Source organism: Pelmatolapia mariae, linkage group LG10_11, assembly GCF_036321145.2.
Source record: "Pelmatolapia mariae isolate MD_Pm_ZW linkage group LG10_11, Pm_UMD_F_2, whole genome shotgun sequence".
Taxonomy (NCBI): Eukaryota; Metazoa; Chordata; class Actinopteri; order Cichliformes; family Cichlidae; genus Pelmatolapia; species Pelmatolapia mariae.
The window spans coordinates 33599763-33658269 of record NC_086236.1 but is presented as its reverse complement, the minus strand read 5'-3'; the positions used below and the strand labels follow the sequence as shown (position 1 = coordinate 33658269).

At 40.5% G+C, this 58507-nt stretch overlaps 5 protein-coding genes across 8 annotated transcripts in view; all 5 read right to left on the bottom strand.

The window, feature by feature from the left end:
- Positions 1 to 1765: 1765 nt before the first annotated feature.
- exoc3l2a (exocyst complex component 3-like 2a) lies at positions 1766 to 14931 on the bottom strand. Of its 2 annotated transcripts, XM_063488258.1 has the most exons (14): positions 14785 to 14931; positions 11526 to 12097; positions 9466 to 9689; positions 8956 to 9033; positions 8286 to 8853; positions 8084 to 8198; positions 7889 to 7999; positions 7709 to 7809; positions 7479 to 7589; positions 7249 to 7384; positions 6044 to 6166; positions 5785 to 5940; positions 4333 to 4454; positions 1766 to 3117 (listed from the first exon to the last, which is right to left on the bottom strand). In XM_063488258.1, exons 2-14 carry the CDS (start codon positions 12071 to 12073, stop codon positions 2802 to 2804), a joined length of 2709 nt encoding a protein of 902 aa, XP_063344328.1. In that variant the 5' UTR covers positions 12074 to 12097; positions 14785 to 14931; the 3' UTR covers positions 1766 to 2801. The 2 variants fall into 2 exon arrangements, with proteins under 2 accessions (XP_063344328.1, XP_063344327.1); XM_063488257.1 differs by having other exon boundaries at positions 8286 to 9033.
- Positions 14932 to 18359: 3428 nt separating this feature from the next.
- On the bottom strand, positions 18360 to 29016 carry ppp1r14aa (protein phosphatase 1, regulatory (inhibitor) subunit 14Aa). Its single transcript, XM_063486564.1, has 4 exons — positions 28763 to 29016; positions 25919 to 25999; positions 25443 to 25475; positions 18360 to 19514 (listed from the first exon to the last, which is right to left on the bottom strand). The coding sequence occupies exons 1-4, from the start codon at positions 28937 to 28939 to the stop codon at positions 19332 to 19334; spliced, it is 474 nt and encodes a 157-aa protein (XP_063342634.1). The 5' UTR covers positions 28940 to 29016; the 3' UTR covers positions 18360 to 19331.
- A 4810-nt stretch (positions 29017 to 33826) lies between these two features.
- Positions 33827 to 38104, bottom strand: dlb (deltaB). The gene is made up of 7 exons (XM_063487040.1): positions 38054 to 38104; positions 37728 to 37967; positions 37523 to 37580; positions 37174 to 37431; positions 35950 to 36311; positions 35029 to 35245; positions 33827 to 34831 (listed from the first exon to the last, which is right to left on the bottom strand). Exons 1-7 carry the CDS (start codon positions 38102 to 38104, stop codon positions 34134 to 34136), a joined length of 1884 nt encoding a protein of 627 aa, XP_063343110.1. The 3' UTR covers positions 33827 to 34133.
- Positions 38105 to 48516: 10412 nt separating this feature from the next.
- On the bottom strand, positions 48517 to 51190 carry zgc:153990 (uncharacterized protein LOC768125 homolog). 3 transcript variants are annotated; one of them, XM_063486250.1, is made up of 5 exons: positions 51089 to 51190; positions 50235 to 50452; positions 49555 to 49983; positions 49356 to 49409; positions 48517 to 49281 (listed from the first exon to the last, which is right to left on the bottom strand). In XM_063486250.1, the coding sequence occupies exons 2-5, from the start codon at positions 50359 to 50361 to the stop codon at positions 48839 to 48841; spliced, it is 1053 nt and encodes a 350-aa protein (XP_063342320.1). In that variant the 5' UTR covers positions 50362 to 50452; positions 51089 to 51190; the 3' UTR covers positions 48517 to 48838. The 3 variants fall into 3 exon arrangements, with proteins under 3 accessions (XP_063342320.1, XP_063342319.1, XP_063342322.1); XM_063486249.1 differs by having other exon boundaries at positions 51037 to 51170; XM_063486252.1 differs by lacking the exon at positions 51089 to 51190 and having other exon boundaries at positions 50235 to 51021.
- A 4891-nt stretch (positions 51191 to 56081) lies between these two features.
- capns1a (calpain, small subunit 1 a) overlaps positions 56082 to 58507 on the bottom strand; it is an 8382-nt gene continuing 5956 nt past the window's right edge. The window contains exons 9-11 of the mRNA XM_063487598.1: positions 58396 to 58507; positions 58239 to 58297; positions 56082 to 58130 (exon numbers count right to left, since the gene is read on the bottom strand). The exon at positions 58396 to 58507 is cut by the window's right edge and continues 5 nt beyond it. Of these exons, the coding sequence (XP_063343668.1) occupies positions 58104 to 58130; positions 58239 to 58297; positions 58396 to 58507 (198 nt within the window). The 3' untranslated portion in view covers positions 56082 to 58103. The remainder of the gene's footprint in view (positions 58131 to 58238; positions 58298 to 58395) is intronic.

Genomic DNA, 58507 nt, shown 5'->3' with positions numbered 1-58507 from the left:
TGCGGTAAGGGGACATGGAGATGGCCAAACATCTGCAGGTCCATGCTTTTCAAATAAATATATCCCACCACCTGCTGTGAAATCCCACACGCTCACGGCAAACCTCCCAAGTTATTTCAAAGCACATGGCCACTCATTCAGAATTCAAATACAGATCCTCTGAGAGGTCGGCATGTAGAATGACCCCTGCTGGGGCTGGCCAACTTTGTTATGGTAAGCCCACGAGCAGCTCAGACATGAAAAAGCTCAGCGGCAGCAGCAGAAGGGAAGTTCCCTCCTAGTGCATAACGTAAACTTGGCTCCAATAAAAGCATCCGTTGGCACCTCAGCGGACAACAGGAAATCTTTGTTTAGTAAAAAACATCCCGTTGTTGGCCCCGGGTTGGATGACCCTTCTTGTTGCAAGACAGTGTAGTCGTTGTTCTTGAGCTCCATATTTAAAGCTCTGTTTACTGAACAAAGCAGCCTTACTCTTAAGATAAACAACAAAGACTTTATGTGTAGGTGGGCGTATATGCGTTGACTACATAGATTGTGTGTCGGTCCAATGCCTGTTTGTCAGAGTACCACTTGGTATGTATTGTTTAACATAGCGCTAGACAGCATGTCTGACCCTCCAGTGATCAGGGGTCACAGCACCTAAAGTTAGAAGCTGGCAGAGTAACTGACTAAGAGCATATCCATTCTAACAGTTACTCAGTTTCTATCGGATTTCTCAGACTTTTTAAAGTCTAATTTAGTGCTCTGTTCTGATAAATGATGATATTTTATTAGACCACTCCGAGAACAAGCTAACTTCAATCATTTCTTCCTAAAAACCATCACTGTGTCTTTTAGACCCCATCCCTGCTGCTTAATAAAGTTCCACCATTAATTAATGCTTCAATTGTAAATATGATTAACTTATCTTTATTATCAGGCCATGTACCACAGGTTTTTGAGGTGCCAGTAAATAACCTTCTAGGCGTGACTCCTCTGCTTCCTTAATACCAGATCACCCTAACAGATCCCTGAAAAGTCTTCAGTTAATCCAGAATTGGAGCTATAAAAAGAAACCATGTGTTTCCCATATTAGCTTCTTTTCATTGGCTCTCTGTTAAATTCACAGTTGAATTTGAAACCTTTCCCCACACACTCAGGCTCTGAAAGGTCACACAACACCTTATTTTCCTAACAGAGCACCTTGTTCTCAGACTGGTGGCTTAGGTGCGGTTCCCAGATTTGATAAAAGTTTAGTCAGAAGCCGAGCATTATTAAGCCGTCTGTGGGACCGGCTCCCGGTTTGGATTCAGAAAATTCACCGTCACTGCTTTTGAAACTTTTGTTTTTGATCAAACCTATAGTTAGTGATGCATCAGGTGATTCTGAACCATTCCTTAGTGACACTGCAATAGGCATAGGCTGCTGTGGGGTTTCCCATGATGCAGTTCCTTCTACACTATTTTTTGCACTCTCTGTATGTTTATACAGTACTGCTGCATTTAATAAATAATAATTACTAAACACTGTCTCTCCTGCTCCAACCAACTGCATCCGATTCGCTGCCCCTCGCTGAGTCTTCCTGTTAAAATTGGGTTTTTCCTTTTCGTTTTCGCCAAGTGGTTGAGGTAGGGGTTTGTGTGATTGCTATAAAATTAAAACTGAACTCAACTGAAGCACGTCAGTACGTAGAACACATTCCATTTTTTACCTGAAATGCAAAACAGAATTTGAACCCACAATGACAGAGCTGCTGAATCACTTTACTCGACCCAGTCAATGGGCTTTTATTATGTTTCCAGCAATAGATCCATTTCATTCACAGTGACACAACAGATTTCCATAAAATTAATATGCAGTACTAAGAAAACATTGTAAAAGTAAAATGTAAATGGAGGATGTTTTGAAGAAAATAAAGCAATTTTGCATTTTTCTTTATTAGTTTAATTCAAAGTGCAGTCATGAAAAAACACCAATGCCAATAAAACTGCACCACTTTAGTTTGATCAAAGGATCTTGGAGACCTTGCCACAGTTATTTTATGACTTCTTTCATGTTATTCCCGACTCAAAGAGCAATGAATGTTTGGCCCAAATCTGACCCACCTCATTGGATTTGGTGCAAATCTGACTTCTGCAGCTCAGCCACAGGTCCACTTTATCTTATATCCACATTTGTAACACTCACAAAATTTGCCAGTTATATTGGTAAGTGTCAGAATGATCCCAGATTAGGTCCAAATGTTCAGGACCCTTTGTTTTTCTTATCACTAAAGCCAGCATCATATTGGCCTAATTGCACGCAGCAGAATGACTTTTTAACAGATCAGGTATCTGGATAAGAAGCAAACAGCTAAACAACAGCAAGTGTCTTTAACTTTTTATGCACAGTACTATACATCCATATGCTCTATATACCAGAGAAAGGGTATATATCATTGGGTAAATATATGCTGAAGAGCAGACATTGTAAATCATATTGAAGTTTTTTGTGCAATGATAATTAAGAAATAAAGGCTGAAAAACTAAGGAACATGATGTTACATTCAGAGGATATATTCTTTTTTGTTTACTTCTGTAGACGTGTAAATAAACAGCAAAGTACTGTAAATCATGGTGAGTTATTAAAATACACAGTTTGTTTCACCGTTAAAGCAAAAGCAAACACGAGGAAATGGAGAATTGTCACTGAGGATGTACAGTATGTGCAGTACCTGAGGTTTTTTTAAGTGGCTGGTGACAAAATCAGTTTTGGTCAAGGTGCATGTACATCTCATCTTCGCAGTTTGCCTGTGACTACTCTCCTAGCACAAACACTAGTAGCTAGTCTTCTCTGTGAAGTTTAGTCGCATCTTCCTTATTCTCTGCAGGCTGAGGTGTAGCGTTCCTGATGCTTACTCTGCCTCTCCGTCTTGGTCGGTGCTCTGAGAACCAGTTGGAGACGGTCATGGCGAGGCGGAGGAAACCCAGGCTGATGCAGTGCACCTCTGAGGTGATGGGAATATCGGAAAAGAGGGCGTGGTCCCGGCACATGAGGGCGCTGCTGCATTCAAAATCTTTGACGACATTGAGGATCTCCTGTCGCTCTGCCTGCCGCATCATCCCTCGAACATTCAGCAGGGTGGAGACATGCTTCTTCCTGCAAAGAGGAAGGATACAGGGAGGACGGAGGATAAATGGGTATTAATCGGAAATTAGATCTGTGTGGTGTTGTCAAGAAGTGCCATGATGCCAAGTAACGGTCATTTTCTCTGAGTCACTGTGTTCACTTCTGGGAAGGACAGAAAATTCAGTGGCCTTCTAAAATTTTGCATGGTGATGGTTTTAAATCATATTGGGTCTACTTAAATTTACAAGCTTCATTTAAACTTAAACTTAACTTTAACACTGAATAAGCTAAAAACAAGAAGCACTTGTGTATGTAAACTTTTAATTAATTTAAAAATTAATGGATAACAACAATAATTATATTTTAGCATTAAAAATATCATTTTTAATGCTCTTGTGTAAACTGGTGGATTAACCATTACAGAATTAAAAAAAACAATTTAAAGAAAATGATTTTGATAACTACCAGCAGCTGTGGCATAAACCTTACATTGGGTGGTGATCTAATAAAATTGTTAAGCACTGTATTTTATTTATCATTGGATTTTTTCATACTTTTTATCCACAATGTGTAGACACAGCCGTATGTGCATGATGTGACTCCTAAGGTAGATAAATAAAAGACTCAGAAAACTCCGGGAAATCCTGCATTTGATCTCCTGAAAGACCTGCGGGTCTGTCATAAGGTACAAACAAATGCAGCAAGTTAATGTGTCTCTAGGTCTGAACTGCTACTTTTTCTCTTCTCTTCCACACCTTTCTCTCTCTGATTCAAAGAGTGGCACCAGTCTGTCTCCTGCAGGATGGCAGGAACAGGAAGTATTCGGCAGCAGCTTCCTGTCTGTTCCTTGGAGGGTTATGCGTCACGTGCATTAGGTCGAAAACCGTCACTAATGTGAGTCTTAATCTGTGCACAAACAGGCTGGAACTCCCCCCCAGAGGCTTGTCTGCTTCATCCATTCTCAAAACAGACCCGCACCGCTCCAAAAATAGCAAAGTTAATGTAGATATGTTTCCGCGCTCCTTTTCCTTGTTTTGATCCATTGCAACAAAAAAACATATGCAGGCTTACATTTTTCTTGTTTTAGCGCAGTGCCAAAAACAACACAGCGAATGTGTAGCAGTAAGCATAAAAGAATATAGGACCTTTGGGAGGGACTGGTGCAGTGAGCATCTGTTTTATAGATGTTTCCTGGTTGTAACATTTCAAGACTGTTCATTTGTGAGGGGGAAAAAAAATCCTTACCGTATATCTGGAAATTCTTTCACCAGGACAGCCACCTCCATTTGGATGGAGGGCGTGTCCTCCAGGAGAATGATGTCAGCAAGGTGACAGATGATGCTGTCCAGCCAGGAGGAGCTTGATTCCTGAGGCAGAGAAGAGGCAACAATTCATTCACAGGAAACTCAGGACTACAAGGTAAATCAAGTACTTTGAACGTCAGTGAGACTACAAAAGTAGCATATAAATGCAAGTACGCTACACAAATAAATACAAATCTGTCAAGTTGTCCAGCTGTGTTTTTGTTTGAACTTATGATGTGGTTTGGGCACTTAGTTCTGGTGATTACACCTAAAATACCTCAAATACAGTGGATGAAATTTTAAAACACATAAAAGGCTAAAGGCTGGCATGTATTGTTAGATATAAAAGTCATAAAAGATTCTGCAGACATCTTTGGTCACCGTTTACAAGACACATGAATGTGCAAAAGTTTCAAAGAAAAACAGTGAGCGAAAGACGAGACATTGGATGGACAGAATGAGAAGAGCACAAATGGACTGCAAGAAGACGCGAGTTCCACTTATTTATTATCATTGCCCATCCAAATGACCTCTTCTTAAGTCTTAATGTGTTTTTCAGGCAAGAAGTGACAAGCAGTTTAGTGAACAATGAAACCCACAGAGGAAGCACAGGTTAATGCCTCTGGAGGCCAAACACTTAGGAATTTGATTAGTGAATACCAGACCTCAACCTCTGCTTTCCCAGTTCTTGTTTTTTTCTCAGGAACACTGAGGAAAAGAGAGGTTGCTTGCCACTCACTAAAAATAACAACGTCTTTTTTTGGTGGTCGTTAAAAACTCATCCTCCCCCCCAATGCTCCCAAGTTCCCAGTTTCCACAGAAACTTCATCCCGCTCCTCAGCGAAAAAGGCCATCAAGGCCATTCCAGAGCCACATCAAAGTGCGCCAGCTGACAGGAACAGGAAGTTTCCTCCGAACACAGCAGCTTCCTGTTGTCAGCTGAGGTGACGGACACTTGTTTGAACTTGTAGATAGAAAGGGGGCAAATGCCATGCCGTCAGGCCTCGTTGTTTGACTCCCTCTTCCCCACTTTGGCAAGTGCTAACGTAAGCCCAGTTCATCCATCTCCATCTCACTGACGGCAGCCATTTTTCAGAGCTCAGTCCTGTATCAACACTGTCTGAGTTATTCCTGACCTAGGAAATTCCAGAGTCAGGCTCCAGTCACAGCCGGCACACTCTTTCCCCCTCCCCGTTCCAAGTTTTTGAGAATCAGCACTTTGGATCTGTTTGTGCTCCCCGGAAACATAACCACTACTTGTGTCTTGGACTCTGTGAATTTCCTTCTCCATATTTGGAGACCATTAGCACTCTAAAATATATTTTTCTTTTCCACACTAACACAGTCTAATAAAAAAAAAAAATTATGTTTTGTGTCTGCAGACCAGACTTACCAGATCCTTAAAGAGTCCTTTGAGCTGCTTGGCCTCATCTTGCAGGCGGAAAGCCATCCTCTTCCTCATCTTGGAGGATGTGCACATGAGGCGTCCCCTCATAATGGCTCTCACATACTCCACTAGGACCCGCCGGTGCACCTCACCCACCAGTGTCTGTCAGTCATAACAGCAATTGTAGATTAGCTATAGTTTTATATAGTTTCATACCTTTATACATTGAAAATATTATCGACTACAATTTCAAACGTGTATTGACCTGATAGGGTGGAGAGTCCATCCTTCTAAATTTCTTGAAGTGTTGTTTAATACTGGCTTCAATAGCCTCGAAGGCCTCTGTGTTGTTCAACCACTTTCTCTTCATCAGTTTGTCAAAGAAGGGCTAGAAAGTTAACAGACAAAGTACAGATTAAGAACAGATTTAGGTTTGGTAAACCTAACCAAGGAAGGAAAACGGCAGATTAGCCTGGGTAAAAGACCGAAAGTGAGGCACACAACGACGTGTGCTGCTGGCAAAGTTTCTGGGCTGCCTTTCCTCATAACAGCCATCCCTCAAGAGTCTCTCCATCAAAAGCAATGCATTATCAGGGACTGTAACATCTAGTCCTTTTAACTGAATTAGTGTGGATGGTTTTATTACTTGAAATTTCAGATATAGGAATGAGGTAAAGACTGTACTTTATACTCATTGTTTATTATTATTGTTATTATTATTATTATCATCATCATCATGTTGGACAGTTGTATTTATTAGCTGTTTTTGTCTAAACAGCTAACGAAACAGCTAACGAAACAGCTAATGATACAGCTAAACAGCTGTGTGTACACAAAACACTTCTGCCCGAGATACTGACTTCATGTATTACATGCAAGTTCTCCATATAATTCAGTGTATTATCAAAATAATAAAAGACACAAGTATGTGACCAGCAACTTGGCTACAAAAAATACTGTTTTGTTTTAGCTTACCTGTCATGAACACAAATCTGCCAGAAACTTGTTCAGAACTAATCATAAGTAAACTCACTGAAATGAATTTGTGCTTTGTACCAAAAGCATAACCTTCAACCACTAAAACTATTTTTCTTTTCAGGAATGCAAGTAAATAACTGTAATTTTGTATCTTAACCTGATAAATAATAATGTGCTTTAATGTTTTTTTCTTTTTGTACAGTAAATTGAAAAATTCTTTGATAAGAAAAATAATTATATTTTAGCATTAAAATATAATATTATTGAAGAGCTTGTGCATACTGGTGGAGCAACCATTGCACTAACACACACAATGATTTTGCCAATTACCATTACAGTACTGTTAATTTAGGGTAGCTGTGGCACAAACCTTACATTGGGTGATGCTCTCATAAATTTGTTAAGCACAGCACATCTGGGTCATGATCGTAATTATGTTTCCGGAAAACCATCTTTAATGGCTCAGATGAATCTTGCCACTGTCCTACTCACTCTGATGTGGTCAAATAGCCTGTCAGTCAGCACCCTCACTGACTGGTTGATGATCCTGTCCAATGAGGAGTTGGCTTTCTGTGCAGATTCCTCACTGCCCTGTGGGTCACACTGCCTGCAGCGGTCCACAAAGGATCTACACATTACACAAGAAATATGACACTTCAGTTTAGCTTCTGTAGCTTTTTTAGAAAATGTTCAGATATGAAGTTTCACTGATCTTTGCCAACCTAAGAGGAGGGCAGCAGTTAACCAGAGCTATGGTCCTTGAAACATATCCGTCTCCACGGTCTCCAAATTCTGCCTGACTGTCATGAAACATCTCCACCTTCCTCTGGAAACTGAATGCATAGAGGTTTTATAAGAACACTTTGAATCCAAATACTCTCTCTCTCTTTCTCAGTAGATAGATATATAGATATGATTTAACAGCTATAACCTTAAACTACTGTCCACACACCTGTAAATGAAGTCAGCCAATCCAATGAGACTGCAGCGAGCCACTCTTGCTCCTAGAAACTGGTTCACAGATGTAGATCTGTCCAAATCCACCTTTACCCTCTGAAATTTTAAAAGACATGAGTGATAAGACAGAGGTTTCATTCAAGGAAAATGTTACTGAAATACTACAGCTTTGTACCTGGATTACTGAGCATGCTAGGTGAGACTGATACTCCTCTATGTGCAAAGTCTGGGCCCATCGCCTCTCCTCTTCATCCAGCACATGGATCAGCTCTGTTGTCACCTTATCCTGAAAATTGAAAAAGCAGGAAATTTAAATGCATCTTTTATCCACATTTTCCCAGCAATAGACATTCAAACACTCTTTTCTCACCCTGACTACACTAATGCAGTCTTGTTCCAGCCTATCCACTGTCTCTTGAGGCAGAATACCATCCAGTGTGCTGTAGTTGATGGGCGTGGTGGTCCCGATAGTTCCTAGAACATCCCTGGTGGGAAAGAATTAATGTAAAAATGTAACTAGTAATAAAAGCTTGTTGTGTGTGTTGTTATTGGAGCAGGCAATCATTATCAACCTGTTGTAGATGTTGTAGAACCAGTCAAGTAGTGAGTATACGTCTGTGATCTGCAGTGGGCCACTGGTAATAGTGCGAAGACGTTTGGCCACAGCTCGATGGTAACTTTCCACATACACCTGGAAGGCTGCAAACTCCTCTGGGTAAATGGATATAGCGTTCCTTCTCGCTGCATCCAGATCATCCACCATTCGACACTTCAGGCGCTCCAGGTATGAGGCCAACTGGCCTGCTTGGGTGTCTACCTGATGTGGCAGGCTCCAGTCTGCAGCCTCCGCTACAGCCTGCCTCCACTTCATCTTCAGTCGCCGGGGACGCTGGCTGGGCTGGATGCGGGGGACCTCTTGCTCTGGCTTAGTCTCCTCCCTCAGAGCCCAGGCAGCATCAGCATGCTCCTCCTGTTGGATTACCAGCACCACCAGACCAAGGTTGGGGCCAGCACTAGGCTGGCGGAGTGACTCCCGCACCACATCCCACATCTCCTTCTGAAGCGCTTCATACAGGAGCTCCACATCCTTAGCTTTTCTCCGGCTTGAGTCCAAAGTCGCATTAGAGCTGAGGGACTCATCTAAGGAAGAGGACAAAGGCAACATGCTGGGTGGAGTACTGGGACACAGGGTAGGAGTGAGGGTAGGAGGAGTTGTGTTTGGCAGGAGAGACAGGAGCTCACACTCTCGCTCCAGTTCCTGAATGTGTGTGTCAGCCAGGAGAAGGTCCCTGTGATTGACCAGCTGTAAGATCTCCAGAACTGTGGGAAACCAGAAGAGAAACATAAGTTTAGAGGTAATAGGTTTAGTGGCAAATATGTTAATGAACGTATCTCATTCAGCAGCTGTGCATGTACCTGGCTGACAAACTCGCCTGTTTGTTGCAGGTTTGTCTGCACATTCCTCTGTTCCTGATAAAATTCCCTGCCGGAGTCTCCAAACAGTAGCTGGACTGAATTATCTAGAGGAAGCTGGGGAACATTTCTGACCCTACTTCCTCTCCTTTTCAGCCTGATGGTAAGTGAACGCAGTGGCTCCCAAGTGAAAAGTTTTAACCTCATCAAGGGGTTGTCTAGGTTTCAACAACTGCTGTTGAAGTTTGACCTGAAATATTATCTAATGTAATGTAGATTCATTGCTAAAGTCTCCAGGGTCACTTGGAAAGTAATTTTTTTCGACTTCTTAATTATTACCTGAGAGGGGCTCTCTGGTTTTCACTACTGGATCCTCTGCCTCCTCCTCCATTTCCTCCTCTGCCTCTTGGGATGCCTTGTCTGACATGGATTCCCTCTTTAGCTTGCCCAGACTGACCATCCTGAGGAAGGATGATCGCCTGGAAGTCTCTCCCTCGTTGCCTACGCTCAGGTCTCCACAGGGCAGGCTTTCTCTGCGCTCCTCCTTCCGTCGACCTGTGAAGCTGCAGAGCATCCACAGCAACGACAAAGAGCATAAATCATGGCCCTAAATGATGCAAGGACTTTTAATGAGTGCATGAGGTTTGTATTGTCCTGTACGGAATTCCTAGGAAAATCTGTGCTTTGAGTGCCACACATTCACACAGTGTTGCTGCCGTGTGTGGCTACCTCATCTAAAAATAGTCCCATTGAGTGAGGACAGCAAGTACACAACATGCCACTGAAAAACAAAAGAGGTTCCTTAGATCAACAAGTTACCACAGCAAATTACACAACCGCTTAGGAAATAAGGACACTATATGTTATTCTGTCACTGACCAGTAAACAGGACTTTTATTCTCAGTCGCTGAAAAACTATTTTTTAACCTTGTGTCATTAATGCAATCAAAAGCATCATATGAGTCCAATGAGCATAGAGTTGCTTCACATAAGTGACATACAGTTGTCATCAGAAGTTTACATGGCCGTGAATATCACGGTAATTTGGGGGCTGGATTTCTTTGAAATGTCCTTTTTCCAGTCCTACATCTTTAATGACTTAAAAATTAACCAAAAATTGTTTGCACAATTTTTCTTTAGTTTTGGATTTTCTCTAATCCACACAGGGTCAAAGGTATATACAGGCTTAAATAAATAAAGATGCCCCCACTAATATTTGTTGCTTAGATAGTTGCGCCTGAACGTCTGATCACCAACAAGCTCCTGGCATAATTCTTGCTGGATATTTGACCCGTACTTTTGGCAGAATTAGTAAAAAAAAAATTTCAATTGGTTGGTTTCCTGGCACAAATCCATGAGGTCTGGGATTTGGGAAGGCCATGCCAGAAGCTTAATGTTACCCTGTTCCAGAACCATTTTTAATGTGCGTTTGGCATTATTGTCCCATTGGAACACCCAGTTGTGTCAAGGTTTAAGCATCTAGCTGTTAATTTGGTAAATGGTAAATGGACTGGTTCTTATGTAGTGGTTTTCTACTCTACTCGAGCACTCAAAGCAAACAGTAGCTTACCAATGCTGAACGCTGAACACTGGCACAGGTTTGAAAGCCTCTTCCAAACGTACCTCTTTTAACTGTGACTCAGTCTTGTCTTGTCTGACAATAAAACTTTCCCACAAGGCATTTGGCTCGTCCATATAGGGAGCTACACATTTCTACAAATGGATTAACCCTGAAATGTAAAACTTGCTTCACTGTGGACAGTTATGCCAGCAGCTTTCCTGGGTTATGGTTAGGGATGTTTCTGAATATTCTAACCAATTTTTATTTTTATAACTTGTGCTTGGGCACAGCTCTTTCAAATGATGATCTCAGAATCTGCAGTTATGTAGAAATGACCAACAGACCTTCCCAGCTTAAATTTACGTAAATTTAGAGTTCTTATTAATCATCTTTTGCCACAGACTTCTCTGGATTTTCCCATTGTTATGAGTATTAGTTAATCCCATGTGTGCTGTGAGCTTTGAAACACATCCTTTTTGTGCTGACAAAGATAAAGTACCAGTTGTAGTCAATGGTGATCACTAATGAGAAGTTAGTAGGCCTTGGCAAGTTAAAAGACATTCAGTGGGCCTTCAGTGTCACCTATTAAAAGATTCAAGTGAGTGTATGAATATATTTTAGCCTATATGTATACGTTTGGCCCTGTGTGGATGTGACAAAATCCAATATAAATTCAAATTTGTACACCTAAAGTGCAAAAGCATGCTGCACAATGATTACACCTGGGAAAAAAGAACATTTAGGTCAATGATGAGTGAATGTAAACGCCAAACCACAACTGTACCACAGGTTAAATTGTTTAAAAACTGCTTTCTTTCTACTCCAAATCTCTCCTCACCGAAGCAGGGTCATTATTCCCTCTGAGCTCCTGCGTAGTCCTTTTCTTTTCTCTTTCTCTGCTGGTAGTGTATTTGAATCTCCAGGGCTGTAGTGTGGGGTGCTGTTCCCCCATACACTCCGTCCTGATATGCGGAGCCCCTTTCCCAATTTTCCAAGGGTCTTAAGGGGAGACACTCCACAGATCCGCTCAAGGGTCCCCCGCAGTGGCTTCACTTTAGGATTCCCTGCCCCGTGTTTCCCAGCATTTACCTCGTTCTCCTCCTCTTCACCATCACAGGAGGACTTCAGCTGGAGGTTACCCTTGACCTCCCCCATAATGAGGCCCATGCCACCTCTGTTCCTGTCATCATCATCATCCAGGTCCACATCCTCAAAGGGGTTCAGGTTCTTGTTTAGATCCTTCAGTTCATTAAGCTCCTTCAGGTCCTTGAGCTCGTTCAAGTCCCTGATGTCTAAGTCCAGGCGAGGCAGAATCAGTTCACCGTTCACTCTGGGGAACTCGTGGCAGCTCTTGGATCTTCCCGGGAGTTTCTTCAGAATGGGCATGGTTGCATTTAATACGTTAACAAACTGCAAAACAAAGATAATGTGTAAGATCTAGGAAAAATGTTTTCTTTTCTTTTCTTTTAATTTTGATTTTTGTTTGTAATTTTATGGAAATACTTAGGATGGAACAACTGGGATAAAACACAACCTACAGAGATCTGTCAACATTACCCACAGTTAACATTAACTAGGACATGAGTACCACACATACCCGGGCTATAACCAACCAAGATAAGAGCAAAATAATATAATTTCATGCCCCAAAGAATTCAGAAACAGTCCTGGATCAGAGGTTTCATTTCAAACTACTTATAAGTGAACTCATTTTAAACTAAAAGTTAAAATAACTTTAAATGACATTTTTTATTTAAGAGTTGGTTTGTGAAGTTTTGTCAGTTCTAATGTAAGGTAAATGGTAAATGGCCTGTATTTGTATAGCGTTTTACTTAGTCCCTAAGGACCCCAAAGTGCTTTACACTACATTCACCCATTCACACACAGGTGATGGCAAGCTACATTGTAGCCATAGCTGCCCTGGGGCGCACTGACAGAGGCAAGGCTGCCGGACACTGGCACCACCTCTGACCACCACCAGTAGGCAACGGGTAAAGTGTCTTGCCCAAGGACACAACGACCGAGACTGTCGGAGCCGGGGCTTGAACCGGCAACCTTCCGATTACAAGACAAACTGCCAACTCCTGAGCCAGGTGATGAAACTGAGTTTTTGCTGTTCTTCTTGGCCCGATTTACACCTTAGTGACAAAACAGTTTCCAGGGAAACACAAATAGTCAGTTTCATACCGAGAATCCTGGTAGTGTCACATTAGTTTCAAATATACGAGTATGTGACAAATTAAAGGAAAAAAGTAGAACTTTTGATCCCTAAAGAGATGGGATCTGGTGACTCTGTGGTGGGCAAGTTATTGACAAAGTTCTGGAGCCACTCGTCACCTTGTAGGGAATTGTCACTCCACATCACAGCAAAATGTTCACCTTTATCCCTCTATGAAACATTTCTGTCCTGGTGGGAGTGACAAAAAGCCAAAGCGACAACAATAGGGCATTAGAGCTCCCTGAATACTTTCATGTGAAATATATTTGACCTTCATAGTAAGCAGAACACAACACAATGGGTAGTGTATATCCTATAGTAGTGCTGTTATTGTGCTCTCTAGTGCTAGAGTATCCTTTTGAAGAATGCCGTTTCATCCCCCGAACAAGACTTAGAGAAAAGAAGCTAAGGTGCTGTTCAGGTGATATGTAGTGGCTAATATACGCAAGACTGCACACAGCCCTGGGTGGGATATTGGAGAGAAACAGGACAGCTAGTTCTTAAGTGCTTAAGTAACTTTACTACTTATTAAGGTATCTAAAGATTGTTTGTCACTTTCAGTTTAAAAAAAAAAATCAAGTCATTGTGCTGTTATACGTAGAAAACATAAAATTGTCTGCTCTCATGCTTTGCATATTCAATGAGCAATTCAGATTTTTTTACAGAATCTTAAAAAGTAATGAAGGCAAAAAGCACCCCCTGCTGACTCAACATTCTATTAACACTAGGCCTACAGTAGATGCGACTGATATATAATTTTATTGCTGTTTTTGTCTGACTCTCCCTTTTTTCTGCTTTGGCTGTTTTTCATTATTGTGTTCTTTTTGTCTTATGATGTGGTCATAATATTTCATATGATTACTTGTGGTCAGATGTGGTGGTTACTTTTTTGGAACCCAGGAGTATGTTTTTCTTTCATTTGTACTTTTTCATTAATTCAGTATGTATACTTTGTTTCACTTCCACTATAATGAGAGGCTACTGCTTCATGATCAAGAACAAGAAACAGTGTTTAGTTTCATACCGCATGCGCTGCTGAAAAAACACTTTAGGTGCTTTAATAGTGACTAAAGCTTGTACGGTATCATGCCAAGCTCATTTCAGTCAGTTTTTACTCGTTATATGGACTTCATTTTTAAATAATGACATTGGATAGAACAAATAGTAGCAGGGGAACAATTTTTTTTTTTTGCTTTGATGGCAGTGAAAGAGAGTTTTCCTTTTGTTTGTTCATCTTTGTTCCGGCCAACAGAAACAGCCAAACTCCAGACAGTGATAACAATTGATCTTTTGTTAGTAAAAATTCAGAACAATGACTCTAGTTGAGATGGTTACTATGATGCATTGGCATTTGAATCCTTTAGTGTCTACATGGAAAAATAATACTGAATGTTCATGATGAAGAAAGGAGACGAGTAGGAATGGTATTTATCAGCTGTGTCTTTTTTAAGAAGATGACCTCAAAGTTCATAAAATCAGTGTGACTGGCAAACTCTCAAAAGCTAGACATCAGCATTGTATTACACTTAGCAACTGGTGGGTTGATCAAATATGAATTGTGTATGAATTTTTTCCTTGATATTCTTTCTTGATTTTTCTAAGCTGTTTATTTGTTTGTTTGTTTGTGTAATTAGCCAGGATAGGGAAACTCTTCCAAAAAATGAAAAAAGTAAAGGAGGAACGGTGAATCAGTTTTGAGGTTTTTTACTAAACACAAAAATGACTACCCAACTTTAAGTATATATGTTGCAGACAGAGGTGGTGAAAAACAGGCAAACACAATGATTTCCACATAAAAACAATCATTTGAACTTAAATCTCTATCACAATGGAAACAGTCAGTATGAAATAATAAATGATTGCAGAGGATCAGACTTACCTGATGACGATGCCTTGCTGTGTTTCAGTCCAATGTCATCCTGGAGTGTGTTGGCTAAATGAGCTGCCAGGCTGTAGAGTGTCTGTGATGAGTGTGAGAGCGTGTCTGAAAGTCCTCACTGACTCAAGAGAGCAATGTTGCTGCCTGCGGTTTCCTGATTTCCTGCGGTTTACCCTATTGTGGTTGAAGGTGATATGTTTTCCTGAGGAAAGGCTTGTCCCGTCCTTTCTCCCCCCCACCACCACCCTGTCCTGATCAGCCCCCCGCACCTTGGGGACCCTTCTAATTACACTAATTGTATTGACCTTAAGGTGAAGGAGGACAACACATCCCCATGTTGTGTTCTACGGTTGTGAATATCTCTACAATCTCTCTGTGTTTGTGAGTGTGGCTTCAGTAGAAAACATAAAATGCGGATTATTCATTGTCAACAGCCATGAGGAAAAAGTCCCGTTCTTGCACTCTTACTTGAACGTCTTTGCATTACTGCAAAGTTTTAAGTTCATCATAGCCACGACAGAAGTCTAATGCAGGACAGAACAATTGAAGAATGCAGTGAGTTTGTGGAGTTTGAGCACGTGGACGGTTCAAAGTATTGTGAGTTTAAAAAAAAAAAAAAAAAGCAACATGTCAACAAGATGCAGTAACACATGAAGTACCTTTATTCACGCTGGCTCCCTCCTGCCACCCAGTGTGCAGAGAGGTGTAGTGCAAAGGGTGGTGTTCTGCGTTTAGTCCACTTCAGACATGATGACTGATGGAATTTGCTCATTTTTACTCATGTTTTCCATTATGAATGCCTCTCATCATGACGGGGTGGCTGTGGCTCAGGAGGTAGAATCACTGACTGTTCAAGTCTGTGTGCCAAATATTTCTGTTGCTCTCCATCTGCCAAGGTATGGATCGCAGATAAAAGGCACTTAAATAGAAAAAAGTGGTTGGGTGAATGAGGCAAGTTGTATAACCTACCTTGAGCGCTCAGTTAGAGTAGAAAGTGCTGTATAAGAACCAGTCCATTTCCAGTTATAACTTTAATGTCATACTACGGTGGCCCTGAGAGGCCAAACGGACCGCAACTTAAGAAAACACCAGCAATAAGAAAAACGCTGCAAAAGCACACAAAACACAACGGAAATAGGAAAAACGACAACGGAAATAGGAAAAAACAAAACAGAAATAGGAAAAACGAAAACAGAAATAAGAAAAAACAGATTTCCAAAAGCACAAGGGAAGTGTTTCTGGGGAGACAATAACCTGACGGACCAGTTGCAGGAACCAAAATATGCTAAGAATTGCGCTGGGAGACTTTTAAAAGAAGTGGAGGATCTATCGGTTTTGTGAGAAAAGAAATGATGAGAGGTAAGTGTGTTAGCCTGACTATTAGCCTAAAAATCCGTCATCAGTATTATATGAATCATGATAAAACACATCTACCATGTTTTTGGTTCCTGCAACTGGTCCGTCGGGTTATTGTCTCCCCAGAAACACTTCCCTTGTGCTTTTGGAAATCTGTTTTTTCCTATTTCTGTTTTCGTTTTTCCTATTTCCGTTGTGTTTTGTGTGCTTTTGCAGCGTTTTTCTTATTGCTGGTGTTTTCTTACGTTGCAGTCCGTTTGGCCTCTCAGGGCCACCGTATCATACAGTCAGGGATGCTGTCCAGCATTAACTTGTTTTCTTTACAATAGGCTAGGCTAGTAGCTGAAATCAACTACACTGCAAACACAAAGTACAATTTAATGTAACCTAGGTCAAATATAAATACAAATTTGATTAAATGCATTCATAAAACTTCAAACCTAAAGAGGTTTTGCTCTAAAACATCTAAATTTTAGAGCAAATAAGATAAAAGTAACAGCTTTGTCAGCCAATGAAAAGATACACACAGTGTATCATAAGTGACATGAAAACGACTGTGTCGTCAATGTCATATTTCAGATCTGTTTTTATAATGTGCTATTTCCAAGGATGCATGGCTAATATGATATGAATATGTTGTGTTCCAAAAATCTCATAAAGATGTAGTGGTGAATATGTTGAACTTCAATTATCAAGATTCCTTTTGATTTGATTACAAATACAACAGCTTGTTAAAGATGAGCCCAGTCGCTAGCATTCATTAATCATTCACAACTTTCAGATGTCTAAAATTTATTAACAGCTTCACCAGATTGTAGTTTTAGTGGGTATGTTTAGATTCATAGAATGTGCCTTTATAATAATAAAATGAGTGCAGTCAGCTGGAGTCTTTGAAACCATTAAAAGGTTAAAAGGTCAATACAGTTTAAATGTGTGTTTCCTAAAATGTGTTAAATATACAAACAGAGCCAGCAGGCTCTCAGTTTGAGGCCAAATTCTTGCTGTGATGAATACGTTCCCACAAAGGTCAGTGGAAAAGCCAGGATGTTCGCCACACAAAAGACCCCTGCTGGGGCACCAGGTCACACGTTAGTGTATATATTAACATCGTAACATATATGCAGTGCCTCTATGAGTACAAATAAACACACATCCTACAGCTGAATTATGTTGCATTGCTTAAAGAGATCTTTTATTTGTGGAGATGGAGATTGTTATTTCATCTCGCTTCACCTAGCTAGAATTTGTATCGAATACTGCTACAAGACTACATACCAGAGCCTCCAGACATTCTCATGTCAAACCTATGCTGATCTCACTGCACTGGCTCCCCATTTAGATTCAATTCCAAGGTCTGGTGTTCATCTTTAGGGCTCTGGATAACCCACCCACCTACACAAGCAAACTTTTGCAGCCATGTCACCAGCAGGGGCCTCGGGTCTTCTGATCAGGGCTTTTTGTCAATTCCCAAAGCTCTCATAGAAATGGTCTATGATCTATGAGCTCATTGGACTCTTTTTAAAATGGCATTTCTTTCTTCTGAGCCTGAAGAAGTCACTTGGATGAGTGATGAAACGTTTCTTCCACTGGAAATGCTACGTCCAGATAAACTGGACTTTTACACGTCATGTAGCGTTTGTGTAATGTGATACTGTAGCTATAGTCTTCTATACTGCACCAATGGTTAAAGTTAACAACAACACTAACTGTAACTATTGTTAGCTCAGTATAAAGACTGGGAAAAGAAGTAAGTGGCCACCCTTACTCTCCCTGAAATTAAGTTTACTTCCAGAAGTATTAGTCCAAGGGTTTCTTCAAGTTAATGACTGCCTGTGTTTCCACAGTAGTCTATGTTTTTCTGCCTTTTTTTTTTTAACACTATCAACAAAAAAATCATCCTCCTGTCAAAATGTTATTTACTGTAAGCCTCACCCCCATAGTTCCTCTACTTTTGAAATACTGCCCTTCAGTAGGGACTGCAGCACAAACTGCAAATTATATTTCCCCAAGCAGCTGGTGAGCTTTAGTAGTCCTGGTTGAGGAATGTTGTGGCCTTTGACACAAGCTGTTTTTTTTAAAGTTCATAATTCACCATTGAACTTAAATGTCCCACATCCAGCTGTATATTAGACTGCACATCTCAGCGGATTAGTGCAACCTCCTCCTGAAAACAAACATTATAACTGAACAAAATTATTTTATTAGAAATTTCTTCAAGAGACTTCTGTTATTTTGCACAACTACAATTTAGTGAATATATCGACATAACTCACAACGTAGCAACACCAAAACTCAAACACAATATGAATAACAATGAAATATTAAAAAGCTACAGTGGATAAGCAATGCAACAGGATTATTTCCAGTGTTACATCATACCAGTATATTAGATCCTTATCCTTTTTCTGTAATCATGACAATAAATAACCACTGGAATTTACCAGCTGTTAAATAAGTCACACGTATGTGCATGTGATTGAGCGGTGTTATTTCTAAACTCATGTTCATGTGCTCTGTGACACAGTTCAGTTCACACAGTGAATTTGTTGACCTAGAAGCCACCCTTGGATGTCATTTCAAAATTTGCTGTCAATCCTGTTTTCTTTCATATACATTCATCAGTTACCACAACAGTTTCTGACACCAACTATATTTACGTAAGGAAAGTGACAAAGAGTACAAGTTAAGCGGTGTTTTGTTTTGTTTTTCCAGTCAAGTAAACCTACATGTTTGTTTGTGTTTTAAGGAATAGTACGGCATTAAGGGACATATAGACAGGGCTAGCCATAAAGACCAACAATAGGGGGCAAAGCAAAGCTTTGTCACTCTCTCTCTCTCAACATGTACATCTCCTTTTTGAATCAACGTGGCAAAATATTTCTTGGCTGGGAGCTGAAACCAGAGCTGTGAGCAAGTGAGCTTAGGTGGTGCCGCTGGGTCAATGTGGGCTTCAGAGTGAGCCAAGAAGCCAATGCATATTTTCTGCCTTTATGAATACTGTATTGGGTTTTAAAATTGAATGAGATACAGAGGGACTTCAAGAGAAATCTATATTTAATAATTTTGTTGTTGTTTTCAACAATGTATCTAATGCTTCACCGACTTTGCCTTCTGTAATCCAGGATGACCGACTTCATTTCACAATAGTATCTGTGTGTATGTCTGTGTGTGTGTGCATGTTTATTGGGCCATCAGAGGGTCTGATTTTGCTCTTGGTTGTGGTGAAAGTGGTGGTGGTGCTGCGGGTTGTTGAAGTGATAAGGCTCATGGCGATAGTGGCCATGACAGATGACAGGATGCTCGATGCCTTCGCTCTGCAGCTCATCCTTCCTGTGAACTCCTTGTAGCTTGACCACCAGCTCCTTGATGAAGGTCTGAGGGTGAAACAGAAACCCAATCCATTAAGAGATCTTTCACACTTAACAGCACAACCTAATCTCTAATCATTTCTGTCCATAATACACAAGATATAGTATTTAAAAAGTATTCCATGACTCTGCCCACAAAACAAACAAAACTAAACAAAAATGGAATTTGAATCATAAATCGATTGACAATGGGGTTAATCCTACCCACAGCACTGCTTGACAACCATACACTCACACTCAGGCTTACTGCAGTTTATTTTGGTCTTTTTTTGTTTAAAATAAAAGATGACAGTAATAGCACCTCCTTATGGCTCACTGACTGTGAAGCAACACTGGACAATAGTAGAATTTAATATAACTAGAAAGTAAAATGAAGTTACAATGAGCTCAATATAACTACACGTATGTACTGTGTAACAACTGCAACCTCTTCAGGAACTCAGTTATGCCTTTGCCAGTTGTAGCCCTGATTAGATATGAGAGATTGGTAATACATTAAAGATGGGAACTTTTTTAATCAGATATTTAGGGGTTTTTTTGTTTTTGTTTTTAAATATATAGATTTTATTTATAGGAGACCATAGTTGTGTCGGTTGCAACATACTTTATATGTGGAACCATCTGGAAGCATCTGAATCTACTATTTCAACCCTGCAGCCCTTATCAGAGAATCAAAAAACAAACAAACAGCTTCTTATTAGATAACAATTAATTGTTGTGAGGCACGAAGCAGAACCAAATGTAGTGTTTAATCATTTTTCCACACATTCTTGTTTAAGAGTATTCAGTGTTCATATGTCCATAGATGGAAGAATGTCTCGAAGAGCACCAGAGTCCCGGGAGAATGACCTCAAGGCTGCGACGAGGGAGGTCCCCCCCCCATGTTGTGATGTGGTGTAAATGTCCTCATGAGTAACTACTTAATCTGGAGTTAGATAAAAGTTTAAATGCTCAAAGTAAGGTCTAGTCCATGTGTATAGAGGTTTAAACAGGGAGTCATCATCTTTTTCTTTAAAAAAAAGAAAAAAAAAAAAACATAACTGAAATGCTGTTAAACCAATAAGGTGGCGATGTAACCATGTTGGCAAGTAAGAGCCTCTGACAGTTTTCACTTTTCCCTGTCTGCACATCTACAGAGCTCCCAAATACCTTCTCCCTGAAAGGCGTTTTCCAAATGATCCAGTGTCAATGAACCAAAACTTCATGCGTATGTGGATGAAAGGTTAAATGCATAAAATTGCTACAGTTTAAAAGAAATAAATAATGGGGAATACATGTCATCACAGCAGATATCTTTCTGAAAGTGCTACAGCTACTGTTATATTCTTCAATGTCATACGCCAGGGGTAGGGGAACTCCAGGCCTCAAGGCCCAGTGTCCTGCAGGTTTTAGATGTGTCCTTGATCTAAAACAGCTGATTTAAATGGCTACATTACCTCCTCAACATGTCTTGAAGTTCTCCAGAGGCCTGCTAACCAATGTTCCCTCTAATTTTTCATGTGTCTGAGTGAACACACAAATTCCCTGAGCGGTCCCTTGGACCACTGTGAGCAACAGCAGATGTGTGCACTGTGGTCACGCCAGCATTGAATCCATCCAAGTTACATGGTTTATTAAAATAATCAAATTACAGCATTTACATTTATGTTAGATGCTTTAGCCCACTTACAATAAAAATTTAAAACAATCTTGTTCATGACCTGTGTAGTATGTTAACACTATTGGAAGCAAAAATAACTTGAACTCCAATTTTGAAAACACAACTTTCTTTTTTTATTTATTTTTTTGTATAAAGCTCTGACTTGTATTATGAGTATGAGTCTGTGGTCTGGGAGAGAGTCCTGTAACTCTCTGTCTGCAAAATACAGTAAATAATGACCAATGTTGGGCAATTAATTATATAGTTACTTCTTCAAAAAAGTAACTGAGTTATGCAAACAAAGTTTTTTGCAGCTGTTTACCTAAAAATGCAGCCAAGGCGTTTTTTTAAATAAACATTTCAAACTATTTACGGAACAATCAGCTGTTTTGCATCAAATTTGATGCCACACAAATAATTTCTGTCCACTATGAGATAAAGGAGAACAACAGCCTGATACCTGCAGGCCTGACAACAGGAGAGTATCACTCCTGCCATATCATTTTTTGATTGGTCGACATGGTACTTTTTTCGACCAATAGGAAAGGGTGGGGTTTTTTTGGTTTTGTTTTTGCTCACAGGCGGAGAGTGCTTTTGAGCGTTTTCCTTATAAAACGCTGTTTTTACCGTTTCTTCCTGCAGTAAATATAAACAACAATAGCATTCAGGAAGAAAACCAAACATTGCATATATTTTTATCATGACTCTAGTTTTACGTGGCCTATCAACACAATTTAAAAACTGAATAAAGTCCACACTTTTTCCGTCAATTGTTCCGTCTGTCCTGCTCACATCTCCAATGGTTGTACACGTTGTCATTAACGTGGCTTCACTCCACATCAGCCACGCCGCTTTGCTAGCTAAAACACCGGTGTCGGCACATAAGGACGCTGTCATAGCCTGTCAACCACGTTGATTAGCTGCGTACATACGAATGTGAATCGCATCATTGGCTGGACTATGGGATAAGGTGGCATCGTTCTAATCCCACACGGGAGCAGCCAGTCACTTACTGACTAACACTGCAAAACAGAATTGTTAAAGTTTTAATTTTAATTTCAATTCAGGTTAGATTTTTTTTTTGTGCGCAACGCAGATTTTCTGTGCGCAGAGACTGTGCCAGCAGTGCGCAATTGCGCACGCGCGCAGCTTAGAGGGAACATTGCTGCTAACAACATAGTCATTTGATTCAGGTGTGTTGGCCCAGGGCAATATCTAAAACCTGCAGGACACCGACACTTGAGGCCTGGAGTTCCCCATACACCAACACAATACAGAGCAGCTACAGGAACTACCAACATAGAAGTTGATTATGTTGTTAATAATTTTATATCTTCACTGCACACGACTCTGGATACTGTAGCTCATCTAAAAAAAGAAAGCCTCAAACCAGAGGTACTTGACTTACCAGTATAATTCTTAAATGTGCACCTTAAAGCAGACAACTTGTAAGCTGGAGAGGAAATGGTGCCTCAGTAATTTAGAAGATCATCATTTAACCTTGAAAAATAAATTGTTGCTATATTTTTTTAAAGCCCTCTGTAAAGCTAGAGCCACTTATTATTCATCACTGACTGATGAAAATAAGAACAACACCAGGTTTCTTTTCAGCACCGTAGCCGGGCTGACAAAAACTCAAAGCTCTGTTGAGTAAAGCCTGAGAAAACTAAGTCAACTTCAGTAATAATTTTCTCCAAGCCATCAACGTGTCTTTTAGACCCCGTTTCTACAAGACTGCATGAAGAAGTCCTGCCATTAATTAATGTTTCAATCTCTAATAATCGGCTATAAACCGTCACCAGCAGTCTTCACTAATTATAGGCCAATCTCCAACCTTCCTTTCATATCAAAAATCCTTGAAAGAGTAGTTGTCAAACAGCTAACAGATCATCTGCAGAGGAATGGCTTATTTGAAGAGTTTCAGTCAGGTTTCAGAGCTCATCACAGCACAGAAACAGCTTTAGTGAAGGTTACAAATGATCTTCTTATGGCCTCTGACAGTGGACTCATCTCTGTGCTTGTCCTGCTAGACCTCAGTGCAGCGTTCAATACTGTCGACCATAATATCCTATTAGCGTGATTAGAGCACGCTGTAGGTATTACAGGTACTGTGCTGCAGTGGTTTGTATCATATCTATCTAATAGACTCCAATTTGTGCATGTAAATGGAGAGTCCTCCTCACACACTGAGGTTAATTATGGTGTTCCACAGGGTTTGGTGCTAGGACCAATTCTGTTTACATTATACATGCTTCCCTTAGGCAGTATCATCAGAAGACATAGCATACATTTTCACTGCTATGTAGATGACACCCAGCTCTATCTATCCATGAAGCCAGATAACACACACCAATTAGTTAAACTGCAGGAATGGCTTAAAGACATAAAGACTTGGATGGCCGCTAACTTTCTGCTTCTTAATTCAGATAAAACTGAGGTTATTGTACTCGGCCCTGAAAATCTTAGAAATATGGTATCTAACCAGATTCTTCCTCTGGATGGCATTACCTTGGCCTCCAGTAACACTGTGAGGAACCTGAGTAGTTTTTAACAGGATATGTCCTTCAATGCACATATTAAACAAACATGTAGGACTGCTTTCTTCCATTTGCACAATATCTCTAAAATCTGAAATATCCTGTTGCCGAGTGATGATAGAAAGCCTAGTTCATTCATTTATTACTTCAGGCGGGAATTCATTATCAGGAAGTCCTAAAAACTCCCTGAAAAGCCTTCAGTTAATCCAAAATGCTGCAGTAAGAGCACTGACAGGGCCTAGAAAGAGAGAACATATTACTCCTATATTGGGTTCCCTTCATTGGCTTCCTGTTAAATCCAGAATTGAATTCAAAATCCTGCTCCTCACATACAAGGTCTTAAATAATCAGGCCAGTAATATTATCACCCTAATACTCTAGTTTCTAGAGTCTCCTCCAAGCGGTCGAAGCAGATGGCTGTCCTTCCCTAAGCCTGAATGTGTCTGCGGTTTCTTCCTGTTAAACTGGAGATTTTTCTTTTCACTGTTGCCAAAGCACTTGGTCATAGGGGGTTATCACATTGTTGAGGTTCTTCTGTATTATTGTAGGGTCTTTACAATATAAAGCACCTTGAGGACACTGTTGTTGTGATTTGTGAGGTGTTGGTAGCATGTGATCGTGATGCCTTTAATTTTATGTTTAACATTACACTTGGTTAAGCTTTTCGCTGCTTTAGCTACTTGAGCCCTATAGTTTGTTGAGACATGCAATACCCAGCTATATTGTGTTATGGTAACAGTCTAAGTGCAGGTGAAAAACCAGCTGCCCCTGCCATGTATAAATACTCCCTGTCCACATTTGTTTACTATGAACATTCATAAACATTCATCAGAAGTACTAAATCTCTGTGTTAGTATCAGCTGTAGCTGTTGCAGGTGTTTTATATTCATTACCATCATTAATTGAACCTATTTTAAAACAATATTCCCCTAGTCATATGTGCACTGACTGTTGAATATTGGTATGTGTGCTTGCTTCAGTCATCACCGGTGCAAACGTAACATCCATTCACAGCTGTCCAGCATGGAAACTTTAGACTTGGACTGCTCACGTTTATTTAAGATAAACTTTGCAATCGATTTCTGCACAAACAGGAGTCTGGTTTTTGTCCGTTCCACTGTTAGTAGTGCAGACTGTACAGAAAAGATGGATGCAGCCACCGTGAAACCATTAACTGAGTTATGGACTAACATTTTGAAGCCTCAACAGCATTTCAGCTGCCCCCATGTTAATCTTTGTCGATCTTGTCAGGCACAAATGCATCCACTGCCAAAAAAAAAACATACTCTGCTTCAACATCTATTTTTCTTTAAATGAGATCATCAGTGACTAAATGCTAACAACTGAGATCATTAACTCATTAGGAAAGTGTTTATTGAAGTCATACTGAAAACTGAAAGCTTTACTTTTTAGGGCATATAATCTGTGGTGAGGAGAGGATTTAGAAGGGAAGAAAAAAATGTTTTCAGTGCTTGGATAAAGGTGAATCAGTTTAATCTAATCCATATCCAAAAAGTCTAATAAATTAAGTCTGATGAAAATAAACAAAAAAACGAAAATGCAGCTCCTACACTGACCCTCCCTCTGTTTGTTCCAGAGAGCCTCATTGTTTCAATCACTGAACTGGAAAGAAAAAAAGAGTTGTTGCTGAGGAATGTGGAAGGACAGCAGGAAGAAAGACAGGTGCTGTAGCTTTAGTTTAGCTCATGTGCATGTTTGCATCAGTGCTTGTATATGTAACTTTCAGTTTTAACTTACCTCTGTGCTGCTTCTGCACTTTTGAAGAAGTTCCTGTTTTTAAAAAAGGACAGTGTTATAACAAACCTTAAGTTCACACAACTGTATAAAAAAAAAAAAAATGTTTGTATGAAGATGATTTGACTTATCAAACTTATCGTTTTGACTCCGTTTTGCTGATTTCTAACTACTATTTTCCATTATTATTGTTATGTGGACATATCTATAGCTAATGAGAACGTAGCAGCCTGTATAAAATTTAATTTGTATTAATTTGTAAATTTCTTTGTTCGTTGTTACATAAGGGGGTTTGTCTTGAAGAGTGTCTACCGGCTCAATTTTGGACTTGTATACCAACCTCATTAATGCACCTTGTGTTTTTTACTTTATTTATTTGGTCAGAAATAAATAAAAACAAAACAAAACAACAAACAACGTGTCCATTCATCTCATGCCGAAGTTGAAAAGATAGCGATGAATGCAACAGGTCATATTACCTGCAACTTTTTGACTCGCTCCTCTTCATTCGGAAGGTCGAGCAAATCGTCAATGTTAACCTCCTCTGGCATGTCACTCTCCTGAGGACAACACATGGACATAGAAGTAATGAAAACACACATATGGAACGCTTCAGTGAGTCATCGTAGAAGGCATGCACACGTCAGAAGAATGTGACAGATGCATGCTACAATACAAGCGTGACTGCTCGTTACTGATTTTGTTATCTTTTGAAAAATCAAGTATCGGCCGTTTTCCTTCAGTTGGCATGCACTCAGCTTTAAATGCTTTGTTGATCTATTTCTTCCTTTAAGGGGCAACCTATGGCGTTGAAAAACTAGGCCAATGCGGAGGTTTCAAAGACTGCTGTTTGTCTAGATACCAACTGAAGCTGGGTTCAAAAGTTAGTCATTCCCCATAGAATCACACATTAATATGCCCAGCTTTATAGCATTAAAAAGCATGTTTACAGCTTGGTACAAAGAACTGTTTCAGCCTCTGTGGATAGTTTCCCCCTTCATAAGCTTTGGATACAAAAGTTTGGGGGGTGGCCGCTTTGATTGCCAGGTGGCCAGAAATAGGCAGCTGGAGCTGGTTTAAATCTGCCTCAGATTAGACCTTATCTACTACTTTAAGTCATTACACTGGATCTTTACTGTGTTTGTGTTGTCGGTGCCTTTTGGAGCAGGTACTAACTGATAACTTAAGACTTTGTCCTTTCAGTTGTCAGTGGATCCAAAGTAACTATGATCATGTGAACAAAACGAAACATAGTAACCACATCCGTCAAACTGGCGATCACTACTGCAAACCAACCACCAGCTTTATCTCTCTGTAGTTACTACTACTACTTTCTTCATTCATAAGTTCTTTAAAGTATTTATTTCATTTTCTCAGCACTCTTTATTAATTAGTACATTTTCATGTCTATCCTTGATCACCCTGACCTGCTGCACATCCTTTCCAGTTCAAGTTCTCTGCCAAGCCAGTGCAAGTCCTTTGTCTGTCTTTGCTGTATGTCTAGCCTACCAGTACTCCAATCCACTTTCTTCATCTGTGTACCGATCTCAATTTTTCTGTGCCAGCTTCCTCCTTTGAATATTTTTGTGTACTTGCTCATTCCACTGCCGAGTCTCCTTGTCTTCTTTCATTTGTCCAGACAATACAGCAAATACCTCAACATGTCAGCTGTACTTTCCCAGTTATCTGGTAACTCTTCCCTACCACCTAGAGCCTGTCTCAACTCTTCCCTGAACTCTGTTCAACAATTGTCTTCTTCAACTTCCACTATGTACTCTTTGTCTTTATTCACTTTTTCTTCAACTGGCTAATAAAAACCATAAAAAGGAATATGCTGAGATTAAAGAAAAGTCTGGGAATCACCAAAGTCAATAGGATTCACTCCCTGGGAATCATAATTTTTGGAATACAAACGGCTGATAAATTAAAATTAAAGCTAACAGAAAGTCACCATTGGATGGTGACTTTCACCATTTGGATGAACATTTTCTAATATGATGGTCTAAAACATCTTCATACACACCACACCATTCAGAGAGTCCTCACACCCTCTGGACTGAGGATAAACGAATCACACAAAACAACTTTTGCACAACTTTACAGCAACATTCTTACCAGATGTCTGTTAGTCAGCACATACAGTATGCATACTTACAGGGGCTTTCTGAATACCCAAGTTCTAAAGGTAGGCTACCTTTATGCTGAGAAAAGTGATTCAGCCGTGTGCAAATGTCCATTTTAACAGTCACTAAGTTTAAAAGACTTCCTGAAACATTTAACCTCCATGTCCAAATAATACTTTAAGCTTTAATAGTAGCTGGAATATTTACATTCAGCCTGCAAACATTAATTGCATTGTTTAGGCTGTGGGGACCGAATGTTAACAGTGTTCGTGTAATAGGCTACAGTAAGAGTGGCGTGTTCTGTTTGAACAAACAGCCATTGTACAAGCTGAGTGAAGGGACAGTCCACCCACCCATGCACACCAGCGCACTGCACTGCCTTTGTGATCAGGCCCCTGGCACTTATAGGTCTGCAACTCTATGCACTATAACAGCAACTCCTGTTTTTAGGTTTGTTTTATTTTTTAAAACAATGAAATGCTGTTCTTGTGTGACATGACCTTATGTTGCATAATCATACTTGGTTGAATAAGGTTAGTTCACTGTAAAGGACCATTTTACAAAAACAAAGCATTTGTCTTACTCAGAATCTTCTGGGTGTGGGGATGATGAGAAAATTGGTATGTTTGCTCCTTTTTATTTGGAGAGATGACTTATCATTGTAACCATCTGAATTCTGCCACTTTAAAATCAAACCAGACTTTCATTATAGCTCTTAAGTCCAAAAACAAGAAACTTTCCCTGCAACTCCTGTTGAGGGATTCTAACATCTTGTCAGCTGCTTCCCAGATGTAGTGTTTACCCCCTCCTGGGACATAAAACCAGCATTCTCCCTCCTACCCCCTCTTCCTTTTCTCCCAGTTCCACACTGCCCATGTAAGGCAGAAATCTCCAAGACAAATACAGATTTGTGAGACGGGAACAGCAGCAGATCTCACATCTACAGGATGTTTGGCCTTGTAAGGACAACATAGTGCCCCACCCCTCATTCCCTAAACACCTCATAAATCAACAGAGACCTGAAGATGAGTCTCAGGAAAGTGTCTTCACGCAACATTCTTGTTTAAATATAACATTTTCCATTTCGCATTTCAACTTCTTCTCTTTGTAATGACCTACACAAAGCTTTTAAACTTGTTGGACACGCAGACAGTACTGTGCAGTATCCTAATTCAGTTCACTTCTCTCAGAGACACCCACCTGCCCCGCGTACAGTCTATCCAGGCTCTCGTCGATCCACTTCTCTACGTCGAGGCGTCGCTGCAGCTCCTTCCTGTTGTACTTCACCGTAACCCGGGCATGTCTCTTCGGGATGCTACGACTGCACTCTTCGCCGGCGTTTTCTTCGAGCGTTGCGTCTGTCCACTCGGCTGCCATCTCTGCTGTGGACTGGTCCGGCTGGTTTCTCGCCTTTTTGACGCGCACGGACGGGAGAGGAGCTGGGAGGCGACACAGCTCCCACTTTTTTTTTCCTTGTTCCTCTTGAGATGTTTATCTACAGGGTATCTTCACAATTACTGCTGTTTAGATTTTACTGAAAGCACATTTTCCTAGCATGACTTCAGTTGTTATTATGCACGGGCACTTTTTAAGCGCCCTGAGCCGACGGCACTTGTGATTTGACGTTATAAATAAAACTGAATTGAACTGAATCTTTGGCTTCTCTGAAACATAGAGTAAGTCACTGAACCATTCAGATTGTAAAACCTTTAATAAAAACAAGAAAAGAATAAATAAATACATGAATAAAAGAAGACATATTTTCACTTTCTAATTACTCAGCTGTGCCTGGTTAACCGATTGCGTCACTTGAGCTCATGATGTCACAGGCTCAACGTGTGTAAGCATTCACGGGGGGCACATGGCATGCACACCTACCACCACCTCAGGCACTTAGCGAGACCTCTGAAAGGAGTGGGTCCTTTCTCTTCAACAACTGATCTTTTTACTAACGCTGCGTTGCTCGCGGATGCATCCATCGATGTGCATCGAAGTGTACTATCTAACACTCTATGTGCTTGGAAAGTACACTTACATAAAAAGAGCATATAAAAAAGTGCTGGAGTGAATGAGACAAGCTGCGTAAAGCTTTGAGTGCTCAGAGTATAAAAGCCTTATACAAGAAGCTCCATTTCATGATTTATGACATGAATCATCATCAGTTTGCAAATGTAGAATACATTTTTGACCACTAAATTCATGTGTCACTTTCTGTAATCATTTGTTAATACAACAACACACACCTTTCAGCTATTCATGTATTTTTGAAACTGGCTCTTTTGGAGAGTTGTAATGTAGATGTGTCTGTCTCTAAAGCACTTTGAGTCAGCTTCTGTCGATCAAGTATCAATCCCATCACGCTAGTATGGATCCAATACCAATACTGGGCCACCCAAGTCTCATATAAATGTGAATTACATTTTTAACTTCATCACCATGCAGCACACATACACATGGTGTTGTAATGTCAGTCAGCAGCACGGCATCTTCTCTTCTCTTGTTATGCTGGCTTAATCTTAAGGGAATATTTTCTGACCTTTTTGTTTTTAGTCATCCTTGATATTACAGTTAAGGTGTCTGTGATTTCTAAAAGCCCCCCCTAAGGAGGAACATAACATCCTTGGAAACTACAGAAAGGTTTGAACATTAAAATGAAATCTTGGCAGAATACGTGTTTCAAGTACAAGGGCTTGAAAACCTGACTAAATGGATTGAGTTTATCATTGACATGGGCAGGTGACACGTGCACATTTAATTGGGTTGTTTCCTCCAAAAACAGGGACGAAAGTCGCTGTTGCTAGATCGAACTGTCAGCATGCAACACTCTCTCACGTCTACAATCAGGCAAACCCAAAAGAGAACTGAAGACTTAATCATACTTAAGTGCACTTCACATGTACATGAGGTAGATGAATGAATAATGTATGAGATATACTGGAGTACAATGCAGTATAAAATCATGTGTAAAAGAACATTTTCACAGGAATCTATGTAAGCCCATATGTATACCTCATGGTTGTATGACCACCTTTAGCAGCAACAATTTGAAGGGTTAGTTTTCTGCGTGAGTTTGTCAGCAGAGTGGCCGTGGCTCAGGAGGTAGAGGAGGTCATCTACTGGCTGGAGAGATGGTGGTTCAGTCCCTGGCTGCACCCTGCATGCTGACCAGGTGTGCAGGAGGGGTTGAGATTATAACAGGGATCTGCTCTGCTGCGATTTATGGTTTGAAAATGGTGGCACTGACAAAAAGACAGGAAGCCAAGCTGGTGGTAGCATGAAGATGTTAAGAGTTTCATTAGGAGTGACCAGGAGGGACAAGATTAGAAATGACTATATCAGAGGGACAGCTCAGGCTGAGCAGTTTGGAATCAAAGTTAGAGAGAAAAGGCTGAGATGATTTGGACATCTGCAGAGGAGGGAGAGTGGATATAGTGGACTAAGTTGAACATGGAGCTGTCAGGCAGGAAGAAAACCGAAAGAGCTCAGAGGAGGTTCATGGATGTAGGAAAAGCAGGACATGCAGAGGGTTGGCGTGACAAAAGAAGATGCTAAGAACAGGATGAAATGGAGACGGCTGTTGTGACTCCTAATACGATGAGCCATAAGAAGAAGAAGATTTGATTGAGGAGCACTGAGCTGCTACTTACCCTTTAAATTCTGTGGAAGCACCAAGAGTGTACTTTGTTTAGGAATCTTTCCAATAACACATAGTAAAACTTTCTTTCTTACAACTATACTCATTTTCCATTACCTTTGCAGCTTGACAAATGGGTTAAGGTTGGGTGGTTGTAGTGGTGATTTGATCTTATTCACCACTCAATATTCTTGGTCTAGAAGCCATAAAAGGGGGAATGCACCCTCCCCCCCCAAACCCTTAGGGAACATACCATCTGTCAGCCTCTCTCTGCCACACAATGACATGGCAGCTGGAATCAAGCATCTCATATTTAGATTTATCAGACCAAGTTCAAATTTTTTTCTGGTCAAATGTCCATGATTCTTTGTTCTCATCTTATTGGTGAACCTCATCAGTAGTTTATTTTCTTTGAAAGCCTGATAAACACCTGATTCTGAGACATGGCTGTTATTCAAAGTCTGCAAAGCAGTGAGCTGAGCTCTGATCTGAGCTGCTGTTAACTGTTGATTTCTCAGGCTAGTGACTCCAATCCACTTTTGTTTAGTATCAAAGGGAATTGTTGGAGATCTGGAGAAGTTTCATCACAGCGTTTGGTGGTTATTATTGTAGCTGCAACTGACACTTTAAACATTCTTGAAGACTGGATGGACTATAATTTCTCTTTACTCAGCTGAGCATTTCTAATATGGATTACTGCAGTACTTGAATAAAGCTGTTTGCTGTATTTCAGCACAGCCGAATGTCTGATTAGAAGATAGAAATTAATGTATTTTCTGTTTTATTTTGCAGTTGTCTCAAGGTAGTTTATACTGTTTGGTAAAGACCCTTCAACATTAGAGTAAGAACTCCAGTGATCATCCCCTACGAGCAAACACATGACAGCTATTAGGAGCAAGAACTCCCTTTTAAAAGGAAGGAGCAGATATTTTCCACCACAATTTAGGAGATTGGCAAATTAATAATTCCCATTAGTGGCATATATAAATGCACTGGGAGAGAAATGGGGGGTTAAGGGGAGGCATTCAGTGCAACATGAGTCTGTCATCATAGCTACAGTAAGGGGCTAACTGTAAGCTTTATCAAACCAAGTTTTAGAGAAGGTTTCTGTCTCCTTAATTTAAACTGCGAGCTGATTCCACGTGAGAGGGTCCTGAAGGCTGCCTCTGATTTTAGTTATTTTCTCATTCCAGATGTATTTACACCAGTAACATGCAGAGCTTTCATCAAGAAAAACCATGGAGGAAATCTATAATATTAATTAAAAAACAAACATGTGATACAGTTTCCTCACACTTTTTAAATAGCTGTAAAAACACTGTCCTACATATTGTCTTTTAACTATGTTGCAGTGTTTATACATAAATTCTGTCCTGCAGCTGTTGTAGTTAGTACTTTCAGTCTCCCTTTAACATAAAAATCCAGTAGTGTTTTGAGCTACCCTATCATTTCTTTACATTTTGCCTCCAAGGAGACAGAATCACTTCTATTGTAATTGCTATCTTTAGTTACTTTCTTACAAAAACACCTCATTTGTTCTGATTTCTTTAGTTGAATCTATGAAAAATGCCAAACAGAACACAGTTTGACAGGTATAAAATAGCATCGGCAAGTTCATTCCTGAAGAGCTATGAACTAAAAACTTGCTGTATCTCAGCAAAGTGTGCAGTGTGTTCCTGGAAAAAAATCTGAGGAAGCAGAAAAATTGGAGGGCAAAATAGGATTAATAAACTGAACAGCATCTGTTCAGTTCACAGAAGCCTCATCAGGAATGGTCACAGCAGTAGGGTGGCTGCTAAGAAGCCATTCTTAAGGAAGAGAAACAGGGAGAAAGGTCTGAGGTCAGCCAAAGTACACAAGAACCGGACTGATAGTCACTGGTTCGAAATTTCAATGCGTGAGTGCAATGAAGATGCATTTTTCAGCATCTTGACCTTTTTTTGTTGAGCGAATTAGTAAATAGTTAAACTAGTTTATTTAAAAATATATATTTGAGCTCTGAAGTCATTGCCTCCTAGATCAACCAGAATATAAATCACCACCGATACCATGTAAAACAGGACTGTTCAAGCCTGTGGAACAGAATCCTAAAATCTCGGATCGCTTTAAAGCAAAGTTTTATTTCACATCACAACCATGACATAATGAACTTAAATAATATGAATGAAAAGATGCAACATAAAACAAACTTTGGCATGAACTCAAAATGGCACATGAACACCAGTACTATATTATATATATTTATATAAATTACAGTGTTGGCTGACGTTATGTGAAAAAGCACATTCTCATTATATCCCTGCCCATCATATCTTTGGGATATCTCACACAGCCTACAAAACATCCATGCACAGCATCAAGCATCGGTCTTCATTTAGCATCATATAAATATATCTCTACATCTGTGACAAAGTGAAACCATAAACACGAATTTTCAAATAAATAAATAATAATTAATAATAAAAGGATAAAAAAAAATGATGGTACGCACAACAAGGAAATAATGGCAAAAGGAAGATTGAAAAGCAAAAGAAAATTTGAGTGTTTAAAAAAACAAAAACAAAGTGAACATATTCAAAAGAATAACCCAGCAAAACATATCTGGGCCAGTTTTCCAAAAGAGGCCTGGATATCGGATCTTCCTGTATTTGGTTTTGTGTTTTAGGTCCTATGAACAGTGGATCATATTATTGTCTCTTTGGGTCTTACACATGGAAGAGCTTGGCCCCAGATACCTTCTCAGTAATAAATCATCTATATCAGAATAGTTTATTTGTCACAATTTTGCTTTTTTCAGTGATGTTTATATTGGTTTGTGAGCACGAGTGGTTTCCACCTCGTGAGTTTACTCCTTCCCTCACTGTACATATCGAAAGAGGAGCAACAAGTGCTAATGTGTTTCTTTCCCTGTTTTTCAAATCTGTGCTTTGTCGCTTTTCATCTCAGTCCTGTCTCATCTATCCACATGAAGTCCTGACGCTCCCCTCTGGAGAGGCTGTTCTCCACAGGGTTGTGCCTGTAGCCGGGTCTGCCGTCTGGGTAGAGGGAGAGGCTGAGGCGGGCTGTGCTGTTGCTGATCTTGAAGAGGCCATTGGGGCCCAGGAAGGCGTCTCTTTCGCTTCCACCCAGGTTGTTGACTGTCTCCAAGTCATTATAAACTGCAGTGTCTCTTAGCTGCTTCCTTCCTTGCATTCTCCTCCTCCTCCTCAAGTAGAGGATCCCTGCAACCAGGACTAGTACCAGAATAGCCAGAGCGCAGGAGAGGGTGAGGGTAGTAGATGAGGGTTGGGAGGTTTGGCGCAAAGCTGGCTTGAAACTGGGCTGAAGCGTGAACTCACAACTGGGACCCATAAAGCCCTTGGGGCACTGGCACACGGGCCCAGTGAAGTGGGTGAAACAAGTGCCACCATTCTGACAGGGATGGGCGCCACAGGCATCTGAGCGCACGCTGCAGTTCTTGCCAGTGTATCCCAGAGTACAGGAGCAGGTGTAGTCATTTACACCATCTTGGCAGGTTCCAGCATTCTGGCAGGGACTTGAGGCACAGTCGTCAATGTTGACCTGGCAGTTGGCACCTGTGAAGCCTGCCTGACAACGACACAAGATGCTCTGGCCGAGATCCAGACACTCACCGCCTGCAGAAGAGAGAAACACTCTGTTCAGCGTCCATTAAATCAGAAGGTGGCCAGTCGTTTAAAGAAGGAGTGTTAATTGGATTATATTTGCTACAAGTGCATTCATGCAGAAGTGCTGAGAGTCACACTTCACCACTGAAGAAGAGCCAAGGTTGGTTGATTTGTACTTCAGCCACAAGATGTCGCCGTACACTCACCATTTAGACAGGGCCTGTTGCTGCAGCGGTCCAGCTTCTTCTCACAGTTGGAGCCAGTGTAGCTGGGAGGGCAGCGGCAGGTGTAGCCTCCGGTCATTGTCTCCACACAGGTGCCGCCATTGAAGCAGGGACCGTCTGCACAAGTCATGGCAATGATCTCACAGTTCTTCCCATAGAATCCCTGAGGACAGGTGCAGGAGTAGTCGTTCTCCAGGTCCTGTGGAAGGAAAGAAAACCTTCAGCTCAAGGAGCAAAGATCTAGAAAATAGGACGTAAGCAGCCGATCTATTTCGCTGCCCTGTATGCATTGTGTCAAATCTTCTGTAGACCAGTAGAGGGCAATCATCTAGTTCAGCGGTCCCCAATCCCCGGGCCTCGGACCGGTACCGGTCCGTGAGTCGTTTGGTACCGGGCCGCGAGAGTTGAGGCTCAGGTGTGAAATGTATGGTTTTCAGGGTTTTTATCGGTTTTCAGCGTTATTTTGTTATCGTTTTTATCGTTAACTCGGTTTTCCTGGGTCTTTTCACGTGTGTTATGAATAAATCTTCTTTTTTTCGGTACCGGTACTAGTTTTATTTTGTTGTATTTATCCGCGACACCTTAAAGGCTGGTCCGTGAAAATATTGTCGGGTATAAACCGATCCGTGGCGCAAAAAAGGTTGGGGACCGCTGATCTAGTTCTACTCCCTCAAGTGCAATTTTGACTTTTCTTTTATTTATTTATTTATTTATTTATTTTTTGTTAGCACAATTTATAATCCATCCATTCATTTTCTTCTGTTGTTTACAGTATATTGCTGCACATGGCCTATCCTATCTCCTGCTGTTGTAAAACTTAAACTTGCCTGCATGGGATCAGTTTTTCTTATCTTGCTCTTATTGCATCTTTATAATAAGCAGACAAACTGATTGTTGACTCACATTGCAGCTGCCTCCGTTCTTGCAGGGGTTGCTGTCACACTCGTTGGTCTCCAGCTCGCAGTTGGTACCTCCAAAGCCGGGCCGGCAGTTGCAGGTGTAACTGCCCTGGCCTGTGTTGGTGCAGGTGGCACCATTGGCGCATGGCTTGTGGTTAGTACAATAGTTCAGGTCCTGGTCGCAGAAGAGCCCCCCCCAACCCTCCTGACAGTTACACTGCCACGGCTGGCTGCATGTCCCATGGAGGCAGCCTGGGTAGCGGACGCATTCATTGCAGGAAGGGCCCTGCCAGCCCATGCGGCACGTACAGCCCCCTGGGGCCTCGCAGTAGCCATGCCTCTCACTGCATTCCGCCGAGCAGATGGCTGGGGAGGAGAGGGAGGGGAGGGTGTGTGATTACAATGGGCACCCCTTCTCATACATCTCACACACAAACACATACAGGGCCCCATGTCTGACCCCAGCCCTGTTCCAGACTTCACTATTGGTTAAGCATTAAGCCAAGCAGCTGGTAGGCACACTGCCGGAGAAAATGCTTTCTTTTATCTCGTCCCGATTACACACACACAAATACACACATGCACACACACACACGTAGCTTGATCACCTTGAAAAATGTGTATGTCTAACAATGGTCACAGCTCTTTGTCACATTGTAACACAACAAAAGGTAGATGGAATACCAAACCCCACCTTATAAAAAACACTTACAGGATATCTGCTGATGAGCATCTGTGTAATGTTTTTATAAATCTTGCTCATCATAATTTTTTTATACATAGCCGAAGAAAATGATAATATCTATCTATCTATCTATCTATCTATCTATCTATCTATCTATCTATCTATCTATCTATCTATCTATCTATATATATATATATATATGTATATATATATATATATATATATGTCAGTCCTCCTTGCAGTTCTTATATTTGTGCATTTATTTAACGTTTTTATTGATTTTTACGAACATTTTTTATTTGATTTAATTCTATTTAATTGTTTTCTGTACATTTATTTAACATTTTTGATCAAACTATAGTGAGAAGCTTTGAATTTCCATTTTATCAGCCTTGCAAGTTTGTTTTAAAAGATGCTATATTGTATAAATAGGTGAACTAACTTAAGTAGACTATATGATAAAGCCACCGCAACATAAAAGAGTATAGCAAACTCAAGTGCCTTGCTCATGGACACTTCAAGTCATCAATCATGAACGCTTACGCTCAGAGCAGTAGTTTCCTTTCCAGCCCTCCAGGCAGATGCGGTTGCCCTCTTCGTCGCAGGTGTAGTGGCCCAGCGTGTCATCCCTCGGCCTGCAGTAGTCAGCGCAGCCGTCTCCAAAGTAGTACTCGTCACAGAAGACGTGGTAGGAGTAGCGCAGCTCGCTCTGTTCTCCAAAGTGCACGTCCTGGGACCAGTCTTCTCCAATGGCAAGTCTCCTTCTGGTCGCCAAACGGCTCACGAGGTTGTTCTGGTTGTCTGCAGGGGTAAAGAAAGTTGTAAAACAAATACCCTTCCGCAAGATATGTTGGTTTGGCTTAAATAGGGTCAGTTATTTAAAACAACCTACCTGTGTATTCAGTGGGAGATTCAGCGTTCCAGGCTTCAATGATCAACGAAAATGTTCCCTAAAAACAGGAGGGGGAAAGCGCATCAGTACTTGGCAAGTTCGAGATCAGGGATGTGTAGCGGACGTAAACTATGAATATTTTAAACGGGTATATGAACTCCAGCACCACTGTTTGTGTAACTGATATTCTTTATTATTTATTTACCGGCCACTTGAAGTGGAAAGGCACCCTGATGGGAGCGCTGCTGGAGATCGAGGTGTGATCGGCTCTGATGACATTGGTCTGTCCGGTACCAAAGGTGCAGGGCGGCTCTGCGGAGATGACATCCTCCGGGTGTTTCAGGCAAATTCTGAAAAAAATATGACAGTCCCTGTGTCTTCGACAGATCCGCTGCGCGGTGTGGAAGGAATGAATCTTCAGCTCAAACACACCAGAGGACAAAACCTGTAATGAGAAATAAATAAAATAAGATATCACGGCGTAAAGACGTCTTCAGGGTGTTATTTGAGCATAAACTGAAGACAACTTACAACGTGCACTAAGGCCAGAGCCAATAGGCATCTCAGATGCAAATGTGCCATTTTTCCTGAAGTTTGCTTTTCCAAGTTTAAAGTTTGGAGCTCCTCATTCGCCGTGCGTCACAATGCCAGACAGATAGATCACTGAAGGATGCTGTCACAGTGGAGAGGAAATCTCTCAAATATTTTTCATCACTCTTAAGTCTGTTATCTTTTCAGGGTATCCTGAGACCTCTTGGTAGTCCTTTCCTTTGTCCTCTCACCTCTTATTGGCACTCGTCTTGTTTGGGTTCTGGTGCGTAAAGGCGCAGAGCGGTTTTATATCCTCTGATCTGCGTGTCACAGGCAAAGAGGTGGAGCCGTGGCAGACCTCAGGGGAGTAGATTTGCATCCAGACACAAGGGGCCTGCTTAGGGATTTAGAGAACACTCGTTACATCTGGACAAAGTTCTTTGGAATATGCATTAGAAGCTGGTACATGAAGATACGTTTATCAAGTTTGTACGATTCTTGATCAGCCAGGAAAAAAAGCAAGCCGATGCAGGTGATGGGACTAGATTGTCACAAATAGACAATAAAGTCAGTTTGATAACAAACGATCCAACTTTTGTTTGGAGTTAGTTTTAAATCAGAACTTCTTTTCTCTCTGAAAGGATTTTTTTCTTCTGTATTTAGAATTTTGTTGCAGTTTTAATCAAACGCACTCCAAAGCAATCAAGACCTCCCACATGAATCATGACCGTGGGCTCTTCGCCATTTTCCTAGCTGTATATCATAGTTTAGAAAGTGTTTTATACATACACTAAAGATCAGAAGGGAGCAAAGAATAGTATTCAACCTTCTAATTGCTGTGGCGCGTGTGAGGTGACAAAGAGTGGGCAGGTTCCGGATAAGCGCGCATTGTGTGTGTAGCGGTCATTCAGACTTCTGTTGTGCTCTTGTGTCACAAGAAAGAAGGCACACGCGCGCGCGCGCGTGTGTGTGTGCAGGCGTAACCAGGGAGTCGTTGAGACTCTCTGTTGCCTTTGTCTGAACCTCATGCGAACAGCTGTATGATAATCAGCTGCACATGATCCGCCTTGGGGGGTTCCAAACCCGGCTATTGTCTCCTCAAAGCGTCTTCTTCCACTGCGCGGGCGCGCACAAACCACTAACCCCTTATTGATTTAAGAAAAAACTCCGGTCTGTTGCCGAGTCCCGCACCTGTCGCAGGAGAGTAAACACACCTAAACTGTTAGCTTTAGACCTTGAACTGATCCTACCATTGCCACCGACCTTTATTGTTATCCATTTTAGTAACCAGTTAATGTTTTAGTTCAAGTAAGTGTTAATGCTATCGAAGCTGTAGAGAAGCACAAAATAAAAATGTGGCAGCTTGACTGTTTATTAATATAAATACTTGTTTGAAGGTGAGTTAACCGATTCTTCATCCCAGTGCTTCAGTTCCAAAATCACTGTCACTACAGTGGATTGATGAGTCACTGTAGCACAAATTAACAATATTAATAATGAATAAATAATATAATATATAAAATCTGACACATGATTCCACCATGGTAACCCCAAGGCATTTCAGCTACGTTCATTATTTTTTCATTTTACAGACATGTCAGTTGGTATATGTGTGCTGTGACGGGGGCTGGACGACGGGTGGATACCTATTGATATTAAAATGAGAAAGGGGAACGCGTGCCTGAAGTGCCCCCCTGAATATCCTGGCACGCTTCTCTGCAGATAAAAACGAGCACAATACGGAAAGGAAACATCTACATTGTGTTTTTTCGGATTTCTGAGTAGCTTGTCAGTTCTTCAAACTTTTAAATAGCAAAGCCCAGAACAGCGATTCTAAAAGCGCAACAAAGGTCCTCCTTTAAAATATCGACAGCCTTGGATAAAAGGACGATTTAGCGATAGTTTGATTGGGCAGGTGTAACCCCTTAACCGTATGCCTGTAGGCCAAATAAATCCTGCTTGGACAGGAGAGGAGTTGTTGTGTCATCTTTAACTTTCTTGTCTGTTTGAATTGTTATCTGTTGCATCCATCCAACTTAAACCATCTCAGTTTTATGGGGGAAAAAATTCTCGTTTCAGTTAACTGAGGAGTACACATGAGGAGGAGGTTTGTAGGTTTATCGTTTTTGTAATCTGTGGTGTTTTTAAAGTTGGCACTATGCGCTCTCCCGACTTGGCCCTGATTGCCAGCTATCACCTCGTTCCAAACTTTTCAACTGTTTGTTTTGTTTTGTTTCTAACACAAAAAATAAACACATTTATGGTGAGAATAACAATGTATTTATGATAATCATGATATTTAAACATTTTGTATCTGGTAAATATTTCATATGTGATAATATCGTAACTCAGAGGCGACAAACAAAGAAAGATAATCTATCATGTTTACAGTGCAACTCACAACAAACTGTATAACAAGCTGTAGAGTATAGGGATATTTTGCTGCTATTATTTGCTGCTATTTTTATAATCATCATTACCATTCCATTAATAACACTATTGATATTGCATTCAGATGTTCAAACATATTGGTATCATATTAGCCTTTATTACAGGTCCAGTAAGAACCACTTTAAACTGTTGAGTTGAATCTATAATCCTAAATGCTTTTGAATGCTTTTATAATCTTAAATGTTTAAATGCAGACTGCATTGTGAGAGGAAGTATACTCTGTGCCAAAATGAGACAGGAAACTGCATGCTTTGCAAAAGTGAAACCGAAAGCAAAGTCTGAGTGCAAGTATTTTGAGCAGGTTATGAACAATCAGGTTATTCTTTAGTATCTTTTATGTATCTATATCTTTTGATTAAGCTTTTAGTAGAGGTTCTTGATTAAAACATTTATTCAGTAGATTACATATACATAGTTTCAGTTCGGTTATCACATATATGAGAGTGGCTTCTGTCTCTCTGTCTGGTGAGAGGTCAGGAGCTAGTCGGCGAGGTGAAATAGGGAGCAACTGTGGTTAGCACCCTATTTGGTTAGCACATACACACACATACAGTTAGAGAGGTTCATTTGTAGGTGAAAGTTTAAGCATGTTTTGCTAGGGTTGCAGTTTTTATGTTGGTGTACGTGACGGTTTGTTGCGGGGACTGCACCTGGAAGAAGATGGAAGCAAATGTTCTTTTAAAATGTGTCAAAAGTCAACTGGGGGTCTGTGATTTTGATTTGATGTATGCTTGTATTGTGTTTATTTGACGCTTGAGGGGGCGTTCTAATACCCCGATGTATAAAACTGTATCCTGAAGTTTTGGGGATGAGATTTTGATGCTGTCTGCGTACAGGGTCAGCTCATTCTCCCACGCGTGTGTTTCATTAAAATCTTCGTTGACTCCACCTGACAGGGTCAGTGTGTTATTCCGATCTCCTACACCTCTCTCGTCCTTAAAATGAACCTTAACAAAGCCCAGATTTGAAAGTTGAAATTTTGGTCTGGAACATATTTCTACCAGTTTTATGCAGGATGATTTACAGGCTTTAACGTGACAACTCAATATTTGTGTGAGAAAAACATCATGTACCGCACAGTGGAAACTTCTGCTGTGGACCTGGCTGCACATAGAAATGTCCTTTCAGCCCCATCCCTTTGAGATCAGACTCAATGTAACATACAGGTGACTGTAATGCAGTCACCTGTATGTTATATATATTTTACTGATCACTGAAAAGTACAAATCCATATAAATCCTTGGTTCTGTACACGTTTGCTACCTAAATTTTAGAATCATCAGGACCAAACACTCATGTTTGTGGACGGTGGGTAGAGACCAGATTTGACCTGCGGGTGTTGATTTTGACTCGTGCTGTTAACAATTTTGTAATTGTTCTTTTTGTATAAACTTTTATTTTAGGTCGAACTCATTTGTCCAAAAAGGCGAGACAATAAAGTTTGAAATCAGTTTAACTTCTTGATGCTTTCAAAAAATCCCCATTGATATAACAATTATTTTGATTCTGGGATTTTTTTATTTTTTTTACCATGATGATCACAAAGTGAGAATACAAAACGGCAGAGAAAATGATCAAATATCTGTGCCTCAACTGGTTAACTGAAAAAAAAAAAGCCATCCTTCTGCTGATGTGTGTCAGAAGTTAGAGCCCATAAATAATGCAAAACATCAGAGTTGCAGTTGTTTGTTTTTGTGCATGTATCAGATGCTCTGTGTGGTTTTATGTCATGAAGCAAAGCATGTGTGGAACACCTGTTCCTGTACATCAGATCATATGTCCATCCTACAACCCTCGTGTCACACAGACATGACAATTACCTTATCTGTTGTTCCTCTGAGTGAGACAGCAATGTTCTTTAATGTGTGCACTCTGAGCGTATACAGTATCTGCATCCTCCTGCAGATGCTGCAGGAGGATGCCTGTGTCTTTGTGTGGGGAGCAGATGGACAGTGCACCCTCACTGCTGTTGTCATCTGTATTACTTGCGAGGGTGTGACATGAACGTGCCACAGGGCATGGGAACCAAAGAAGAGTTATGTCAGCCCCCACCCCGGCCGCCGCGGACCTCCCATTAGTTTGAGTGGTCGGCATCTGCTTCGTCTATGGCCCCGCAGCAGCTTGGAGATCCTTCTCCCTAAGGACTCTTGAAGGGAGGGAGCTGCTGCAAATCTGACTCGCGCAGGTTCTCAGGGGAGAAGTCAGCCGGTTGTGGCCACTTCTGGAGTCCCGTCCTGTTGTCTGACTGCACAACAATGAGAGGTACGGGATGGATGTGTACTGGGTTGTGATGTTCTGTTTGTGTGCAGCCTCTAATTTTATGCATGCCATGTGACTTATTGGTTTATCTCATTAAGATGCTGGATGCACTGCTGGGTACCAGAAAACCCTTGCCACCTCCCCACTGAATAAATGTATGAGTCAAAGAGGTGTGAGATAGCTGGAAGTGTATTATGAGGCAAGTCACTGGCCAAAACTAACAAATATACAGTATCTTCTCATCTTTACAGCCTCCAGGTCATGAAATGAGCTTTTTAAAGTTTTTTAGGAAATGTACTTCTCATTTGCTCAGGACATCTGTATCTGCTTACTTCCTCCAGGCTGTGTAGCTTGTAATCCTTTTAGGCCCCAAACTTCTCCTTTCATAGCTGCCACAACATTCAATTATTTCCTTTGTGCTGATCTACATTTCTTAATATCATTCCAGGCAAGTCATATTAAACAACGATTTATATTTATTTATTTATTTATTTATTTTTACAAAAATACTTCATAATCATTTAGATGTTTAAAATAAAAATGGAAAGGGCTGGCATAAATTACATTAATCCATACAGTTTGGTAATGAAAAACACTCGTTTGAATGGGTATTTGCAGTGCACGCTCAGTTTAATTATTTGGTTCACAGTAGTTTAGTTCTGCTTCTGCAGCAATCATGGTGACCATCCTGAGTGAGGAGGACCCTGAGCAGGTGGCTCTATGCAGGTCAGACTTTGGGAAATGCAGCTCATGTCTCCTTGAAACTAAAAGAGGTCATTCATCAGCTCATGCAGCTTTAAAGCATAACCCTGCTTCAAAATTGCAAAACAAATGAAAACAGGATATTCTGTCCTAGCTGTCCTAGTGTGTGGTGAGTTGATCAATCCACTTCTGCACCCAGAAAAAAAAATTCTCTCCTGTTTTCTCCATGAGTATACTATTTGTAAATGGTTTTTGATTTTGGTTAATTTTCAGTTTTTTGGTTTTCCTGAGTAGCACAGTGACTTGAGTTGAATGCCCTCCTGTCAAAGTTGGTTACTCATCCAGTTCATGTGGTCTGCTGTGGGCCTTCATGTAATTGCAAATAATAATAAAATATTTCTACAAACAGCTGGAAGAGAAATGGAAGACTCAGTGAGTGCTTTTTAAAAATATATGTATGTGCAAAACTGAGAAAGATTCACTGAGAAAAGATTTAAACAAAACATAAAGTATATTTAAATTATTACATTATAAAAAAAATACAGTAAAATAAAATAAAAAAAACCCAGATTATATAGATAATCCATCACAAGGTCAGCTGTAAATATTGTCTGTAAAAAGAAAAATACCTTATGTGGAGAATTTATCAAATATAGAACTTAAGAAGCACAAAATAGATGTAAAAGTACAAGAATAAGAATAAGTTACCATCTGTTAAGGAGTTTTCTAAATAGAAATATTGCAGTAAATTGTTGGTTAGGGTTTAATATGCTGATGATAAGTACTTGTGGCAATATCAGGAACAAAGCATGTTTATGCACGTTTTCATGTGTTCAGTTCAGGCTTTGAGGTGAGGAGGAAAGGAGGGAGGAAACAGAGCAGCGGCGGAGGAAGGAATAGACATAATCAGAAAAGAGATTATGAAAATCGTTTAACATTTGGTTAAACGTTGTACATTCATTCCACCCATTTATTTCTAAGAGATGCTAATCTGAAAATGCAGTCCGAGTGTGCTCTGGTTCATCTTGCCTGTTTCATGAAAGTGCACGTGGCAGGAGCCGACCTCTGCACTCTATCATCAGGGTTTTCTTTGCTAACGTGCTAAAGCAGTTATTAAGAATTTCTTCACACTGCACTCTAGCTCCTCTACATCAAACATGTTGCCCAATATGGTTAGCAAGAGAAAACTTTTCTACTTAATAATGCTATTTCTGTTCACAAAAGAGCAACTGTTAATCTCAGAGCAGGGAAATTAGAGCCAGCAGCAGCTTGTCCAGCACCCTGATCTCCAACCAGTCTCCCGTCGAGGACCTGAAGTTTATCCACAATGAGCATGCACAAACCCGAAACAAAGCTGCTGCTTTCTCAGCCTGACAAGCTCAAACCTTTTCTAATAGGACACAGACACGTCCATGAAATTGAGAATTGAGTGGAATTAAAGGCAAGCCTGTTTCCTCTGATAATGCCTAATTTCCAAAGGATGAAAGTAATATAAAGAATAGATGGGAAGAATTATGACAGAATGGTTTCACTTTGGTCTAATTGATATCAGCTTGTCCTCACAAAATGACCACTGGTTGAGGCATACTACCCTGATCACACCCAATCACATCTAATCTCAGAAGCCAAGCAGGGTCAGGCCTGGTTAGTACTTGGATGGGAGTACCAGGTGCTATAGGAGTTGGGTGTGGCTCAAGAGGTACAGCAGTTACCTCAGCTAAAGGTGAGTAATGAACGTTTTTCATTGGGAGTGACTACAATGGACAGGATAGACATATCAGAGCAACAGGTTGAGATGAAAGGTTTGGAGGCTAAGTTATAGAAGCAAGTTTAGGTGGTTTCTACATGTACGGAGAAGTTAAAGTTGATATATTGGACAAAGGATGTTGAATATGGAGCTGCCAGCAGGAAGACCACAGAGTGGGTTCATGGATGTAATAAAGGAGGGTATGCAGATGGTTGGTGTGACAGAGGTGAAACGGCAACCTCTGCAACTGCAATGGTAAAACCAAATCCTTCACCCATAATATGGAGTTACTAGTAGGTGGTTTAATTTGGAATAATTTGATACTGAAGTAATATCACACAGGAGTAGACTCTCTTCTCTTATATTCTATAATTTCTCTCTGATCATTTATTTTATTCTCGTTCTTTTTATTAATAACATCTTATTCATATTCATCTTTCTAACACTTTCACAATTCCACAGAGTACAACAGCAATAATACTGCAGCTGCTAGTATTTACTGACACTTGTTCCCTCCTCTGCAGGTTGTGTGTCCATGGTAGTGTTCATAATGCTGGTAAATTAAGTCCTGGGGACATGCAGGTTAAACAGGTTAATATGAGGGTGACTGTCTTCGAAGTTCTTCTAGAAAGAAATCTGCCCACTCTGTGAGAAAAATGAAGAGTTTGATCAAAAAAAGGGAAGCACATAAAAAACAGCCCGAGTTCCTTTTAATGGGTGCAACCTGTTATTTTCTTTGTATAACTTCACAGATCCAGTTTATGACTATAAACCTTTTATATGGTTTTAAAGAAAATTTTAAAAATTGCCTTAATATATGGAAGGAAGAAATCTGTGTCCCCGATCAAGTCCCAAATCCTTCCCGAAACAACGGCCGCGATGAAGTAAATAAAAGTGAACTCTTTGGCTTAGCAGCAGATGCATAATTATGCTTTTGTTAGGGCACAAAAGAAATCATGATAATTATCTAAACCCGTCCAAGCTGAGCAGCAGCTCTGGCTTCCTCCAGTCCTACCTTTCCACACTTAGCCCTGCAGCAGCTTCAGTGGCAGATGGGAGATGAAAGGGGGAGCTGGATGAACGAGGGAATGAAAACAGGTGTTGGTGAAAACTGAAGAAAAGGAAAGGCCAAGGGGTCAACTGGGGCATTAGAAAGGGGGAGTAAACTTACATATAGACTTGCAGAGGGACAGATCGATGGATAGATTTTCTTTTCTTTTTATCCTTTTCAATGTGCCTCTTGAAATCTGTTGTCTTGCCAAATGGTGAGCGGCTCTGCAGAAATGTGAACATTTACACTATACCTAGAAAAAGAGTGTGTTTGACTAACTACTTTAACTAAAGACTGTTACAGTGTTTCAGCAGCTATACTGTTCAAAGTAAGTAGTTCTCATATTCTAAAATATAAAGTCTAGTATATTATTTGATCAAACCTTGTTTGTTTTAATCTACCTTTTTTATTATATGGGTCACAGCATTTTTTACCTTTGACATTCATTCTTCTGACCACAATGCACCATGTCGTGTGGAATAGTACAGAGAAATCCAGCTTATGAAGGTATTTAACAACTGAATGGAATCGTGTGTAGATTTAGTGTACCCTCCAATAAGTCATACTTTATTCTCAAAGAAGAAGAGGGGGGGTTGGAATCTGGCAGAATAGTTTTATAGGCACTCAAAGTGAATAAGGTCTTTTCAGAAAGGCTTAAGTCTCAGTTTTAAGGGCTCCGTAAAGGAACTGAAGGTGAAAGACCCGCTCACAATGTGAATACAGCTGCCTATTCAGGACCCCAGCCCCCATCTAGACACAATAATGCTGCCCCCTACCACTCAGCGATGGAGGAAACGGCATCAGATTGTTGAACTCCTGCTGGATCCCGCCCTCCTCCCCTCCCTGCTGCGGCATGCCGGCCCAGCCCTGGCAGCTGTTTAACCAACTGAGGCAGAAGGGCTGCAGGAGAACAATGCAGTTTGACTTAACCATTCATCTTTCTCTCTCTATGTGTATGTGTGTGTCAGTATCTGTCACTTCATTTAATTAGGAGAAGCCCTCTATAAATGAGGCTACCACCACCCCAACATCTGACAATGCTAGGCTGCATATTTATGCCAAAAGACAGAAACTTCATTACGCTCATTAAATCTGTCAGCGGAGAGATGGAAATTCATGTTTTAGTCTACAGTAAACAACAGAGCATGGATTTATTGGGATACATTCAGTTTATTTCTGTCAATCCCAAAAGAAAGTTTGGAGCACAGCCACAATAATGCAGTACATGTGCACTGACTTATAAACTGTTTGTGTTCTATCTTGTCTTCTGTAAAGGTTTCAAGAGGTGTCGTGTACATAAAGTTAACATTCTTCTTATTGTTGTTGTTGTTGTTGGAATGATCCACAAACTAACAAGCTATTCTGATAGCTTCACACAGTTGTTTCCATATAAGATGCATTTGCACATTGATGTAGAGAATGCTTATACAAAATAAGCAAATTGTCATCATCTCAACACAGACCATCCTGGACAATCAGTGCAGCAGAGCCCCCTGCTGCTACATCTGTACTCCTGCAACACTTGCTGGGTGTTTCTGTTGACACCGCTGGTCTGCACTGTCAAGATTTAGTGAGAGCTATTTAAAGATGACACAATCTTGGGTGATAAAATATTACACATAAATGATAAATCTTTAAATGTATTTCTAAGATATTTAAGCTACTATGTGCAACAGCACTACTGTAATTTCCTGAGGGAAGAACATTCAGTGGAAATGACCCATATTCGCTAGATGTGCCTCTCTGACTTAACCTTCTTTCTCAAAGTCAAACACAACATGACGTTTCCCATTTGACACACTGCAAGAGATCAACCAAGCATCTCAGTTGTGCTAGTCATCAGAATAGGACTTTCAGGGTGTAATTTAAAGATGGTAGCTTCACTGGAAGCACTAAGTTCCTGCACAAAAGGACACTTGGAAATTGTAGAGTGTTTGCATGTTATAGATCACAGCTCAGAGGCTGGCTTATGTTCTGTTTAAATACACCAGTTTATTATATTTTTAAAAGAACTTAGTGAAATTTTCATATTCAAGTGTTCATGTTTGCAATGTAAAAAACCAAAATCAATCACAAATAATATACTTACTTGTATTTTAAAAGTATCTAACACACACCACAGTTAGCGCTCAGACATAAAGACCATATAATGGTCAAGTGCAGACATCCACTCACCATTACAGTACACATGATAATCTCCAGACATAAAGTAAGGGAAACGTACAACATAAGGACACACAAACGCATTCTGAGAACTTTTCAGAGGCTTTAAACAAGTTGTTTTATCAATAGAAAATGTGGTGGAGTCTCACTGTCAGTAGCAAAACAAAAAACTCTCCATGTTCTTTCTTTATGGCTAATATTGGTTGTTTTTGCAATCCACTTTCATACAACCACACAAACAGTAATTCCAACGATACAATGAGTCTACCAATAGTTTTAAAATATAACCACAGAAAATCTGCTGATTTAAAAACCACAGGTGAAGTCCAAAAGAACCGAGAAGTTCCTGCACCTGAAGGTCATGTATGACGTCAGTGAGATAACAGACCCTCATCTCCATGTGTCACTGCTGTTATAACGCCGGCCGTCCATTCAGTTTGTCATGCATGAGTGCGATGGCTCCACCTGTGAAGTCTCTGAGCACCTGCACCGTCTCCCGCTGGAGCTGCAGCGACTCACGCACAAACTCCTGCTGAGTCTCTGCCAGCTGCTGCACTGACTCCGACAGAAGCTCCAGGGAGCGCGACACAGTCTCCAGCAGGATGTTAGTGGCATGCTGCTCCTGAAGGCTCAGCGATGCACTGTGCAGCATGCTGTCTCTCGTGCTCTGCGAGGACTGACCGGGCGCCGGAAATGCAGCCGCAGATGCCGGTGGTCCAGTAGACGTGTGAGGTTGCGCTTGTTTCTGGGTGCTGTTGTTAGCTTGGTGATCGTCTTTTGGCTTTGCTGTCTGAGTTGAAGGAAGCATATCGTCTCTTTGTTCATCGTCCGAGTCTCCAAATGCATTTTCAGTATCTGAGAAAAATAAGACACATCAGCATTTTCTAAGTACTAACATAAGTCAGAAAAGCAATTTCTTGACAGCTCACCTTCTGCTGGAGGCACCTCATATTGCACATCAAAAGAGGGCTGTGACGAGTCCCCTGCAACATTAACAGTTCATATAAAACTAATTGCAGGAATGTGAAAAAAGACACTGCATGCAATAATTTATAGGATGTGTGTGTGTGTTCACAATGCACTCATGTTTAGACTGAAATGAGGTCAATATGTGACCCCCTTTGCTACCTGACTGTCCTATCTTGCAGGAAGAAGGTGGAGGCATAGGTGTCATGTCCAACCCGCCATTAGGAGAGCTCTGCATTGCAATCATATCATCCTCATCCAATTCTTCTTCCTCCTCTGGCACATCGTCGTCTTCCCCCAGCGGGCCGAAGTCACCGGAGCTCTGCTCCTCATCGTCCATCTCCAGTATCTGGAGGACTATTTTCTCTGTCTGGTTAAGATCCCGGGAAAGGCGTGAGTTGAGGCCTCTGTTGGGCACTGTCCCCGACCTCATAGCAGCCACTTTCCGTTTTGTGTCACACTTTAGGTCAGACCACTTCTTGATGACTTCTATGACCTCACGTTGGCACTCTCCAATCTCATTGACCCGTGCAGTAATCTCTGCCCATGTGCGCTTTTTCATGTCTGTTGGCACACCACGATTGAATTTGCCTTTGGGAATGAAAAAAGAAATCCTGTCACTGTTAGTGACTGCATAAGATTAAAGTTATTATAATTCAGAAATTCGCACTCAGTTCTTGCATACTTTGCACATTTAAATGTTTCAATTACCTCTGCTGGTAACGTTTTTCATGACCAGCCACATCACACTCATTTATTCATTCTCCAGACACAATCTTTTCAGAAAGAGCTGAATTAAAAAAATCCTAAATGCTGTAAGCAACTGATAAGCTAATACATACCCACAACAACCATACGGTGCTTCCTAACTTCATCCAGCAATATGTGGACTTCACTGAAAGAGAAACGAGCCTTTCTTTTCTTGAAGCGTGTCACACTGTCTTGATTGTAGTATATGGGTGAAGACATTCTTCACACACTGTGTCGGTAGGTATCAAGCTGCTCTGAGGTCTCTGCTGTGCTTCAGCTCCTCCAGGTGTCTGATAGAAGGCTCAACAGTCTGATTAACAACAAAGTGTGGACGGTAAATCGTGTCTTGTCTCTCTGATGTGAGTTTAATGTTAGATTAACGGTTATACAAAAACAACTGGCATGATGAAAGGTCAGATTAGTAGTATTCATAATCTGTTATTCTCCTGCATGTTTAAAAGAGCCACGGACACCTCTGGAGCTCGAGTTAGTCGATAAGTTAAACTCATAATAAACTAATATAATTAAAATTTAAGTTGTAACATACACAGCTTTCAAGGTTAAGCAGGAAAATAGCTCAGGCACAGCTTTACACTATCAGCTCTGGAAGAGTGAATGAACAATGGAGGATGCTGTGCTCACTTCACACATGCGATAGCATAGTTAGCTTGTTACATTTAGAAGCCACTCGAAACTACTTGCTAAGGATACCTTTACATATCGCTCGTTATTCTATTGAGCTCTGTCATCTCCCATTACAGTACGCTGAACACTTAGCTAGCCTAAAGTAAAATTACAAAATATCCACTATGCTAGCTATATGCACCAAGGCAACGTTAGCTAACGCTACGCTTAGTAATGGCTAACAAACACGTTATTAAAACGCAACCTCACCTCAAGAGGTACATGCCGATAGCAGAAATAGCTAATGAGATTATGAACATACCCCCGAGTTAAATAAATTGGGATTTAGTCCGGAAACGTGAAGATAAACTTCCTTATCGTCAAGATAGCAATTGTCAAGTTACCCGCTGTGACGCCATCACTTCACAATTTGTCTCCGGTTAATATTAACTACATAGCTAAGTAAAGCCTATTGACGAAAACAGGGGCATTAGAATGGCAATTCAACCTTACCTATTAGTGTTTGGTTCACATCTAACATATAGCGACGACAATCATTCATCTGTCTATTTAACTGTTGAGTTTTCTAATCTATTTTAGAGCTGTGAGACTTTTATTTTGAAGGCTCTAGCCGAATTTCGGTATCGTTTGCTAGCTTGACTGAAATATAAACGGTGGAAATATGGATGTGTGTCCCAGAGCAACGTGATCTCAGCAGAGGTGGCAAAAGTACACACAGTCTGTACTTAAGTAGAAGTACAGATACTTGTGTTAGAAAATACTCCAGTAAACGCTGAAGTACTGATTCCACTTCTTTACTCAAGTGAAAGTGAAAAAGCACAATCTCTGAAATGTACTCAAAGTCCGAAAATAAAAAGTAGCTCCTTGAAAGACAATTATACCATCTATTTTTATGGACAAGTAACTCTGCTCTATTAATGTCATACAAATACAATATTAGAATAGAATACAATAGAATAGCCATTTACTGTCATAATATATATGGACAACGAAATTGTGGGTGCTCCACACCAACCGTGTCAGAATAAAATATTAATTATTCAGACATATGAGAATACAAATGTTATTTGAATCTAAATACTAATTCTAATGAATGTGCTTAGCTTGAATGTGTTATTTAGGCCACAAGAGGGTGACTTTGCCTCCACACATAAAAAGAAAAATAAGTACAGTTAGTAGTTACAGAGTCTTCCATTTGCTACACCAACAGTATACTGTATGATGTCTTTATACTAGATGGTATAAAGTTGGTATAACAATTGAATTCGGTAAATGGAGCTCAGAATCATCAGCTTAAATGTAAATTAATCACACTTGATGTAAACCAGCACTAACCACCGCAGCCACTGTGTAGCAGTCAAACACAGTGTTTTACTGTGAATTTACCATTTTAATGCAAACTAACCTTTTTATCCTTCACAAACTACAGAGTATTTTCATGTAACCCATAAAATACATCATCTGGATGTAATGTTTTCAGTCAATCACCCAAGTGACTTCCTGAGTCTCAGATGAATGCAGGTTTCCCCATCCTTATAAAAAGTACATTGCATATTCACTGAAACTAGCACCATGGGCAAACAATGAGATCAGTTTCTTGATCATTAATATGCAAATTGACATGACCCTTGATCAATGGCCACTGATCAATGATCATTAGTCAATGGGCAGTTGGGGAATGGCTGCAATCACAACATTGTAAGATGGTGAAAGATGTACCCTTAGGACCCCTCCTCGATTCAGAGATGGTCTTTCCCTTTTCACCTAGTGGCCTCCTTGACTCCCCACTCAAACCAGCGTTCCTCCCTGTCCAGGATGTGTACATCCTCATCCTTCTCCTTTATGTCAAGTCATGACATTTTGCATATTAATGACCAAGAAACTGACCTCACAGCCCATTGTTCAGCAGTGTGTTGTCTGATTTTGTTGAGCTGATAGAAATGTTATGTCGAGTAGAAATGCTACTCCGTTCATGCTTACTCCTCATCTGTAGTGCTAGCTAGAAGCTGACTACAACATATGCCTACTTTAACCTACGAGTATAAACGCTGTAAATGATACCACTGAGCCTAAAGTACTGAGCCTGTTTTGAAAATGGAAGTAGTTGAAAGTACAGATATTTGTGTTAAAATAAAGGGAGTAAAAGTAAAAAGTTGTCAGAAAAATAAATACTCAAGTACAGATACCTTAAAATTGTACAGCAAGAAAGAATTCGCACTTTGTTACTTCCCACCTCTGTTTCTCAATCATATATTTCTGACTCCTTAAAGTAGGCGGCATTAGTACTTAAGCATCCCATCATGCAAAGTGTTTATTCTGAGCTTTGCAGAATCATTAATTTATTTTAATTTTAATAAGGTTTGCACAAAACTTCAAGGAAATATTTGACAAGTCTCAGTTTCACTAGTTTGTTTTTGCCATGACAACCTTGTGGATCTAGAGAAAGCATATGATAGGGTGCCAAGAAAGGAAATGTGGTACTACATAAGTCAGCAGTGGCAGGGTAGTAGTAACGGACATGTGTGAAGTCAGTGAGACAGTGTTGAGGTGTGCATTATGAGCTGGGATCAAGATGGGGGTGGGATTTCATCAGGGATCTGCTCTGAGCCCCATCTTGTTTACAATGGTGATTGACCTCTTTAACTAATGAGGTCAGGTAGGAATCTCCATGGACTCTGATGCTTCCAGACAATATTGTTATGAGCATAGTAAGCAGGTGGAAGAGAATCTGAAGAGGCAGAGGTATGCCCTGGAAAGAAGAAGAAGAGTGAAAGTCAGTAGAAGCAAGACAGAATACTTGTGGGAACGAGAGGAAACAGCTGGAAATGTGAACATGCAAGGAGTAGAGGTAGATGAGTTTAAATACCTGAAGTCAACTATCCAAAGCAACAGACAGTGCACAGGTGAGGTGAAAATTAGACTACAGGCAGGATGGAGTTGATGGAGATGAGTGTGACAGGAGCTCAGGTGCAAGAGTAAAAAGGAAGGTTTATAAGATGGTGCTGAGAAGGTGGAGAAGGAGGCTGAGCAGTAGGTGGCAGAGATGAATATGTAAAGGTTTTCACTGGGAGTGACTTGGATGAACAAGATTAGACATGAGTACTTTACATCAGAGGTACAGCTCGAGTTGAGTACTTTGGAGACAAAGTTAGAGAGACAATGCTGAGATGGTTTAAACACGTGCAGAGGGAGAGTGGAGATAGTGAACAAAAGGTGGTGAATATAGAGCTGCCAGGCAGGAGGAAAAAGTAAGATCTCAGAGGTTTATAGATGAATGAACGCAGTAAAGTACAGCATGCAGAGGGTCGGTGTGACAGAAGAGGATGTTGGAGACAGAGTGAGATGGAGTCAGATTGTATGCTATGGCAACATCTAAAGGGAGCTACATAAAGAAGAAGATTTTTGCCATGCTAACATTTCATCCTTGTGGCCTGTATCCAAACCAAACATCAGAATGTGGAAGAAAGGTGACGTAAGTGACTGTCAATGTTAGTGCCAAACAGGCTGGTCTGAGTATTTTAGAAACTTCTGATCTAGAGATTTTTCCACACAGCCATTGTCAGACGTTGTCAGATCTAATGAGTCTCAATTACAAGAGGGTCAGAATTTGGCATAAATGACTGCATGGATCCATCCTGCCTCGTGTTCCTTTAATGACCATAATGTGCTCATCTTCTGATCACTGTCAGCAGGATACTGGTCCATGTTTTAACATGACAATGAGTTCACTGTTTTCTAACTGCCTCTGCAGACACCAGATCTCAAACCAATTTGGGATGTGGTGGAATGTGTGATGCTGTCAAGTCAAATCTCTCAGAAATGTTCTTAGCACCATTAAGAATAAAGGCAAAAGGTGGCCCAAGCCAGTAATAGAGACTGAATATGAGTAAACAGCATAACTATACGCGTTAGAATTCCTTCAACTGCTTCTGTCCTCTGTCACATTACCGAGAAGTGCCAATGAAGTCATCCATGTTCATGGATTACTCTGCATCAACTCTCGTGCAGATATATTTTATCTTCATGTGTTCAAAAAATACAGTTCCAGAACAGGTTTGTCTTTTTTTTTAGTTCATTCTAATTCATCTTCTTTTTTCTTTTAAATGCAGATGAATGGTGTGCAGCTTGTTAGTCTTTTGTCTTTATGCCAGCCTTGAAGAAAGTGAATGATGTTAAGGGGCCGATTTACTAAAGGATCCTGCAATCACCCACCACACTTGTCTTTGAAGATATCAGTGTTTTATATTGCCAAAAACCATTGTTGATCTTCCCAGAATATCCTAAACCACTGATGTGACCACTCCAAATAATCATGCTCTCTCTGATTAAACAGTTTTGATTTTGCAGCTTAAGGAATGGCCTCTTTTATCTGCATAAAGAGCTCCTTTGACCACATATTGTGGATTCACACAAAACAGCTTTCAAATTCCCCTTGTATGTTTTATTCAGTGGCATGTTAATTACTTAAATGTTAAAAAAAGATCCATTTAGGATGGGTATGACAAATCTGTGTGTGTGTGTGTGTGTGTGTGTGTGTGTGTGTGTGTGTGTGTGTGTGTGTGTGTGTGTGTGTGTGTGTGTGTGTGTATTAGTAAGGGTGTCAAACGTAAGGCACAGGGGCCAGAAATAGCCCGGCAAAGACTTCAATCCAGTCAAATAGAAGGCTTTGGAAAATAACTAGCACATCAATTTTTGGAATTTCAACTGTATCTGTAGAAGTCTTACAAGTTTTGGGGCTGATAAAGACCTCCCACATAGCCATTCAAAAATACATTAGTAGTATTAGATAAACAATTAAAAAGTTAAAAGCATTAGATAATCAATGAAATGACAGAAAAGCTCCTGTTTTCTCACCATCTACTAGAAATTGATTAAAAAGAAAAAATATTTTCATCAATCAATAAAAACTACAGAAAGGTCCGGGCAATAACTTACCAGAATTTTTTCTGCAATTTTATGCATTCAACATTTAGGAAACGGAGACATTAAGATCAAAGTGAGTGAGTCTGACAGCTCTGCCTTAGAGTAAATGCATTTTAAACAGTTTTCCAAACAAGAAGCGTGTCTTTGTTCAAATACAAGCATGAAAACCAGAAGATGATGTGCCACATACAGTATACAGAAGGATAGGTTTTTACAGAACTTTGTTTCCACTTTCAGAGTCTAAGATCATTTTGAAGCCGTTTACAAAACATCCATCACTGATTATCTTCTGCTTTAAACTGACCAAGGCGTCACTCTTTAATAACCCACGCAGAGTATTTGTCAGCAGTACACCAATAATAAGACTGACGTATTTAACATGATGTTTTTATTCCAAATGCAGTACAGGTCATTTATCAAGCAAATTCAATAACAGTTTAATGGCTGTGGCATAAAGAGCTGCAGGATTAAAACCTCTTAATAATGGCATTTCACTTTGGGCTTCATGCATTAGTGGCATACAGCATCAGCTCACACACTATGCTGGCATCATCTAATGGAGGCATAAATGATCAGAAAGCTGAGACACAGAAAGCTATGGCAGACTTTCACTTCAAACAGAAAACATGGCACATTAGCCTTTCGAGCAAAGCTCACACCTTTCACATTTTAATGTACATTACTACTATAGATGGAAGATAAAGTCAGCTATGTTGGGTCGTTGCATTAACTTACCATTAAGTGCAGGACCCAGAAAGTACAGGATTTATATGTTTAGAAACCAGGTAGCCATCTAGTGGCCGTAAAAGGCATTCTGATAGTGATAAGATGCAATAACAGTCTATGATGCAAAAGAATGGAGTGTAGAAATCAATAAATCATGCTGTGTGTTCCTACAGTGCTGTAACTCATACATCTGCCTAACTTAACCAGCAAACACAAATCTGTGAGCCAGTACAGTCTCAGTGAGCACAAATCTACAGTCAGAGGAGCTGGGGCTGGTTTCACAAATGCTGAATATAACCCAAGGTTGAAAAGTTTAACATCAGCGGTCTCTTCCATGGCAGAGTCTCAGCAAGGATACGGTGCACATACCTGTTTTATAAAATTAAACCTCTTTCTCTGAGCTGCATGGGTGTGCACAGACTGACAGCCTGTTTATCCTGTTGCTCCTGCTTGCTTAGACACACACCCATAACATTTAGAACTGCAAGGGATGTGGCCACATGTTACATTGTATGGGGTCTCTCTTCAGCCATAACACCTAAAAACACCTCTTGGTTTAGCTGCATGAGTGACAGCAATGATAAGAGCAGGTCAATGGAAAGGTGTTTATTTGTTAATAATAATAATGTCTCTACATAATTTCTTCTGGAAGGAATTTTCAGAGTGACACATCATTCAGCTAGGTGTGAGCTGCCTTTCGGGGTTTTTTGCTGCAACTGTGCTTTGTCCTCTGCTCAGGATGAAACTGGGTGGGACTACTGAGAATTTATGAAATTCTAAAGACCTACATGTTTACTAATGAAATAGGCTACCTGCCCCAACAGGTGTAACAGAACTAACAGCAGCCACAAAGAGTTGTCAACACAGCAGTCAGCGCACACACACCCACACAATTCCTAGAAAGATCTAATCTAGTAGAACGGGTGGAAAGAGGTGTGCGATGCCTAGTCTACCACATCGCAGCTGACCTGTGCTCAGAGAACAGAACTCACATCTTTAATAAAGTGACACCTGAAGGAGGTTTGTGTGTCTTTTACAACACTTGTGCAGCCCACAGGTGCATTCCCAGCAAGGTTTGGAGTTAAAAGGCAGAAAAAGAAGGAAAAAAAAGCCAGCTGACAATCAGGTTTTAGGATAAAAACAACCAATGAGCAAAAACATGTTTCTACCAATTCTCTAGGATATGGTGATTGTCAAATCAGCCCCAGACAAAGAGCAATACTACTTTCACATTACATTTTAAATTACAAATCCCAGGGCGTCAGAAGCAGGATCTTCTTGTGCCATTTAGAAATCTGGGGTGTGAGGAAGATCAAAAGAAAATGCCAAAAAATGGCAGCAATTCAACATACTATCACTTTTACACAACTATGTGGTTTCACAGCTGTCCAAAGCGTTTAGTAGCATTCACCTTTGATCGTCGTCAGCTATGGGCAGCATTCTGCATGCAGCTTTGTTAACAGTGTTTTCCAATCTTTCGTGTAAGTTTTAAGAGCTGTGAAGAATGCCACCACACATTTCCATTAACATGCAATTGTGAAAATAAGCCTGCACGCACAAGGGATTTGCTAACACAGGAAGTTATTGGGATGATGATCTAAATATCTCGAATTGTGTATATAAACAAAGTGGTTCCATGAAACAAGCCGGAGAAACATGATCTGGACTTAAGAGTACATGGTGAGCTGGAGCCACTGAAAAGACACAAAGAGCAAAGAACAAAACAACCAGTCAAATACTTTAAAACGGTCTGAACTGAAGTCAAAACCCACTGATACAAACAACAACTGACATTACTTTACCTCTTGAATATTAACTTTGATGGTCCCGTTGTTATCCTTATCCAAGGTTTTGAAGGCACCTGATTCAGAACAGGTATTAAACTTCCGAGTCAATCATTCCTATCACACTAAACTATAAAGAATTAATTTAGTGATTGGTCTTTAAAATGAAACTTACGGCACATTGCATCCAGCCTTACGAGACAGCCAATGTAGTTGTCAAAATCCATGTTTCCACTTTCATCGCTGTATCTGCGAATGATCATCTGGTACAGCTGACCATTGAGAGG

Excerpts from the sequence above, each read along its gene's own strand:
- dlb (XM_063487040.1), bottom strand. The coding sequence starts at position 38,104 with ATGGCACATTTGCATCTGAGATGCCTATTGGCTCTGGCCTTAGTGCAC. Across the intron at positions 37,581-37,727 it reads CTTTCCACTTCAAGTGGCCG|GGAACATTTTCGTTGATCAT; the intron begins GTAAATAAATAA and ends TCCTGTTTTTAG. Across the intron at positions 37,432-37,522 it reads ATCTCCCACTGAATACACAG|ACAACCAGAACAACCTCGTG; the intron begins GTAGGTTGTTTT and ends TTACCCCTGCAG.
- exoc3l2a (XM_063488257.1), bottom strand. The coding sequence starts at position 12,073 with ATGCCCATTCTGAAGAAACTCCCGGGAAGATCCAAGAGCTGCCACGAG. Across the intron at positions 8,000-8,083 it reads ACTGCATTAGTGTAGTCAGG|GATAAGGTGACAACAGAGCT; the intron begins GTGAGAAAAGAG and ends TTCAATTTTCAG. Across the intron at positions 7,590-7,708 it reads TTGGCTGACTTCATTTACAG|TTTCCAGAGGAAGGTGGAGA; the intron begins GTGTGTGGACAG and ends CTATGCATTCAG.
- ppp1r14aa (XM_063486564.1), bottom strand. The coding sequence starts at position 28,939 with ATGGCAGCCGAGTGGACAGACGCAACGCTCGAAGAAAACGCCGGCGAA. Across the intron at positions 26,000-28,762 it reads ATAGACTGTACGCGGGGCAG|GAGAGTGACATGCCAGAGGA; the intron begins GTGGGTGTCTCT and ends TGTTGTCCTCAG. Across the intron at positions 19,515-25,442 it reads AGTGCAGAAGCAGCACAGAG|ACCTTCATCAAGGAGCTGGT; the intron begins GTAAGTTAAAAC and ends TTTCACCCTCAG.
- zgc:153990 (XM_063486250.1), bottom strand. The coding sequence starts at position 50,361 with ATGTCTTCACCCATATACTACAATCAAGACAGTGTGACACGCTTCAAG. Across the intron at positions 49,984-50,234 it reads GCACCGTATGGTTGTTGTGG|GCAAATTCAATCGTGGTGTG; the intron begins GTATGTATTAGC and ends TCATTCCCAAAG. Across the intron at positions 49,282-49,355 it reads TGAGGTGCCTCCAGCAGAAG|ATACTGAAAATGCATTTGGA; the intron begins GTGAGCTGTCAA and ends TATTTTTCTCAG.